Genomic DNA, 72,089 nt, shown 5'->3' with positions numbered 1-72,089 from the left:
AGCCTTCAATTTCAATAAATCAATTGTAAAACCTCATTTTTTAATAATTTTGGTCACAAAGTTGTTATCATGCGTCATCTAGCCAAGCATCCAAAATACTACAGTGCAAACTTAATGATCAGTAACAAGTTGGTACCACAGAGTCATCAGAAAGATCACTGAAATCAGCATTCATTGAACAAACTACAGATGTAATAGACTTGTGTGAAGCAATCCGGTCAAACAACCTGGTAAACCAAAGAAAACAAAGATATAAACTGCTCAGCTAGTATTTCACAAGAATAATTCTGCCTATTTGTGCACAAAATATATGGAAGGCTGGAGAAAATGAGGAAGAACGTTTAAGAAAATGAATCCCACTTCTGCAGTGGTGGCTGACCTAAGCCATTTGCTAAACCTGGGCATCCATTCTGATGAGCTCTGCATTTGGAAAGGTGATACATGGTAGCAGCTTTGGTCGTGTGTATTTCATCAAGTAAATACTGCAGGTATTATAATCAGCAGAATTAATTCATCTAGACTGCATAAGAGGCTGCCAAAAAACTGTACTTGATGGTTTACTTTTTTGTCAGTGTTTCCAGCAAGTATGTTGCTAGTGCTAAGTGGCTTGGGGGCTGCTGCTGCAGCATGAGAAGCCATAAAGATATGCTGAGCTTTGTAAATGTGTCCATTTTATACAGTCCATGAAATTCACACTAATTGATCTGCAAGGAAAAGCAGCTCCCCATTCCATTACTGTGTCTTCCAAGTGCCTTTTAGGAACCAGCAAAATCAATACAGCTCTGTAAATAACATGAACTATAAACTTGGTAAAAAGCTGGCAAAATTAAACTAATGACACTTCAATAAAATACAGTACCTGTATATCTGTATATCAGTAATTGTTTCCCCATGGCCACGTTTAACTTGAAAGAAAATAATATATTTATGAAAATACATACTTTATGATTTATTATTAAAAGAGAGTTTTGCTTGTACCTTTCACAGTTTTCTACATGCATTTCAGTGTTGTTACTTTAATTATACTCAACTTGAAAAAAAGGCCTATGAACATGCATGATTCAGGGTCTAAAGCTGAGAGCAAATGTGGCTGGGTTTATGCAATGCCAGGTTGTTCCGAGCTGCGACAACATGGATCTGTCTGAGTTTGGCTCTAGTCCCCAGGTCCAGTGCTCATAAAAAGAGCTGTAGCCTCACTCTCTGTGGCCCACATTCTCTGTAGGAGAAGTTTAGACCTTGTAAACTAGAGACTTACCCTGTTTTTCCAACCCCAAATTTAGTCACGCTTCAATGACACACCTTTCCACGTAGTACTGACTATTAGCAAGTTCCCCAGTGGTGTTCAGGCAGTGTCAGAGCTGTGTGTTGTTTGAACCTGCCAGTACCTGGAGCAGACCATTAGCTATGATGATCAGTTCATTGACTCTGGCTGTCCAAGCTCTTGTGGCCACACTGATTCAATGCTGCTCTTGAGTCTTCCTTCTTGACTTTGCAAGAGACTAATGTCTTGCAGTCATGAAGTCACCAATTAGAACACAAATATTCATTTTTAACCTTTGCTACCCAGCATGAAGTACTGTTGGCTCTCAGAAATGAAAAATCCTGTCAGGCACTTTTATTTTAGTTTCTCTTATCTATTTCTTTCACTTTGGAAGTGTACAGTCTGTCTTCCAGTTTAACATTCCATTTGCATCCATTTGTAGCTGCAGAAAAAATTATCTCTGTATTTTCAGTGTAAGTCTGCCAGATACCTTTTGACCATAGCACTATTCAGTTTATGAGAAGGTTCAGCTAAGAATGATCTTTTATAGATAAAGTCACACAGTTTTCATACAAATGGATGAGGGCTGAAACCACCTCCTTTCTTTGGGCAGATGGCATTTTGGTTTTGCTCACACTCATATACAAGCCAACAATCTGCAACCTTAACCCAATTTTGTTAAGAGATTGGCCCCAAACTGCCCCTTGAACTGTTTATAGTAAGTTTAATTCTGTGCTTTCTCTTACAGTACCTCAGCAGCACTAAAACCCTAAGCTCTCTGTTAAAATAGACTTCCAATCCATGAACACTGAACTGTTTAACACATTGATGCTTTAAGTTACTATGGTTAGCTACATCACAGACAAATTACTTGCTGGTTTCATTTGTCTCCTGAGGCATTTAATTTCAAACACACAGTATTTAAATGAGTGTATTCTGTTGTGGGTCTGACAGTTTTAGAACTGGCGTCTCAGTAGCTCTCCCCTTTTCAAAACTAGCAGTTTCTAAGTTTTCCCTATGTGTCCCAAAAGGAAAGGTAAGTTATTTTTGTATGGCTGTCACGATCCGCGACCTATTATATCTCCTTTTTGGAGTGTATTTAGCTTGTCAGGATCTGCTGAGAGGTCCACACGCGGCACTTGCCTCTCACAGAGGAGCAGTAACTTCGGCACTGACTTTTTGAGTGAGTAACTTGCTCAGTACTTACTAATATTTCCAATAACAGCAGCCAATCTCCAATTAGAATTTGTGAATACATGGTTTATTGAAGGGAAAAACAAAACTATTTGGGGCAGGAGGTTCAAAAAGGTTAATTAAAACACATACGAGCTGTGAAGTATCTTTTAAACACCAAATACCAAGAACTTATATATATCTTAATACTTATATATAGGTACACCTTATTTACACACCTTATTTACTTATTTATGAGGGAAGGAGGAGGAGGGATATGCCCGACGCTTGTCCCTTACAGGGTCGCGATTTGTGTGCAGGTAAGACAGAATTATACCTTCCCCTGCAACGCGGTTTTAGAACCAGGGGTGGCAGGAATTAGTCTCACCACACGTATTCAGCAGCAGACGGGTTCCTGAGGGTGGCAGCTGCAGGCAATGCAGGCAGCTGGCAGGAAGAGCTGCGGCGAGACGGGACGAGCTGGGGCAAGCCGGGTCTGGCTGGAGCGAAGCAGAACCAGGCGAGAGCCAGAACCAGGCGAGCCAGGGCTCGGGCTGCAGCTGGGACCTCAGGCCGGCGGGCACTCCAAGCGCAGGTCGCCCCCCCAAAGCAAGCAGCAAAAGCAGCGGCAGCCGCAGTGTCTCTGCAGAACCGCACCGAAAAGCAAGGAGCAAAAGCGTACCAAGAAGCAACGAGCAGCAGCCTCAGCGTCTCTGGAAAAGCGCGCCAAAAACAGCATACACGCTGTCTCTTTATAGGTCTCCTTTGCTCCTGATTGGCTGGTTTCGTATTTCCAGGCTTCTCAGCCAATCAGACGGGACCTTGTCCCGCCATTGCAGCCTTGAAGTTTGCAACATTGTTGCTGTTTTCCCTCCACTGCTCCTCTCCTGCAGCAGCTGCCCCCTCAGGGCCTCCAAGTTGTTGTTTTCTGGCAGGGAAGGCAGCCAGCAGAGCGTTTAGAGTGCCATGTGGAGCAGCCATCTTTAAGCCAGTTATGTCTACTGACCTAAAGGGCATTTCATGTTCGTGTGAGGAAATACCTGGTCCTTCACAATGACTCATGCTCAATTTATACTCTCAAGCTGCTGAGTTTTTCAGTCAAATAAGTGAACCCAAATGGTATTTCCTTGAAATGGTGCTTTCCAAAAAGGTGTAAAAAACATAACTCAATTTGTGCTCTGGTTTCGTAAAGTAACCAGAGCCCTGTCTATTATTTAGGTGGTGTAAATGTCATCAGCTAACTCCCCAGTAATTTTTCCTCAATGAGTAATGTAGAAGCATAGAATAAGTTCTAAGGTTATTTGGTTTTGTTCATTCTAAGGTTATTTGGTTTTGTTAGCTCTATGGCCTCATCCCAGTATTAGGAAGTGTTCTCTTTTTAGTGTTATCTTTCTTAGAAGAAAAGAAAAAGAAAAAAGGAGCAGGAAAAAAAACTTAAATTATTAATCTGTGGTAGCTCTATAGTTCCTCTGCTATTATCCCTTTGAAAATTCACCTATGTCCTGAAAAACATGAACTGCCATTCCTGAAATGCACCTTCTTTAACAGCATCTTCTTCACAGGAGCAATGGAAAGTGTGTCTGCAGGGCACGATAGGAATATTAAAATAAAAGCAAGTGAAACATTCACTAACTGATGCAGAGTTGTCCATGGTGCCAAAAATGGCATTGTAAGTAGAAGATATATATCCAGATACTTTATTGTTATTTCAGGGTGACAAGAAAAAAAAATATAAAAATTGCAATGTAGTTTCTCTGCAATGTAGACAATGAGGCAAAAGACCTGGAGAGGCATTACATTTTTAAAATTATCAGAGAAACTGAGTGTTACCAGGTTCAAGCATAACTGCTCCTGTGAAGAATCCCTCCATTATTGCCTGTACATCCAACACTGTGTTTGTAAACAGCTGCAAAGCAATGACTTACAGTTCTTGGTTTGGAATAATTTTTGTATGATATTTGGCATATGCTGTGAATATGGTGTTCTACAGTCCTCTGTGGGGGTTGTTTTCAGCCTTGCTGCCACATTTCCCACTTTATTGGTAGTGGTATCTTGTCCTGTTAATTGTGAACTTCCAAAGCTGCATGAGGCTGTGGGCAAGTCAGATATGCTCAGAATTTCCTCAAGGATGTGAGGTTGGAGTTCAGAAATCAGGGCCAGTGCCAGAGGGTGATGACCTGGTGATGGAGCTCTTTCTTGCAGGTAGATTTCACAGACATGATAAACCTGATGCCTGCTGAATTAAAGCAATAATGACTTCCATTAATAGCAATCTGACTTCATTTTCTTGCCAAATTCTAATGGTTTCCTAAGTTACTATTTCTGAATCTTTCAATAGTTTCTTTATGGGGGATTTATCTGGTCAAATGAGAACTCTGCAGTAAAGATATCCACAACCATGTTAGTCATTTAGACTGGGTAATCAATTACTGAAAATAGGTACTTCTAGGGAGTGCTTCAACTTACCCTAAAGTGGATTTTCTAAAATAGATTAATCATGTTCCAGAAGGTCATACTTCTCCCTGATAGCTATAGAGGAGTCTTTACAAATTGTCCAGGGAAACAGTGACACTCTGAGTGTTGTAAGGCAAATGAGGATTATTGCTGGCCTTTAAATCTCCCCAGTTTTCGGTGAAGGACTCAGAAAAATTTACTGTTTAGTCTCATATTGGTAATGAGTTCTTCCATGTTTTCACTTTTCTCAAATCAATGCATTTTGTGTTATAAATAGCTTCCCTATCTGCTTTAGCTGGAAACATTTGAACAAATCAGTGTCAGGAGCAGAGGGTGTGAGGATGGTGAGATGCTGGAACAGGCTGCCAGGGTAAGCTGGCCCTCCCTGCAAGTGTTCAAGACCAGGTTGGATGGGCCTTTGAGGCACGTGATGTAGTGGGAGGTGTCCCTGCCAATGGAAGGGGAGTTGGAACTAGATGATCTTTAAGGTGCCTTCCAACCCAAACCATCCTATGACTTTACAATTTGACACCAACAGAAATAAAACTTATTTTCTGCCCACCTTCAGTTTTGATGACACTTGTGGCTTGAAGGTACAGTATGAAGCAGTGTTTAAAGTCTCTCCAACTGTACATGAGACATCAGAGAGTCCTTCTTGTATCCCTACTATGCCTGGTGTTCAGTGATAAATTGGTGCCGAAGAGATCCACAGCAAAGATGTTTTTCTTAAAGTCATCCAACTAATTTGACATGACAACAGTAAGAGCTATACACTCTTAGGGAAGTCTCCAGCCTGTTTTGTCCACCTGCACTATCATATAATCATAGAGTGTTTTGGGTTGGAAGGGACTTTAAAGGTCATCTAGTTCTAATCCCTGTGCGTGGACAGGGACATCTCCCACTAGTCCAAGTTGCTCAAAGCCCCATCCAAGCTGGCCTTGAACACTTCCAGGGATGGAGCATCCACAGCTTCCCTGGAAGTTCCTTCTATGAGGCCAGGATTGCCAGTTTGGTCCGGGGACTTCAAAGAAAGAGTCACCCCTGGGGTTTTAATTACTTCAGTGCAAGTGAACATGTTGGGGGAGCTGTGAAGATGCCAAGACCCTATCCTGCTGAGTGGACTGAAGGAATTCCTGCCTAAAGAAGTGGAACATAAAAAGGGTTGCCCTTTCTTTTTTCTGCTAAACCAGCAGTAGAACATCAATATGCTAACTACCTAGAGCAAGAGCAGTCCAACTCAATCCTTAGTTTGCTGGAAACTTGACAAGAAAGGGGGGAGAATGCTCTAGAATACTAAATGAGACAAATGGTCTGTTAAAAAAAAAATAAAAAATAAAAAATAGCAGCAGCAAATCTCTCTAAAAGGAACTTGAGATCTGAAAAAAAAAAAACACAAAACAAAACAAACAAACAAACAAAAACCTAAAAGAACCAGAGGAAGCTAAATTACTCCTGCTGTTCCCATTTTATGCATGCACATTTGGGTGGGCCTTCAGAATACAGGGCCAGAGTTTTCCCAACATTTATGTAGGTAGAGAACCTAGTAGTGAATTCAGTAATTCAGTTAATGCAAGCCAGTCCAAACGTAATATTTATACTGAATTTTCTGTGGGAGGCAGATGCGGTAAGATGAGGTTGAGGGTTCTCACTCTCTCTCCTTTTTTCTTGTCTCTAAGTTAACAGTTGGAAGACTCTTAATCTGTGAATAAGGTAGATGTAATGCTTAGGAGCAGAAAGATATTAAAGGTATTGTATGAGCAATTGATTAAGTTTCCCATAGGAATACTGTTTTTCTCTTTGGCGTGTGTCTAAACATTGAGACAGGGAGCATTTCCCTGTTTCTGCAAAACTACAAAGGCCCAGTCTTGGCTCTTAGTGTTTTAATTCCAGTAGTTATAAGCATGTTAGCAGGAGCAGCAATCTCTCATAGAGAAAAAAATGTTGATTTCTGTGGCAATGGTATTTGTTTAATTATAATGAGGTAAATCGTGACAGTTGTAATGGGTATAAAGCATGACACAAATGGCAAGGCTCTCGTTAATGTTTACAAAGAGGCAAACTTCAAAATCAGCAGTGAATGTGGATCAGACCAGAAAAGGTCACATTGGCTGCTAGGAAGACATGGGCAGTATTGGAGGATGGGAGATGAATAGAAAACTTTGGGGAGTTTAGTTACTGGTAGATGGAGAAGAAACCTTCTGGAAGGTCACTGAGTGTGTTATGGGAGCTTTTATTGGACAGAATCAAGCTTTTTTTTTAAAGCTCAGGATACAACTGAGAAGTCAGAGTCTGTGCACAAACCATAGATGCCACAGTAACCCACTACAATAACTAGCAAGGCACTCAGCAGACATCAGCATCTCCAGGCATTTGATCTGCCTAGGCAAGCTGCAGAGGATTGCTTTCCTTTGATCTTAACAAGAGCTATCCATTTGGATCCAGTGGCATGTGCTACTACTTCTGTACGTATTGTAACTGAGGTTTGTTTTGTTGTGGGGTTTTTTTTCTCCATCAGGAATCTAACCAATCTCACAAAACAGCTTGTTTCTAGAGGAGTGCTATCAGGTGAGGGGTGCCTGCAATTCCTTTTGAACTTCACCAGTTTAAAATAAATTACTGTTTCAAATTACAATGCTTTGTCACACCAATCAGTCCTCAAAAATATAGCACCATGTGTGGAATAACTGCTTACCTCGACTGTGAAACCTGCAACTGGAGAGGAAGAATTGGGGATGCTATAGATAAATCTCATAGCAATAAGAGCCATGAGAGCAATGCACAGGAACCTCAAAAGATGGAAAGAAAAGAAACAGATTGTGGAGATTCACTGAAACTTGAGCTGCTCTTGTTACATTTACTGACTGACAACCATATAAATTCATAGTGAGTCTGTACTTCCAGCTAATTGATGAGGCAAAGCACCAGATTCTCACCACCTGAAAACTAATATGGAAAACTGCTCCTTAGAAAGTGCCTTGTCTGTCTGGGGACTCATATATATTCCTGGTATCAGCACGCTTGCCAAAGGGACTGCATTTTCTTGGGCAAGTGTTTCTTTATAGCCTTCAATACAAATGCTGGGGTCAGGTCATTATATGCCTGGTCTATATTCTTTACTCTGCTGTACCATGCACTGATGAAGCCGAAAACAATGACTGTTTGAAATTATTAAGCAGCATTTTCTCTAGAAATGCTGACTTAGTTCTATGTAGATAGGGCAGGGCACCAACAGAAGATGCCACAGTGTAAAGTGAGCAGAAGAGCTCTGTGAAACAGGAATGGATGAAGTCAGAAGACTGATACAAGACACTGCTTTTCACTTGTCCTGTCTTTTAAGAATGGCAGGGAAACAAAGCTGCACAAGGGGAAAAAGGAATAAAGTACTGTCTCATCCGTCAAGTGCTGGCCCTTGGAGACAGGGATGGAGCTTCTGCTCATTAACCATGTGTGATCAGCTCTGCCACTGTGCTGGATCTCTGACAGACTTTCCAGGTAAGTGAAAGTCAAATCAGAATTGGCTTGGTATGAGACAAGGTCCTGTATCAGACTATATCCTATCTATTCTATAATTGTCCATGTAAAAGACAAACCAAACTTGACCAGCACTATAGCAAGGACACATATGCATACATGGCTTCATTCTTTGCCTCCCCCTACAAAACTTGTCCCAGATGGTGTTTCATCTTGCCATGTAAACATTGCTGTCTTCAAAGGCCCTTAGATTAAATTTCAATTTAGAATAATTTTACTGGAATCAAGCTACGTAAAATTTTGACCTAGTTTCTCTTACAAGTTTTAATCTCCTCAGTTTCATTACAATAATATTAAAGTGTTTGTTTCTAAACATGAAGTTTCTAACGCACTACAACAGACTGCAACACCTGCTGTGACAGAAAGAAGCCATGTGAAAATGTTGATCCATGTTTCTGGCCAAGAAGGAACAGTAGTGTACCAGGACTGTGCTTTCTTAAGCTTTCAAGCTTCCCAGCATCAGTTCACTCCAGCACCAGTTCACAACACAGGGCTGATTTGATTTTCACTGATTGCCAGCAGCCTCAAGGGACCAGCTGCTCTAGCAGCTGGAGACCAGCCAGGAGTAAAGTGGCCCTGGCCACCATCCCCAGTGCTGATGGCAGAGAAAGGAGGCATACAAACTACTGCAGCATCTGATTAAAGATTCCTGAAATGAGGCAGAAGCCCAGCAGCTGCCAGCTAGTTTAGGGTTTAAAGTCAGCTTTACTTAGCAAACTGGTGCAAAACTGTCCCCCTGGTTTGGTGGATCTAGCTTCATGCCTGTATCCTTCCATACACTTTTCGATCTGATCTTGTTATACTGCTAGTAACAAGTGGTTGGCTCTGTGAAACAAATGGTATGTTTGCTTCTTGTCTAAAATCAAATGAGCTATGCTAGTCAATTCAATTTAAAATTTGAGTATTGAGGAATTGTAGATTGTCAACATATGCGGCAAGAATTCTTTTAAATCTTAATTTGAAGCAGGATTTACACAGATTTTAACACCTCGGGTAATTTGTAGAGAGCTTAGAGAAGGCAGGACCTTGTAAGCAGTGCATGTTCAGAGGTGATAACCTGTAAGTGTGCAGAGCACACAGAGCAGGGTGTGTGGCACTTTCAAAGCATAGTGGAGCCCGGTTACAGGAACCCCTACATCTTGCAGTTACCTAAGCAAGGAAATCAGACAGTACAGGATAGCACCACAGTGGCTTGATGGCTCACAGAGATGCAGCATGGTGTGTTTGAAAACATAGTACAAACTCAACTCAGAACAATGTTATACTAACCTAGAGATCTGTCTTAGGCCAGGGAATGAAGCCAGTTAGAAGGGTACTTGTGGTATTTTCTTAGCAATATATGAGTTTATATGAGCTCAGGTGTTTTTCCTTTTGAATGCTATGCTTTGGAGTAAAAATAAAAAGCCTTTTTTCTTGTACTATTGACACATGTACTCAATTATTTAAACTCTGAACTACCAGTTATCAGTAAAAGTGGCATTTAAAATTAAAAGATGTTGCAAAGTAGATATAAGTGAGTCCGACAATTAATAGTGGTCTTACACCAAAACAAAATTTAACCAGGCATTTCTATTTACTTAAGTAGATTTTTAATAAATTACCTGATAAAATATGCTATTTAACTAAAGGGGATGAAAACATTTCAAAACCCATTTGTCTGAATTTCACCTTTTTACAATAAACCTTACAGAGACCAGAATAAATGGAAAGATCACAGAGTATGCCACAGCCCAACTTCTAAGGCATTAATCTGACGTATGGGAGATTTAAGCAGTCTGCAAGGAGTACCTCTGAACTTCATTAATTACCCATTGCTTCCACAGCCAGGCAGTCCACCAGTGGTACCCCTAACAAAAGGAAGAGTGGAAATATATGTGGATAATTCATGGTTTACCATTATTGGGGTTTTTTCTTGTATTTCTTTGGGCATGTTGAGAGAATAGACTGTCACCCATCCTCAGGAAAAGAATCTGCTAGACTTCAGTCTGGAATTTTTTGTTTGTTTTCTTAAAAAAAAAATTGTATATTAAACATGCTGCTAGAGTTATGGAAGAAAAAAAAAGGCAAAAATGCAGATAAAGATGTAATTTAAAAAATGTTTATTTTGTAGTTCTAGCTATACTCTAGCTACACATTTTTTATATCAAACTCTCATTTTTAGTAGAAATACAATAGTGAACAGTAGAGAACTGTTATACAATCTCAGTAGTTCTCTACTGTATTCAGTTAGCTACCTTCTAACCATCCACACATCTCTACATAAAATCTCCTGGAATAAAATGTTATGTATAATGGTTATAGCCAAAGAAATTTGCTTGTACTTTGACTTATTTTTCTGGCAGTTATTTGTATTAACTGAAAAAGCACCTCTCTATAAATAATGAAAGTATTTTTCATCAAAGAATAGTTGGACTAAGGTATTTTTCTCCTTTTATGACAGATTATTTCACATAGATGTTTTCCCAAGTATTCACTGAAATTTTTAGGTACTATTTTGTTCAATATGCAGGCTTTAATAAATACTATTAACATCCTAAAAAGTTATTTAAAAGAAAGTAAAAGGATGCCAGATTTTACATGTTTCTTTAAATTTGAAAGTTAAAAGATGTGCTTGAGTAGCCACTAGTGATACTGATTCATGCTGATTCAGGAGTTGGCCCTTTACAGATATTTTTCCAACTATATTCCTGTATGTTCAAAGATATTGCTAACAAATTCTTAATTGGAAAAATATCATAAGAATAGGTGGCTTCTGTCCCTCACTTTGCACATACTGAAACAAGGCAGCTATAGAAAATGGGCTCTCTCGTTACATAAATGCATTTGTAAAATCTAAAGCTTTGTCCACCTACACAGATGAAATCCTGAACACCCTAGTATCCTGATGCTTCTGAATACCTTTGTTGTCAGAGGAAACCTATACTTTCAAATAACCTTCCACATCAGCCTATGTGCACTTCAAAGGTTTCTGTCTACCTTTTGAAGTACACTATCCATATCCAACGCTAAAGCTTTTCTAAGTGGAGACTGGCAGCTGCAAAAATAGACTGTAAATCTGGTTTCAGCCAGACTGTAAGTAGATTTAAAGGCATATTTTAAAAAAGTACTCAGAGCCTGTCTTGATTACTCTGCCAAGAATTTCTACCTTGACATTTTCAGTCAGTAACTCCTTTCCCCAGTGGCCCATCAGAAACCTCTCTGCCCCTCATCACCTTCCCCTTAATGATTCTTAAGAAAAAACAGTGCTGGATATGAAGTCCCTGATGTATACTGCCTCCAAAGAAAGGCTGGAACAAATGGTCAAGGCTTTATCTGTAGATAAAAATACAAGTATTCTTTCCACATGCTGCTGTATTGATAGTAATAGGAACAAGATAAACATGCTGTGCTTTAGTCTGTAATTCTGTTACAGAAAGCAGTTGCTGCAGATGGTGTTCTTCCATTCTTACCCAAAATGACCAGAAACTTCCTCTGTTATTCCCATGCTCCACACTTGGGTCTTCAAGTCCATAGCCTTTGACGGTACAAAACATTAAAAACTGGTGAACCTATGTAAATTACCTCTTTCTTTACCATTAGGTATCAAAATGCTTTACAAAGGCATCAGTCATAATTACCCTGTGACATTTAAAAAATAAAGGTACATCATAGAGACATGCAACCTCTTTAAGATTAAAATTATCTCATTAAGTTAAGGTGTGTGACTAGTGGAGTCCCTCAGGGGTCGGTCCTGGGACCGGTGTTGTTCAACATCTTCATCAACAACCTGGATGAGGGTATAGAATGTACCCTCAGCAAGTTTGCTGATGACACTAAGCTGGGAGGAGTGGCTGACACACCAGAAGGCTGTGCTGCCATTCAGTGAGACCTGCACAAGGCTGGAGAGTTGGGCAGGGAGAAATTTGATGAAATTCAGCAAGGGCAAGTATAGAGTCTTGCATCTGGGGAAGAACAACCCCATGTCCCAGTACAGGTTGGGGGCTGACCTGCTGAAGAGTAGTGTAGGTGAAAGAGACCTGGGGGTCCTGGTAGACAGGAGGATGACCATGAGCCAGCAATGTGCCCTTGAGCTCAAGAAGGCCAATGGCATCCTGGGGTGCATTAGAAAGGGTGTGGTTAGTAGGTCAAGAGAGGTTCTCCTCCCCCTCTATTCTGCATTGGTGAGGCCGCATCTGGAGTATTGTGTCCAGTTCTGGGGCCCTCAGTTCAAGAAGGACAGGGAACTGCTTGAAAGAGTCCAGTGCAGAGCTACAAAGATGATGAAGGGAGTGGAACATCTCCCTTATGAGGAACAACATCTTCATCAACGACCTGGATGAGGGTATAGAATGTACCCTCAGCAAGTTTGCTGATGACACTAAGCTGGGAGGAGTGGCTGACACACCAGAAGGCTGTGCTGCCATTCAGAGAGACTTAGATAGGTTGGAGAGTTGGGCGGGGAGAAACATGATGAAATTCAACAAGGGGAAGTGCAGAGTTTTACATTTGGGGAAGAACAACACCATGTCCCAGTACAGGTTGGGGGCTGAACTGCTGGAGAGTAGTGTAGGTGAAAGAGACCTGGGGGTCCTGGTAGACAGGAGGATGACCATGAGCCAGCAATGTGCCCTTGAGCTCAAGAAGGCCAATGGCATCCTGGGGTGCATTAGAAAGGGTGTGGTTAGTAGGTCAAGAGAGGTTCTCCTCCCCCTCTATTCTGCATTGGTGAGGCCGCATCTGGAGTATTGTGTCCAGTTCTGGGGCCCTCAGTTCAAGAAGGACAGGGAACTGCTTGAAAGAGTCCAGTGCAGAGCTACAAAGATGATGAAGGGAGTGGAACATCTCCCTTATGAGGAAAGGCTGGGGGAGCTGGGTCTCTTGAGCTTGGAGAAAAGGAGACTGAGGGGTGACCTCATCAATGTTTACAAATATGTAAGGGGTGAGTGTCAGGGGGACGGAGTTAGGCTTTTCTCAGTGGTGACCAGTGATAGGACAAGGGGTAATGGGTGCAAATTGGAGCATAGGAGGTTCAAGGTGAATGTCCGAAAAAAATTTTTTACTGTGAGAGTGACAGAGCACTGGAACAGGCTGCTCAGGCAGGTTGTGGAGTCTCCGTCACTGGAGACATTCAAAACCCACCTGGACAGGTCCCTGTGTGATGTGCTCTAGGTGACCCTGCTCTGGCAGGGGGGTTGGACTACATTATCTTTCGAGGTCCCTTCCAACCCCTAAGATTCTATGATTCTATGATTCATCAAGCACACCAGTGTCAGAGCAAGAAACAAGAGGTTGCTACTAAGGTATCAGTCATTACATCAACGAATCCACAGTAATTTTTGGTCCATTGCATCTGATATTCACAAAGAAGACAGTTATTTTTTACTGCTGGAGGTTTCTTATTTGAATGTTTCAATTAATGGTCTTCTGAACATGAATCTGGTACAGTGACCATCAGTCTTTTCTAGAACATGAGTGTCTATTATTAATAAAACCATTTTGAGAGACAGCTTTCCTGCATAGAAGATGATGGAACTTGTGCAAAGCACCTAATGATGACAACAGGAAAAATACACAATGACTTTTATCTTTTTTCTTAAGATTGAAAGAAGAAAATAACTTTTGGATCCTTCTTACTGGGAATTGGGTTTAACACCATATTTGAGTCTGCTATGGTTCTCTATTTGATTGTGATGCCTAGCAAAGTTAAAATTCAGCATATTCCTAAAATGTATAATTATTTTGAGCTAGATCACCTTAATAGGCCTTTGAAGGATTGTTGTCAGATAACTTTGTAATATATGGAGCCCACTTACCACGAGTTTGTCAAAATTTAAAATAGATAGGTGTCAATGCTGGCAGGAGACTTACCTTCTTCCTGGAAGAGTAATTAATTTTTTTTTTAATTTTTTTTTTTGTTATGCAGCAAGAGAGAAAAGAAAGTGAGCATGAGAAGAGCAGTTAAGAAACACAGACACTGACTAAACCTGGAGTACTTTGAAAATACCTTAGGTAATTGATGGAATGTTGAAATGTTGTTCCTTTTTCTAATATGACCAGAAGAATTTACTACTTTTGATACCATTGGCTTGACGCCCTTGATACTCATTCTTGCCTGGTCAGTGTTCCAGTTCCTTCCTTTGCCCCTGATTATTCTCTTTTCAGGAGCAAGGACTCAGAAGTGCTCTACAATTGTGCAGGATTTATCCCAGATCAAATAACTTGCAAAGTAGGTGTATTACATTCATGGGAGCTTTATTTTACTTTTTAAGATTTACTGTGAGGTATTAACATAAATTTGGAGAAAACAAAGTCTCTCTTCCTGTCTATCTTCATGTTTACCATAACAGCATTGATAAAGTGTTTAAAGCTGTAGTATTTGCACAGGAAAAAAAAATAAAATAAAAAAAATCTGTCTTAATGTTTAGACAGTACGGAATACCTTACCAGTATTAGTATTTGCAAATTGCTTTAATAGTAGTGTCATGATGCCAAAGAACTGTTACTAAAAATTAATTCTTGATCAAGAAATTTGTTACAGTAAGCATTCACTGGAGATACAGTAACATCTGGCTTCATTCTTTATGATTTCCACTCTGATAAGGCTGTAAAGTCTAATAAAATTAATCAGTAATAAAAAACCAAGTATCATAATGCATTCTGAGAGGTGGAACTGGTATACCGGAACTGCCATGTTTAGGGCTGCTTTCCAACGTAGTTATTCAATCAAAATTGGCAGTTGACAGGCATGGGGAGGTGTTGCTTTTTCCTTTAAAAAAGATTATGGGACACCCACTCACGCTGTGTGCCTGCTCCAAGAAAGGGATCAAACTATTTAAAAATCTCTTAGACCTTTTTCTCCTCTACTGCCACCCGGGGCTGGCTTCTCCTGGATGCACTGTCAGAGAAATGTCTCATCTCCATCCTGTTCTTGGTTGTGTCATTGTCCTTGTTTTTTCCATGTTTTCCCTTTACTCCCTTACCTGTTTATGGTGAGAAGCCTTGTCCCATAAAGCCCTCTTTTGGTTACATTCGGCACAGTGAGATTTTTAAGCTATTAGATGTGGAAACACAGCTGTTAGCCAGGCCCTTCCGGACTGGGGATTTTCAAGCCCATATCTGAGAAATGTGCACATATAGACACATATGTCTGTGTCGTTACCTGTATAATTCAGATGAGTTCCTCTCCCTCACCTTGCTGTTATCTCTGGAATGCTAATGCTTAGCTCTGAGGGCAGAGAGGGGAGATCAGGGAAAGTGGGAGAAGGAGGCTATGGAATACAACATTAAGCATACCTGAGGAATGATCAGTAATTAGGATTTTACCAAACTCAAGTGAGCTGTGTCTAGCACAGCTTCAGTGCCCTTGCCTTGTAGAATGGGTAAACATATGGTGAGTTGGGATGTGAGCCCATAAGCCCACACAGTTTTGCCATTGTGAATGACTAAGTCATCTTATATGACAGCAATGATGTGACACCGCAGCTCTACATCCACACTAACAAACCAGGGTATATCCTTTCTCTTTGACGAGCTCCAGTCAGGCCTGCAAACTTTAACAAACTTAAGTGCATTTTGAAGCCTAGCTCTCTTTTTTAGCATGCAATTTATATGCAGACTCTTATTGAAAATGATGCATTAAAGTTAAGGAAGCACTAAATTGTTTTGTAAAATAAGAAGCCTAAAATTATTTCCTCAGTTAAGGAAAGGAGGTTAAGAATTAAGTACACCCTTTGACAGAAGGTACATGCCTGCAACTTAAGCAGTGATTCACCATAGAGACAGGGAGCATAGTCTGATCATTTCCAGCATCTAAAATGTGTGTTACTGGTACAGCCTGTAATGAAAGAGAGTCTTTGGGGAGTAGATTCAAGATCCTTGATCTATATATTCTCAGAATAATGTCTCATAGAAATTTTGCAGATATTTTAGATATCCTTTTCCAGGATATCTGCTGCAGCGAGGTCTGCGGGCCTGCTAGAGAGATTTGCTTTTTCAGCATCTGGAGGTGTCAGCTTTAAAAATCATGTTTTAACCCACAGGCTTAGCAATTAGACCCTGATCCATTAAGATACTCTATTTAAAAGATCTCTGCACCCACTTCTTGTCCCCTCCTCAGTGCAGTCGCAAGGAAAGTAACAGAGCTTTCTGTAAGTAGTGTGCATTTCAACTTGGTAGTATATCAAATGAAATTAGTCCAGCCGCCAGCTCCATGGAGTTAACTGAATTTCATATTTTCAAGTTTCCTTTACATTGCAATGGATTTTGAGATTTCCCCTTCTTTCTTAAGGTCTTTAATTATTCCTGGCTTTCTTCTGCATTTTATATCTAAGGCTTTATTGTTATTGTTTTGACTGTTTGGAAATTTTCCAGTCCTTGCAGGGTTTTTTTTGCATTGCACAGAAAACTGTAACTCTGTACCATTTCTACAAGACAAGTTCTATCATAATTAATTAACTTTATCTGTTTCTGTAAATAATACGCATTTCATACCAAGGAAACACTGCACACAATCTGATGATCAGTTACAGATTTTTCTTGCAACAGGCACCACTATTGGATGAAAAGTCTGGAGGAATATTTCTGAATTGAAAAGACAAATCTGGTGATACTTTTTTTTTTTTTTCCCTGAAGTTTGGGTCCATTCATCAAACTGTTCATAAGAAAGGAAGGGGAACCTCTGAAAAATTATACATTTCATTGTTTTCTAAAGAAACAGTCAGGCTTATTATCGTCCAAATAATTTAATGTTGAAATTTGCTATCCTGTTTTTATTGTAAAAATAGAAAAAAAAATCAACAAAGCAAAATATTTTTTATTACAATTAAATCAGATTTTTTTAAAAAGATTTTTTGATTCATTGAACAACCAAAGATTTTTCATTTTTACCCAATTCCATCACACAGGAATGTTTTAAGGGAATATCATTTTAGATGCTTTTAACGTATCCAATAGTTAATATGTGCCAGAAGATTTTCATTTGAGTGGTTCTTAATCAAGCATAATTGACATGGCAAGTGGTACTTCTACCCTTCCAGAAGGAATATGGAGACATGGAGGCACTGAACAAGGGCTTAACAATCAACTACACAAGGTTTAGGGGTATGGTTTTATGAAGATACATTTTATAATTTATTTTACTTCAGTTCAGTACTTCAATTGTGACATCCAAAAAAAAAAAACCAACAAACCAAAACCAAACCAAAACAAAAGCAAACAAAACAGAAACCTGCCAAGCTGGTATAAATAGGAGAAATAAGAAGATGATGAGGTTGTACTGCTTATGAATAACACTGCCACTAATAGATGTAGTCCTGGACAGGCTGTATCTTGACAGGGTGCTGAGCCATCTCATATAAACTGTAGTAGTACCTAGAAAGGTTGGACCAGGTGATCCTTGAGGTCCTTTCTAACCTGGCATTCTAAAACATTCTGTGACACTCTATGACATTCTATGATTCTATGAAATCACCTGGCAGTCATATGCTTCAGAAAAGAAATACTGGCATTCCCCGCAAAGCTGTGATCTCTTGGTCCTATGCAATTCCTTCAGTGCAATTTTGCCTAACCTCTGTTGATATTGTGCTGATCAATGATAAGAGATGTGCACAGGACAGACAAAGAGCATTGCAATCTAGTAACCAAGTCATTTTTCTATTTTGGAAATAACTAATGAAGGCCAGAAAAACATATGGAAAACCTCTGGCTATGATATTTCTCCACATGCGAGATTTGTTACATTTTCACAGAGTGAGATCAGCTGTGATTTAGGAAAAAAAATAAATTAATTAAAAATCCTGGTCAGTTTTTGAATGATTTTTTACACTACCATGAAGTCTTCTGAATTAACCATGGTCTTGTTTAACCTATCACAGCTCATTGTCATAGCTTTCTTTAACAACAAAAACCCAAACTCTAAAAATCAAAACTAAAATTCTTAATTTAAAGATCTTCGTGTTGAGAGGTCAGGATGGCATTCCTAGGGCTTTACCACTTTCTTCACAGATTGAATACTGGTTGCTTCCTGTAATGAAATGTACAGAATATTTTTTTAATACATCTCCCTCAGATTAACTGAAGCCACAGAATCTGACAAATATGTAATAACAGCATGTCTTTGTAAGCTATTTACTTGCATCTAAAAATGATACCACTGCACTCCAATTAAAAATTAGGTTCCTTTTGGACAACTCACCAATGCTCAAGTTGGTTTTCAAGCCAAAGAACTTGATGTGTTATTACTATCTGCATCCAGCTAAATTTGTCTACAGATATTGCTTAATTCTCTTCTATATGAGATATCTGTGAAATGTCTTCTAGCTCTGCTGGACTTCTAGTATCTTTATCTTTCCTTCTACTATATTCTATTTATATTAACAAATGTATATCTCTTCATAACATGAAGTCTGAGGCTGAGATCTCTAGCAATTCTTTGTATGGGCCCTATTCAATTATTCTTCACAAAATCACAGTTCTATGTGTGTATCTTTTAGCAAGGTCCAGGTTTTGTTCTCACTATTTTCTTTTGAAGTTCCTTCTCAGTATGGTAGATACTCACATCTGTGAGATACTTGCAGCAAAAAGCTTCTCTCAACTATGAATTAGTTTGTACCTTACTCTATTTGAATGCTGGAGAAGCAATTTCACAAGAAAATCTTGTGCATCATAAAAGGCTACAGCTGTTTGCTGTCCTCAAAAGAGCAGGACTTCTAGTGTCATTAAATATTCTGCATGGGATGTAAACAAATTGAGCTCCTGGCACCACCACCATTTTCTCAATTAGTTGGCATGCAGAATGAACAGGTATTAAAAGGAGATAACAATGACTACTGTGACAGACTCATCCATGATCCAACACCTAGCAGAGACTGCATCGGCCAAACATTTCAGCAGTGTGACACTAAGAGGTAGGGGCATGATTAGAGGCAGCTTGTTGCTGATAGGTAAGCTTAGAGGAAGAGATGGTTGGGTGTCAGTGTTATCTGCCCTTGTTGAATATCGCAAGGATATGAGGGGTGAAGAGCTTGAATGAAGAAGAAAAAAGAAGGAAACAAGAAGGACCTCATAGCAGCAATCCAAAACCTGAAGGGAGCCTACAGGAAAGCTGGGGAGGGGTTTTTTACAAGGGCTTGTAGTGAGAGGACAAGAAGTAATGGATTAAATCTGTAAAAGGGGAGATTTAGGCTAGACATTAGGAGGAAATTCTTTACTGTGAGGGTGGTGAGAACTAGCACAGGTTTCCCAGGGAAGTTGTGAAAGCCATATCCCTGGAAGTGTTCAAGGCCAGGCTGGATGGGGCTCTGAGCAACCTGATCTAGTGGGAGGTGCCCCTTCCCATGGAAAAGTATGATACCACTGCACTCCAATTAAAAATTAGGTTCCTTTTGGACAACTCACCAATGCTCAAGTTGGTTTTCAAGCCAAAGAACTTGATGTGTTATTACTATCTGCATCCAGCTAAATTTGTCTACAGATATTGCTTAATTCTCTTCTATATGAGATATCTGTGAAATGTCTTCTAGCTCTGCTGGACTTCTAGTATCTTTATCTTTCCTTCTACTATATTCTATTTATATTAACAAATGTATATCTCTTCATAACATGAAGTCTGAGGCTGAGATCTCTAGCAATTCTTTGTATGGGCCCTATTCAATTATTCTTCACAAAATCACAGTTCTATGTGTGTATCTTTTAGCAAGGTCCAGGTTTTGTTCTCACTATTTTCTTTTGAAGTTCCTTCTCAGTATGGTAGATACTCACATCTGTGAGATACTTGCAGCAAAAAGCTTCTCTCAACTATGAATTAGTTTGTACCTTACTCTATTTGAATGCTGGAGAAGCAATTTCACAAGAAAATCTTGTGCATCATAAAAGGCTACAGCTGTTTGCTGTCCTCAAAAGAGCAGGACTTCTAGTGTCATTAAATATTCTGCATGGGATGTAAACAAATTGAGCTCCTGGCACCACCACCATTTTCTCAATTAGTTGGCATGCAGAATGAACAGGTATTAAAAGGAGATAACAATGACTACTGTGACAGACTCATCCATGATCCAACACCTAGCAGAGACTGCATCGGCCAAACATTTCAGCAGTGTGACACTAAGAGGTAGGGGCATGATTAGAGGCAGCTTGTTGCTGATAGGTAAGCTTAGAGGAAGAGATGGTTGGGTGTCAGTGTTATCTGCCCTTGTTGAATATCGCAAGGATATGAGGGGTGAAGAGCTTGAATGAAGAAGAAAAAAGAAGGAAACAAGAAGGACCTCATAGCAGCAATCCAAAACCTGAAGGGAGCCTACAGGAAAGCTGGGGAGGGGTTTTTTACAAGGGCTTGTAGTGAGAGGACAAGAAGTAATGGATTAAATCTGTAAAAGGGGAGATTTAGGCTAGACATTAGGAGGAAATTCTTTACTGTGAGGGTGGTGAGAACTAGCACAGGTTTCCCAGGGAAGTTGTGAAAGCCATATCCCTGGAAGTGTTCAAGGCCAGGCTGGATGGGGCTCTGAGCAACCTGATCTAGTGGGAGGTGCCCCTTCCCATGGAAAAGTTGGAACTAGGTGATCTTTAAAGTCCCTTCCAACCTTATCCATTCTATGATTCTATGATTTCCATGAAAATAAATAATCTCTGCCAAGGTTTGAAAACAGCTGGGGAATCAAGGATGCCAATGAGAGAATGCTAGAGTTAAGTTTGCTCATGCAGCCTTAATTCACTCACTGAACACGTTTTAATATATCCTTACATTGCTTGTTCAAAACCTTTTCCATAGGGATTTTTACTTTTTAACTGTGCAGGGTAAAGCAGTCCTCTGGGTAAAGAAGTGATAGGCACTCATGTCTTCGACATGCTGAACTTCCTTGCTGCACCTTTTGAAAGGTATATAACAAAAAGAGCAGACTTCAGAAAGGGAATGGTGATACCTGTCATAAGTGTTTCTGGATTATATCAGATGCAATACTCAAAGGAGCATTTTTACAAGCATTCACCAGTTGAGTCTTTCTCATTTTCTGGTTGGTTGGCTTGCAGTTTGGGTATTAGCCTTGCAGAATGCTGAGCACTCACTGTTGCAACTGGAGTTGGTGGGATACATACTTTAAATATTAATGTACATTGAAATCACTGGGATACATACCTTAAATATTAATGTTCAATGCCATGCTGACAGCAGTGTGTAGCTGCATTTCCAACCCTGAACCAATTACCTTCTAAGAGATCTGACCCATGATGCTGTATGGACATATACTCAAAGGGCTTAATAATGCTAAGTTCCTTGAAAAGTCAGGTTATATGTCTCATACTGTACACTAAAAGTAATAGATAATAAATTTCCTTCTCATTCTCAATTGTATTCTCTGAAAAAAATTAAAATAATAGCAACCTCTTATCTCACATGAGTAGAATTAATGTTTATTAATGGCAGAGAAACACTCTAATATTCACCAGATTAAAAATAAATTTAGAATTGCATTTAGTAGCGCACATTGACCAGAGAGGACTGATGTTGGGATCCTGTGGGAAACAAGATGTATAATAATTTAAATAAGACAATAGTTTTTGCAGGTAGGAAGCTTGGTGTTAAAATGTCTCTGTTAGCCTGTTTCTAACTTTTGAGGCTTTTTGTTCTTTAAAGGCTTTTTCAGGTGCAGATCCATTTCTGGAGAAGAGTGCCATGGAGCAGATTCTGGACATACACCACTGATACGTTGTGACTGCATCGTGCTTCTCCCACTTCTTTCTAAAGGTGCACCTCTCTGCTCTGCATATGCCATTATGAAAATTAAATGGTTTGTTTTTTTCATAGCAAAGGTGTAACAGAAGCACAAGTGGAAGCATTTCTTTCCTTATGAGCCCTTCTGCAATTTTTTCTGATCCTTTCTAAAAAAAGTATTCTTTTCCAGGGGTTGCTTTCCTGGTATGCTATTTCTGGCATAGGCAGTTCCAGACAGAAGGTTTTATAACTGGCAGCTTAAGTAATTTTTCCACCAATTTTACCATGCCTTCTGGTAGGTGTTTTTTCCACAAATTACTCTTCTCTCCTTATAGGAGACTTGGCACATCTTTAGAGTAGGGCTTGATTTGTTGTGATTTCTGCCAACCCAAATTTTACAGCATATAGGAGCAATAAATACTGCCTTGTAATAGCTGGAATTTGAAGAGATGTTTCGATTTTAACCTCTACCCTCATCAACATTAAGAAGTAACTGCTTGCCACTATAAACCACACAGTTGCCACAGCTGTTTTCCTACTCAGATGAGGACTAAAGATGAGTTTTTCCAGACAGAATTAAAAGGGCAAATTATAGGCTGTTGATGAAACTACTCCATTCTGCAGCAATAACGTTCCCTTTTGACTGGTCACTAAAATTGGAGCAAAAATTATTTCACTGTAAAATCCCAGAATCATAGAATAGTTTGGGTTGGGAGGGAATTTAAAGATCATCTAGTTCCAACCCCCCTGCATGGGCAGGGACACTTCCCACTAAATCAGGTTGCTAAGAGCCCCACCCAGCCTGGACTTGAACACTTCCAGGGATGGGGCATCCACAACTTCCCTGGGCAACCTGTGCCAGTGTCTCACCACCCTCACACTAAAGAATTTCTTCTTAATATCTAATCTAATTCTACCCTTTTTCAGTTTGAAACTGTTCCCCCTTGTCCTATCATTACATGCCCTTGTAAAAAGTCCATCTCCAACTACCTATGTGTAAGATAGTTCCCATAAGTGTACTGATACTTGCTAGTATGATCTACCCAGCCTTGCCGTAGTCAGCTTCATTATCTTACCTTCAGCCACTGTTGTATCCTTCTGATGTTTTGTTCAGCCTAACAGAGATGGAAGTTGAGGAGCATTAAGTGCACATGGAGTCTCCCTTGCCCTTTCACTCCAGTATATTTAGTTCTATCTTCTCTATCCCTCTCAGCATGTCTGCCTTGTATAGGGACAAGGAAACAACAAACAATTACAATCACTACACTTGGAAATATATGTTTTATTTACTCAGCATCTTTGAAATTTAATCCTTCATTTATTCATAGCCTGTATTGGCTTTTTTTCCTTCCTCTGTCCTAATGCACAGCCATGCACACACACGTGTGTGTGCACATTTCCTATCATCAGCTCCTCATTCTGCTCTGCAGAGTGAACTCCTCCAGTGTGTCCTTGCTGGATTTTGTCTAGACTGTAACTTTGCCACACATTCACACCCTCCTCTCCCTACAGTAACCTTTCAGCCCCTGGGCACTATATCCTGTACTGTTCTCAGTGCCAGCTTATGGGCATCTTGAGGTGGTATTTGGTGCACTTCTGACCTTTCCCAGGCAGCTTTGGCTGTTTCACTGCTGGGAGGTAACAACCGGGTTGCTACTCAGCTGTTTGCTGGCAGTGTTTGGCAGCAAGAGCTGATACTGTTACCAATTATCTCTGCTATAAAATCATTAAAAGATAGGGGTATTGATTAAGAGGCCAGGCAATGGAGACAGGATAGAGTATTTGTAGTATATACTAATACATTCCAGATTCTATTCTTATATGGCTCAGATATTATTCTTGAATGTGTATCTTCTTCTGAGTGGTATTTTCACTTTATCATAGTAGGTATTGACTCAGATTTTATCCATCCCCCAATAAAGTCGTTGCAAAACTGTAAAATAAGTAAAAAGTAACGCTAATGCAATTACACATTGATTTAATCCTGTTCCCAACATGGAAATGCTAATCTCTAAAAAGCATCTTTCAGTGCAATCTACGGGATTTATCTCCAAATGTGCAGGGGATACAATTAGGTGAGTACTGTTCATCCCATCCATCGTGTCATTTAACTCCCAGTGAATCCTTTTTTTTTCAAGCTCTCTGCATAGCTGTCACAGCACTATAGAACAGAGCTGTTCACTCTCTAGCTTACCTTATTTTATATGGGTTTTTTGGCAATCACACTTAGCTGTACATACATAAGTTCCAAATTACTTGGCATGGTCATCTTAACTATCATTGTTTTCTCACTTTTTCAGCCAGCAAGGTCTGGAAATGCTGGGAAGAAAAAAAAAACATTTCACGTGGTTCTGCAGCCATCTGTCTACCTGAACTAGCATTTATGGGCTCCTCAGAGAGTAAATCTCACCTGCCAGATGAGCAGAATGGAAAACAGAAAGAGAGGTACTTACTTCCTCTGCTTCACAAAGTAATTTTTCCAGAAATACCTCAGTTTCATTTACTGAAATAGAATGAGAAAAGATTTTGCAAGTTGTGAGCCCTGCAATAGTAAAATATCAATAACAAAACCCATTTGTACATAGACTTTATGTTTGGATAATGTGCCACTTTAAAGAAGGAAAAAAAATAAAATTTGAAAAGGTAAAGAGAAAAAAAAAATCACAAGCAAAATAAAAATTAAATTGCATAGGCTACTTTAGCCTGCATCACAAAAGATTAGCTATCTATTACTCCTGTTTCCCACTTCTCTGAGAACTATGGCAATAGACAATTGACCACATCTTTATATTTTGCTCAATAAATGGAATTGCTGCCACTACTTTAGATTTTTTTATGCCCATAAAATTTCCAGTCTATTGCACCAACTGTGAATTTTCCAGAAAGAAAGTATCTAAAACTCAGAAGCCAAGCAAAAAAATTCACCCTTCAGGCATTCATACATCTAAACATAGTTATTTCCTGCATTTTAAAAAAATAACTTCTCATCATAATTCATGACCACTCCAAGACTTTAGACAGTTTTCAAAAACTTAAATCAAGTAGCTGCATCTGTAACAAAGACATCAAAAACTTGTTACAAATCTTGTCAAATTTACACATGCATAATCAGATCATAAGCATTTTGCTGAGAGTTCAAAGCAAAACATTTGGAGACTAAAAGAGGTTTTGGCTCATTAATTATTGCTGTGTTATCTGAGATTATATTGAACAGTTGTCTGGGGGTCCAAGTTCCTGTATGCAGAGAGGTCTGGCATTTAATATACAATGATTCACATTCACATCAGTGGTAGGCATTCACTGTAGGTAGGGATGGACTTTCAACAGTACACTTAAGGTAAACAGTTCATAAATTTTTTCTTTACCTTGTTTACATATTCATCCTTTTAAATATGTGACCTTAGAGCTGTTGCATACAAGCAGTCTTCCATTTTAAGTGAAGGAGGATATGCTAGAAAAATTGCTAGTTTAGAGATGCCACAAGGCACTTCATTTTACTGCTGAAGGACTTTGTTAAGAGAAGCTTATGATACAGGTGGAAGAGGCCCGGTATGCATCTGATCAATTACAAGGTTTTGGACTAGAACTTTGCATAACAGTATGTTTGTACTAAGGAAGATAGATTACTTTAAATACTTCCAGATTCCTTAAGAAACTATAGACAAATAACATAGGTTTTATTTATTAATCAGTTAATTTAGATTAGAGGTTAATTAAGCTGAGTACTCTGTGACATTTCCATAGTGCACAGGTAGATGAATTTACTGGGAGAAAGAAAATATCACTAGTAAACACTGGAGTAGGGACTCTCCTTTGTGTTTGTGAAGTCTCCTGTCCAGATGTATTAAGCTAGACCCTTTAAGTGCTAGCATAATAAAGATGTGAAGTAAAATAATCTCTGGGACAGTATGTGAAGGTATAGAGTCACCTATTCAAAACACACACGTGGGCAGCCATCTACTGTGAGATCGGTTTGGCTGCCACGTGTCCATTCAAAGAAACTACTGGCCTGCAAGTAGTGAGGAGAACATGGAATATTCCCTCAGTTTATCAGCTACTGTGACTGTCACCTACTGTGTCCAAGGAAAGATAAAGGACACAGCATGTATTTTTTCCTTCACACTCAGAATACACAAAATCTAGCTCAGTTAGTTATATTCTTACCAGTCTCCCTTTCACTGAGCTGACCTTTCAAACTCCTGTGTGCATGGGATCAATCACTTTGATTTTGAAACACACTTCTTCACCCATCCAACCTCCCTGTAGAGATAGCACAGAATAATTGGAAAGGATTAATCCAGACAAGCCAAACAGATGTTGGAGAAAGATTTCCTCCCACTCAGTCATCTTCTCACTGAAACTTATCTTGCCCTTATCACAGATGGCCTTTTCCGTTTGTCAAGCATGTTAATTTACTATTTAACTTTGTACCATTTTGCTAGTATTGGAGGCTTTCCCACAACATTTTAGTGGGAGGCTTAGAAAAAGTCTCCATCTTGGTACATGCAGAAGAAATTAGAAATCATTACAAATAAAGGACAACTAAAATTTAGATTTATCAATACACTGCATTTAAGTTGCAGGCTCTAATGATGCTGTTGGTATGATAGTCCTGGTATCCTTGAAGGTAAACTTGCATTTTACATTTTTCCAGTTTTATGTAGATGATGTTCTACTGTGTAGGTATTTTGTAATAGTAATTAAATGGCATTTTTATCAAAAATAGCTAGTAATAGTAGGTGCATCATTAACAGCTTGCCCCTGTAAGACACCTTGTCTATGTGAATTTCCATGAGTTATAAACTTCAATGAACTTCAAGATAAAATGAACTTCAGCAGATCCAGTCACTTGCCTTTTACATGGAAAGCAGGTGAGGCAAGGGGAAGGGAGGGAAGTAAGAAAAGCTCTAAGGAATTATCTGTCATATCCTTTAGCTCCAGATTGTCAGTAAATGATAAAGCAGGAGTACAGACCACATGGGACCAACAGACACAGAGAAGCCTGAAAGATTATCTTGGGACAGGCCAGAAAAATGCCTGGAAGGTAAGCTACAGATCTCCAGGTTTAAATTGTGTGTATAAATCAGCATTTATACAGGGAAAATGCTTAGCTTGGTGGACCTGCTTGGGAAAAGCAGCGGGAATGAAGCGGCGCAGCGGCAGTGTCAGTCCACACGCATCCAGAGGGGGTGGGTAGGACCATTAGATTTTAGCTTTGTTGTAGAGAATTCAAAAGTGCTGTGCTGTGTTGCAGTGTGACACTGGTCCACTGGGATCTGTGCTGTGTCAGTGAGCTAATTTGATAGTCACTGTCTAACATTTGCCTGGTATTGCTTAACAGTCAGTGCTTTCTGGTATCAAACACTCTCTATCAGTTTAAAATATTGGCCTTGAGATTAAAATCATAAATTGCCTTCAGTCTCATGTCCAGAAAATTTTCTGCTGCCAAAAACCTGTGAATAATTGTATTTAGGCAGTTTCATAGCACTGTTGTGAGCAGAAAAGGTCATTTGCAGTGAAAAACCTCATTTCCTCTATAAAACTAGTTTTACTACCAAAAATGGAACAGTGGCCATCTAGTCTTTGCTGAGGGTAGAAATGCATTTTTTAAAATGACATTAATTTTAAATAACTTACTTTCATATGTCACTGAAATATAAAGGATTCTGCCATCTTAACCACTGTTAAAATATATATCTAAACTAATTAAACTTTCTTTCTGAGGTAGCTAAAAATTAAATAGATTAAACAGAGCAGGTCACTAGCTGATCACTTTCTTGTTTAATTTGGTATCTTGCTGCAGGAGTTTTAAAGCTAAGAAAATTTTTTTCACCCCTTTTAAGTCTATAAATAGAAGTTTAAGGGATCTCTTACTAGGTTTTTTGCGATGATCAAATCTGAGTCAAATTTGTGACAATATTAAAATGCAAATGCAAAATTTGGAAGCATTATAAACAACTGTTTCATTTTGGATGATTCAGAAACATATTCCCCAAAATTACCTTCCCAGCCGAAAGGATCATGAGCAGTTTCAGACCAAAGGTAAGCATATGGGACCTATGCAGCCCACTCTTATTTCATATTTCAACACACAAAACCACTGTGTTACAGTAATACTAAAAATCTGGCCAAACATGAAAATATTTCTCATGGCTTTCAATGAATAAATAGTAATTAAAAAATCACTTCATAGAAATGTCTTAGTTTCCTCTCTTTTTTTTCCTTTCCATGTTATTTGACACAATCGTGATCTACTGTTCTTTTACTATAAATTAGTGATATATTTAAAGCTAGGTTAAGTCATTAATGTAAATAACCTTTGCTTTCAGATGCTACAGCATCAGATAAAGACCTGGAGACCAATAAATGTACAAACTTAGAAGGTATCTACACTATTATATACACATTATTTATAAATCACGTCTGTGACCTGATGTGCTTAATAGATAAAATAATCAATCAAACTGGTACAACCAGAAGTCAGTGAATTGGAATCTGGGGGACAGAACTGAGGTATATGGGGAGGGATTGTAAGAAACACATAAAACTTTTGCATAAATTTAGCCTCTGAAATGGATAGTGGTGTAGCTTCCTAAGCAGTATGTAGATTGAGCAGCAGTAGATTCAGCAGCAGCAGCATGGAGCTCAATGCATGTTGCAGAAGTCCAGCATGGGGGCCAAGTATATTTATGGTTTAGACAGCACCAAACTCTGTGTTTCTACATGCTCCTGTCACCCAAAATCAATGTTTCATGATGCCAGCCTGGGGAGGAAGAAACTATCCAAGTTTGGGACCAGAACCAGATGAGCCACTGCTTCAAGCATGCAGTTCCTTGGACAATAGCTGGCCATCTGCTGTGGGCCAGGGAAAGGTGCAAAAGAGATTTCTGGAGTGTGGTGATATTTTTATGTATGTCATTAACAATGTTTGATTCCTGTCTGGTTCCTCAAGAATGGGTACATTTACTTTTCCCCTTTGCCTTGTAAACTGGCTGTGGCTGTTGCCCTTTGCCAACAGTAATGTTGCCACTCTCTTTGAACGGCAGTTTTTGACACCTGCAAGAGTCACAGATACTTCTAATCCTCTCTCTGAGGCAGGTGAGCAAGGAAGAAAGTACAGATAGGGAATTAGTTTCAATGTCTCTGTTCTCCAGTGTGCTCATCAAAATAGTGCAGATGGCACATAGTGAAAACAACCATCTGTTATGAGTAAAAGTGAACATATCTACCCTAGCAGTAGGACACTAGGCCAGTAAACTCTAGCTATATCTTTCTAAGGATTGGTTCCTCTCCTGATACACTCCAAAGTGTTTTGCATGGCTATGTGCTATCCATGCAAAACGTTTATATTGCTTCAGATCAGCCCTATATGTTAGGGTAACAGGATCGCTGGAAACATTCATGCCCATCTGTAAAGGATTAACCTTGCCAGGAAATCATGATTGCTTTCTTCACCACAGTTATGAAATCAGTAGGGAAGACAAAGACTGTGGCTTTTTAGGCTGAAGAGAATAATTTAATCCATGTGTCACAAAATGCTATTCTCAAAATTGTTTTAATTGGTTTAGATATGAATAGAATCATATAGGTCAAGAATTAGCTGAAGGGCTAATAAACAAAGGCGTGCATATGAGAAGTTATTGTGCTAAATGCAAAGGAGAGAGAGAAGGGTTTTCCTCCTTGTACAATTCCAAGGTTCAACTACAGAACTGTTACTTCTTTTCTAGAAAAAAGCTGCTCATTAATGGGCTTCAGAAAGGGTACTAAATCAAGGGCTATGGCACCATAAAGAAGCAAGAAGGAACTCACCAGGCTGAGGCTCTAACTTACAAAAGTCAGTTAGGTACCTAAATCCTCCATCTCTCAACAGCTTCAGTTTAAGCACATGCCTAATGAAATCCCATTGCTAAGGCTCTTTTCCATCTCTCAGTCTTCTGAGTCTCATGGTCCTTTACATGCTATGCTACACATTAGATGGAAGCAGAAGACTACCTCATCAGGAAATAGGGGAGATGAAGAAGGACCTAATGCCAAATGATTTTCCCTCCTCTTCAAATCCAGCAGTTCATGTACAACAGTAGATTGTGACAGGTGTGGAGAAATGCAGCCAGCTGGAGGGGAGCAAAACTGGCAAATGGGGTGGCATTTTCTCATGCAGAAAATATATTGGAACTTAATGTTGTTTTCCAGAGCCAGGAAAATGCCACCACAAGAGGAGGATGGCTAAAGAACAACAGAAAAAATGCCATGAGGCACGGGTGCACAGAGTTGCCTTTTTAAAATTGTGGGAACAAACTCGTCCACAGAGCCAAACACAAAGCCACGCTTAAAGCCAACATCTATTGTGATTCAGAGTTAAAATCCCTTCAGGTGAGGTCTGCTGTAAAACAGTTGGCAACCTCAACAGCTTTGCTCAAATGAGCAACCAGCATTCATTTCCTCCTCCAGCCTGTTTCACAGGAGTGTGGAGGGGATGGTTTTAAGCCTGTTGTGAATCGTGATTCAGCTACATAGAGTTGGATGGAGAGCTGCTTCATGGAGTCTTGAGTCTTTTGGGATAAGGTAGGCAAGCTACATTGTTTGCTGGCAAAGTGGGGAAGCTGCCCAAAAGAAGTCAAACATTTGTCCTCTTTTGGCTAACATGCTTGTACTAAGCCTGATAATCATGATACATCCTGAAAATTTCTGTGCATTTGCTAAAGGACAAATATTCACCAGAGACTAAAAGCATTCTGAGGTAAAGTAGTTTCCTGGGTGCTGCATGTCTGGAACTCTAGATGAGATAATGATGTCAGTATAAATCATTAAGCACAGCAGCTTTGTATTACCTCCTAGCATCCTAATGTAGCTTAAGTATTTAGGAAGCTTGTTAGTGAAGTAGTGGATATTAGTATAATCAAATTTAGCATTCGGCTTTAGGTGACAATGTTACTGTGGGCTTAGTCTTTTTCATTTACAGGTTTCTGTGACAATTTTAATACTTTTGCTTTCTTATTACTCAGTCTGTTAAGAAGACTTTAGTTATTTATACCCTTCCTAAAGTTTCCATCTCTTATTAAAACCCCCTAATATGATAACAAATGCATATGTTTCCTGCAAAATAAATAAATAAATACATGCTGAGCATACCTGTATCACGTGTACCATCACAACCTTTAGATGGTTTGCATTTTATGCTACTGCAGGATTCTCTATTACTAAGCACAAATGCCTTGATTTTATTGTTTAGATAAAATATAAAACTATTTATATTCAGTCCAGCTCAATAAAATGTAGTCCTAAATGCAAGCCAGTATGGCTGAGAAGCTGAGACTCAGCCTCCTCACCATTTTGTTTGTTTGCCATGAGTATGCAAGCAGTGAGCAGCTTTGGAGTACAAGAGCTGGTTTGCTACCTCTCTGTTGCGAGGGAAAAATGGCACAGGCAACTTTTCTCCATTTGTGCGTCCATTCAGAGCTAGCAACAATCTGGCCCTCAAGATTACAGTAGCAGTCATGGAGACTAATGTAGCGCCTAATGTGTCGTCTGTCTTGCAGATGGGTATTATTGTATTATTTAAACAAAGCAGAAAACAGCCTACAGTCAATTTTCATAGATTTGGGAGAGGGGAGGGGAGAACCAAGTCAGTCTGTGAGCATTAAAACTAATGATGCCTGATGGGTTTTTATCTCCAAGTCTCTCTGCTGTGATTCTCTGATGCCTGTTGAAGGGTGAGCTCATGCTTGTGCCTTCTCCTTGGTAGAGTCACTGATTGTAGACAACTAGCATCTCTTGCCTCTATTCAGCCAGTTGTAGGAACTTAATAACTTAACATCTTCTCCTCTATCAAATTTGATAAAAAATGGACAGAAAGTTCCAAAGATAGTTAAAATGAGAGTAGCAATAGACACACGTAGTCTGTATACATAGATTATTCACCAAAATGTAATTTCCTTATTAAACCAGAATAAAACCAGCCATCACTGTAAAAGACTGTGTGTGTCTCATATGCTTCTGCTTCAAATCTAGGACTTACAGAAAGATTTTCCAATGTTTTAGGTACCTTTCTAACTCTACTTGATTTCAGTATGTAGGGTCCTAAGCTCTGCAACAATTGACCACTACACATATTGTAATACTTAAAGCACTCAACAGCTTTAGCATAAATTTTTGCTTGTATTGTTGCATGTTTTCTGAAACTTAAAGCGTGGCAAAATGTGTTTAAGATGATCTTATAGTTACATCCAAACTAACATAGTCACATCACATATTATTTTAATTGCTTTAACTGAAACTTCAGCTACCACTACCAAATAGCTGCCTAACTTGGACAAGGTGCAACCATTTTTGCTAGTTATATCAAACAAGAAATGTCTGGTATTCCTGTATGAAACAGTTTGTGGTAGGCAGTATATGATGCAGTTTCATGATAATCTTTAATGTGTGTTAGAAGGGTTAAATGATGGCAGTGATAGGCATCTATAGAGGGACCTACCTTAGGAAGTGGGAGGTTAATTCTTCCTAAGTGGTGGCAGTGATCATGATTTCCCTCTGAAACTTTTCTTTTTCAGTGTATTTTTTTCAGGTCTGAGATACTGGAGCCAAAAAGCTCAAAGCAGAATATTATTCTTCATTTAAGGCTATACAGGTTTCCATTCATCATAACTACCAAAAAAATGTAGAGCTATTAAAAACCTAAAAGAGGAATTTACCTTTGCTTTTGACCACTTACTTATAAACAAACAAGCAAACAAACAAACAAAACCACAAAAAAGCAAAAAAATCCACAATAAACAAACAAACAAAAACAACCAAACAAAAAAAATCAAACCAATAAACAAAAAACATATCCTTTGATTTTTGTGTCTGCTTTCATTATTTGAGGAATCTTTACTTAGCACTTCCTTAATTTTTGAACTGCATTCACCAGAAACAGGTGCTGGTGTCATAGTATCTCCATAAAGTAGATGTCATTTCTTGTGAACAAATGTGTTGTCCTGTACTTAAGAGATGGATCCTCCATGTTCACAATGTCAACCCACCTGTGGTAGGTCAGTCAACCTCTTCTGGAGGTCAGTAACACAAATGCCCAGTAAATGTTGGCTAGTTCTATGTTATTGCCTCCCACACTGTAGCTCTAATGAAAAAAACAGGATTTTCATGTTTTCATATGAGCTCCACAAACTACAGCACTGGGCAGGTGTAATTTGATGCAGGGCTCATGATGTGCATCTAACTCAAGTGGTGTTTGTATATTATTCATAAATAATGACTGCTCTGAAGCCAGTGAGTCTGTACCAATTCTATAGTGGTTTAAAAAAAACCTAGATTAAGCCAAACACTCCCAAAGCCAGTAGGCTCTAGGATAACACCTGGAGGCTTGAAATGGAATCAGATCCCTGTAGCACTAGACACTGTTCAAACGCTCAATAAAATACAGTCCTTTTGACACACAGTGCTTGAAATGTAAATGCAAGTGCCTGATTCAGCTGTATCATTGTACTAAGAAAAAATAGTAAAATTAATGATGGAATAGCAACAATATACACAGAAACAGATTTAAGTGAAGATTAATTTTCCAACCCAATAAAACTTTCCTGCCTAGAAGTTCCTAAAATATTATCACATTCTACAGAAGGCTTGCATATGCTGACACCAAATTGTGGGAAAAGACATTGCTGTCATTATAAAATACAAAAATTTGGCTCTTCATAACACTTCTATAAAGAAGTAATAATGTGCAGTTTATGAGAAGTAATGCAAATTATACCTGCAACCCATTAAGCTCCCTTTTGTTAAGAAAATCTGAAGTGCTGATATAGTCCTGGTATCAGCAAATCTTCCATTTTATTGCAGTTATTCATTGCCCATAGCAATTCAACAGAAAATTAATTAGCATCACCCCACCATAAATCTCAACAGTATTAACTAAAATGCCAGTTCTGTAATCACTTTTCATTAGAGCCAAAAATACTAATTAAAATTGATTTTTGCCTGTGCTCTGGTAAACTGCTGCCAGTGTAAGGATCTCAGCAGTAATGCTGGATGAAGGGAGACCTTTACTTAAGTGGATTTTAGATATTGTCTTATCCTGTTTATAAAGATAACAATGTGTGAAAGGATAAGAGCTTTGAGAGCAGAAGCTGACAGGTTCCATGAAGAAGGGAAAAATGTGAAATCACTGTGGAATGTAACCTTATTAAAACTGTAATATCCTGTCTTTTCAATCTGAACTATGTCTACCCTTCAGGCAAGTGCCTATTAATACACTTCAATCAATAAGCTACGGAGGATTCCTTTGATGAATGGTTCTAGCCATTTTTGTGATCCTGAGTAGAGACGCGCCTAATACTTTTGCCTCAGTATAGTCATCTTCTAGGGGCTTTTCTGTATACCTGAAAAGTAACATTCTTGATCTGATTCCATTTAACTGCTTATCATTTGTCCCTGCATACTTCAGGAGGTGTCTAAAAACAGTATGTTTTAGTGATTTTTTTCATTGTTCAACACTGTTCTCAGTGAGGGAACTCCCTGGTATCAGAAAGTTGCTGAGATACGGGAATTACGTATTTTTGCCCATTGTTAGTTGAGGAATGTGCTAAAATGCAGTTGAGCTACAAGAAGTAGAAGTTGAAGGATGTATGCATACCCACATTTTTGTCATTTGAAAGAGGAACACATATTTAATTTCCTGGTAAACTTGTTTCTGCAGTGAACAGATCTGCTTTTCCATGCTCCTGCCTCCCTGGACTTGATTACTTTATTTCTCCTTCCAGTTCAAGTTGTCCTAATTCTGTCCCTCACCAAACTGTGTTTCAAAGCTATTTGGCTTCCTTTTCAGTCCCTAATAATAATTTTACTCACTGTAGCCTCAGTCTCCTTGCCCAGCTTGTGGTCTAAACTTTAATCTCAGGCTGCCTCAACTCACTCAGTTCAGCCTACACTCTTTTCCCGACTATGTCTCAGCACATTCTTGCTTATCTCACTAGGGTTTTTTTAGCTCGTCATGGAGCATCCTTATGGATCCTTCTCCTATACCCAAGCTACCAGCAGAGCTGGTCCTATTGCCCTTTCTCCCTCATCCCTACTCAAAACCTCACACTCTGGCCACACACTCATTTTCTTACCCTTGATCGTATCTCCTTCTCTAGGCTAAATCAGTCTTAATGGGAGCTTCTTCTGCTGGAATTCTTTTGTCTGTTCCCACTCAGGTACTTCTTGCTGCAGGAAGCAGTCCTGATCCTTCAAAAGTTTTCATCTCAGGCACTCCTGTTGTAACATTCACTACTGACCCTGGGATGCCGGGCAGAAGAAACTGTACTTTGAGGATATGGTTTTTCACCAATCCATCCCCTACTGTTTCAGAAGTAAAATTTTGCTCTCTTTAAGTGTTTTGTTTGGAGCTGGTTACCATGGACACCATACAAACACTTCTGTTTTCTTTGGCTCAAAAGAGCTGAGGGGATGTTGCCCGGAAAAAAAGAAAAAAAAAAAAAATTTCATGAGAAATACAAAAATATAAAAGGTATTTTCACTATTTCAGCTGTCAAAACAAGGGTATGTAAAAATTGGTATTATAATGCAAGATTAAATGTAGTGGATAACAACTCTATACAGCTTTTCTTCGCATAACTTTCTTTTAGCATTATATATAATATTCTGGGTCTGTTGTTTCTGTTGTAGTATTAGTAACTCAGATATAAGAAATGTATATGCATAGCCTAGAATCAAACATAAAAAGTGTCAATCTCAAGGATTTCATTATATATCAAATGAAACTATTATTTTTTTTCTGAAATAGATTATGATAAATTAAATGCTTAGAGTTATAATAAGAAAAACCTGCAGTGCATTAGACAAGCAGGAGAGATTGCTTCAATTCCAATCAAGTGCATTTTCTAAATTTCCAATACTTGTAATGGAAAAAAAAAAAACCACATATTTTCTTATAACTGTGCCATAAATTGGCGACATAATTTCATCATGCATCTGCTCCACTTGCCATCAATTAGTTTGATGAAAACAGGCTAAAGCTGTGCAGTGATCAGCAAGAGATTAAATACACTTCAGCCTTGATTACTCATCTTGCCTTGTCTGTCCTACTGGCTATGGAGAACCCCTACCTTTTATTATAGCTCTAATCAAATTTTAATGCTTTTCATTTCAATTTTCAAAAATTTGTTATATTGTATTTTTCCATGAAGTATTTTTTTGCAATACACGTATAGAGAACTAGAAAAAATATACTAGGGATTATGAAGAATCCTTTTGAATGGGCAATCCTTTCTTAAGTGCTTTATGTAAAACTATGAATAGCAAATGAATTGTTCTATTACTTCAGTTCAGTTCCTGATGTGGAGTTACAAAGCTAGGCAGCAAAGTCAGTCATTCTTTATAAATGTTTCTGGAACTTGAAACTTCTAAATACTTTTGTATGTTATAAGGAATGACAATAAACAAAGCATACTTAAGACTATGGTGATTATATCAAAGTATAGTTTTCCATATATGTTATTCTTCTTATGTTAAGAATAATTTACTGAAATAGCCAACATTTTTTTCCCACCACTCTAAAACTCAACTGTTCACTGTCATTAAAACTTCTGCAGACAATTAATATGGCAATTTCTCAGACTGCATTGATGCAGTACAGCTAATAAAAAATAAAAGGAAAATAAATAAAGTAAAATATTGTAAGAAACATTAGTTCCTGTTTTCAGCCAAATGGACATTTTTTCTGAATTGAAATTTTTTTATGCTTTTAAGGCTTCTTTGAAGATTATTTCCTATAGTTTCCATTGTCAATCAGCAGGGTGTAGTAAGGAGCTCATACTAAACTGGACTTTACCAAAAGTGAAGGCATATCCAAGTCAAATATCCTTGGACAGGAAACCTTAGCAATGAGGTCTAATGAAGAAATGTATATGTGTAACCAATGTCAGGCTCTTTTCCTTTTATTATAGGAGGCTCCAACTATGATTCAGCAGTTATCAAATATGATATTTTGTCTTCATGAATCATGTGCCTCTTCTAAATGAGATCTATTTAAATAGACCACACACACAAAAAAATCTTTTCTTTGCATTTTTTAATCTAAAAGGCAAAGTTTTGAGGCTACAGTTATGCAATTAAATATTAAACCCACTCCAATTCCTCACCTTTTAAATTCCAAAAAACTACACTGCTGTTTCAAGCTGTAGTTACCCTTAGCAAAGCATTTTTAATTGGCCCTGCACTTAAACACATCCTTAATACAATAATTATCATATTTATTCTATATCAATTCATGGATTGCAGCTATCACTCAGAGCTGGAAAATGCCCTCTTGAATGAGTTCAGCCATTTCACAAAACCTGTTAGTATGAAAACAATACTAATCCACTGCCAAGACCTTAAGTATCTGCTATTAACTCCTGGTCAGATTTGAAGACATCCATTATTTTGGAAAAGAAGAAAAAAAGAAAAAAAAGAAAAAAAAAAAAAAAAAAAGCTTTCCTAAAAAGAAATGGGCCAAATTTACCTCAGATGTCAGTTCATAGGCTTCATCAAGAGTTCATTTAGTCAGTGTGCCAAATAAATTAATACCTTTTCTAGTTCAGCCAACATTTTGTACTTCATTTCAAATACTCTGCAGTTATTTCAACTCTTGGTTGAAAAAAAAAATAAATTAAAATCTCACATCTTGCCAGCACTTATTTTAAAAGGAAGGAATGAGATACTGTGATGAAAATTAATATCTATCTAGAAGCTTCAAACCACAATATTTTTCTTTATGATTGTATGCATTTTCAGTAGCTCATTCAATTCTGGACTTTTTTCTTGTCACTTCTTTGTCAGTCTCTCTTATTCTTCAAAGGAAGAAAGCTGCATAAAGCAGAAGTCAAGGAATTGTTCATTGCTGAAAATGATGAGGGTGCTTATGGTCCTGAAGAAGTTCAGTCCACAGGCCTGTGCTGGACCTTAAAAAAACTTTTGCACCCAGGAAAGGTGCAAGACATGGTCTTGTGACAGGAACTCGTCAAGTCACTAATTGATCCTTGAATTCTGGTGGTATCTGCACATTGTAGTTCAGAGAAGCAACACAAGGTGTGGAAAGGAAACACTAAGATATTCCAAAGTGGTCCCACTTCCATGCAGCTTTGAAGAATTCTTTTGTATATGTCTTTCATTGCTCTAGAACACACACACACACAAAAGTTTACATATACTCTTTCAGAATGAAATTCTAAAACTATTAAAGTCTAGAGAAAGTGTGGCTCATAGTGCTATGGAGACTGTAGTACCAACAGTGAAAATAGAGTGTCATACATCAAAAGGATATTTCAACATTTTTTAAACCCCTTCTCTTGATTCCACCAGCATCACCTTAATCATGCATGGGCTTCGGGTCATCCATGGACAGCTCTTAGCCAAACACTGAAAAAAAATCTCTTTCTGAGACTCAGCTTATAAAAGGTCAGAAGTGTGGACTTAGTTTCCCTTACCTACTAAAATTTTACATTCTCAATAGGTTTTCATCCATTTTCTGCTGTAGTCAGAGGCCCTGCCACTCCTCTCAGGTGAAATGGCATTATCTAATAGCCATCAGAAATAAATGTTTTAAGAAATCAAGAATGAGGAGAGGAAATGTCTGCCCTCCATCCACTAACAGCTGAGATAATCTATCACTACCAGGAAAACATTTTTCTTTTTGTGTTCTGGCACAAATCCAGACTGATACAGGTCTAGGAGATTAGTTTTGATTAGATGATATTATAGCTGGCCTTTGCTTAGCTTCCCTTCTTGCTCATCCTTAACAATTAAAATTCAGAAATCAGGTCAGAAAAATATGAGATTGGCTTTTAAAATAACCTTGATTTTTAAAAAAAGTTCATTGTGGAATGTCTTTGTTTACTGGAACTTGCATTTTTGATGTTCACTTCAGTCAAGTTGTTTTTGATAATCATAAAGGTTAGAAGCTTACATGAAAAAGAAAAAAAAAACACAAACAAAAATAAAAACTCACCTAGACATCAGAAACTCTTCTGTAAGAAGGAAATTAACTGTAATTAGACTCAGGAAAAATAGGAAAAATCTTTCAGAACTGGTCTTGTGGTATGTGTTTTATATTGCATTAGCCTCTGAAATCCTCTGAAAACATTCAGACTTGCTTGCAAACAAAAGCTTTGATATACTTGAGGAAAGGCTACTGTAGCATTTCTGGTTTTCTTGTAAGGAAAAAAAAAGAAAAAAACAACAGAAATCAATTTATTGCTATCAGATATCCAAATCAAATACGCTGAAGAAACCCACAAAATAATTTGAGTCTTGCTGCTGTCATGGAAGTACAACCTTTTATAAATGCACTTTGACATTAATCAATTCTGTCATTTCTACCTTGCATATAGTTTTTATTACTCAAATCTGAAGATTAGAGTGGAAATAAAATACAAAAACTTTAAACGTTACCCGTAGATGGTGAATGTTTGAATAAACAAGTAAGTCTTCTGTAACTAAAGCTCTTCTGTGAAATGCAAGCATGTTTCGTTTAGCTGCGGAAGCAGGAGACATTACTTCTTTATTCACATAAAAAGTGGCAATCTGGATGCATTTTTTCGCAACTGTTCCCTCTGTCTGAAAAGACTACTGGGTAGGTCAACAAAGATGAGAAAATTAATATACGTCAAGCGCCTGTGATGAATAATATACATCAGTAGGCACCATTTCACATCCTTTAGTACACAATTAGACAAACAACAGCTAAAATAGTAATGATTTTAAGGGATGGCCAACATTAGCATTTGTGTCATTTTTAGAAAAATTGAGATGTTTAAGAGAAAATCCACTATAGACAGAAATACAGTGTGCAGTTGTAGTGTCTTCATACCTGGCCAAGGCCATGTGTGCATCCAGGGAGTGAAGGAGGATGGGATGCCATAGGCTGCAGTTCTCCCACAGCACTTAGGTAACAGGATATTCTGCCCCCTCCTACTGTGGTTAGTAGAAAACATCTCAGTGTTGTGGCAAGGTGAAATGGAAACTGCTAGGGCTGTGAACCTGCATCCTGTGGCAATCAGCTGGTCAGAAGATGGATGTTCACACAGTCACTTTTATTTATTTCAAGTAAGAGCAAAGAAAACCTTTACAAGCAACAGTCAATTGACAAGAACCAGTACGAAGACATTGTAAATAGATCATAATGGTAAGAAACCTCTACAGGGAAATGCAAGGTGAGAAAATGTTGTTGTTTCTTCTCATAATATTTGGTTTCAAATATGCATAAGAATGAGAGGATTTTATGCTTAAAAAGCAAGCATTCAGACAGCATATTTTCATGCTTTGAACTACTGTATGTTTTAAATTGCAAGTAGTTGTGTTAGCAAGGTACCCAGGGATGCAGCAAACTGATGTAGAAGGGGATGAAGCTGAAGTACCACTCAGCAGGGAACTGGCTGGGTGATTCTTCTATAATCCAGCTGTAGCAGTCAGGGATGCAATGCAGTCAGATCACAGAAGACCACATGGAGGACGAGTCTGGAGGAGTAGAGTGCAAAGGGCACTCAATCCTCTTCTCCAGGTGTTACCAAATGATCTGACTGTGACTTGGTCTGTCAACATGCAGATGAAACTACAATCTGATTTGCTTGCCTTGTTGTCCTTCCAGAAACACTGAAGTGATTTTTTTTCTTTCCAATTAAGCAACTCCAGACACACTTTAGCTTCAAGTGTATGATTAAATTATTAAGATTATAAAATACTACAGTTTCAAAGAGGCTTGCTCTAATACGGACTACAGGATGATGCAGCTCAGACAACATTTGCTGGCAACACAAGGGAGGCTTTAAACTGGTGTCACCTGCTCAGGAGAAGATTCATTCAGCAAAAGAATAGGTCCCTTTGTCACAACCAGCATGACATGAACCTGTCCATGTAAGAATTGACACCATGAAATTCAGACACTGAAGTGAAAAGAATGGCTGCACCACACAGTGAAGGATAAGATGTGTGTCAGCATTCATTCAAGCTGGCACAATAACACTATTATAGGTACTAATAACAAACCAATGTTTAAGTTTTGTAAAAAATAAAATAAAAATCAAAACTAAATTAAAATAGACTGAGTCAAACAGCTGAGTCAAAAGATACATTTTCCAAAGGATGATTAACTAATTTTGATAAAACACTATTTTTCCAAAATGAAATTATTATTTAAAAACATATGAAGTGGCTCTTTCACACAAATATCACAAGTCAGCAACTGATGTTTTGATTGTGTTCCAGTGACAAAACCATTACTTTCTGTATTGTGCTGCTGGACATCATGCTGTACAAGTCTAACTTCCCCCAAATTATGCCTGACACCACAGACCACAGGAGAATGTAGCAGGTCTTTCCAGCTTCACAGGTATAGTAAATCTTGATTTGTTGCCTAAATAATATTTGTTCAAAATTACCCAAGCTCCCATGTAGTCTGGACTCAGAAATTCTCTGGAAAGGAAGAGGGATTCTTTTTTTTATTATTATTTAAAAGAAATGTACTAAAATTTACAGCATGCTAAAATAATTGTAAACATTTGGGACAGAAAACAAGTATCTGAAAGTCAATGAAATCTGGTTGTTCATTTTCACTATTGCTCTCTCTTACCTTGTTTCTGTCATGCCTCTTTACAGTCATTATGGTCAGTCAGCAAATGATCCTCAAGAGAGTCTGGGTACCTGAGCAGAAAACAGTGGGTCAGGTATGGTGTTTCAGCTTTCATTCCACATTTCCTTACTGGTGAACTGTAGCCAATCATAGCCTTAACCTAATTTCAGCATATTTTGTGAACAGGAATATACCCTTATATTCTACTTGGGTGGAAATTGAGCATGGAATAGAAGAATAGAAGTGCTCTAAAGGACTGTGAATGGTGAATAAATGGGACTGGAATATACAAACAGAGAATTTTCTTCTCATTCCCATGATCAGAAAGACCTCATAACATTAACTTCACTGCGCCTTATGAACACTGCACAGAGGAATCATTTTGATTCTGAGTCTCTGCTTATTTCTGGCTTATTAGGGTTTGATTCTTGAAACCCTGAGACTGGAGTTGCTTAACAGCTTCCTGCAGACCCCAGTGTCCTTGCAAAAGACAAATCTTGGTGAACTTCACATTTTCTTATTACTTCTGGGTTTCATAAGCAAAGAGGCAGTCTGTGTAATTTAATATCATTACTGTGCTTTTCTTAAGTCAATTTGGCAGAGTTTCATCTCTCTAACATTAGACATCTAAAGGTGCACTGAAAACAGGAAAACACTTAGTTGTTTAGGTTCCCTGGAGAGCCTGTGGAAAGGCAGGAACCTCTCAGCAGCACTTCATCACATCTGTATCACATACTTACCTTGGCAAGGGATGAATCACCTGCTGGAGGTGCATGTACCTCTTGACAATGATTCATCTTATCCCTGAATAGTCTGAAAAACTATTCAACCAGATGTTTAACTTTCGGACAAATTAGAGTAAGATTGATGAATCCCATCTGAAAGCCCTGAGTAGTCTTTGCTGTTTATTTTGTTGTATTTCATGTCAGAGGAGAAAGAGAGTTCATTTAGGAAGACCTAGTTTGGCCATTGTCCCTGGTGACTTAATTTGATGTGCATGTTATGTATTTACCCACTTAGATGAATGATACCGGTACAGGGAAGATGATTCAGTGGCCCAGAGGCCATATCATACCTTTATACTGAAAGTGATCTGAGACAAGGTCTCTTAGCTGCCTCTGATGGTAGTCCCATTCAGCTAGATGTTGGGTGCCATATAATCCTATAAATGTAGCTGAAATATATGATGGTCAAATTAGCTGAGAGCTGGCTTGTTTCCTTTTGACACATTTCATAGCTTTGATGTCAGTTCCACTGCCTTATAATGTGAGACCAAAGAATTTTCGTATACATAAATGGAGCATTTTGGTAGATATATTAGATGTGTGTAGTAATAGCAGGCATCAGCAAAAAGGAAGGTATCATTCCAGTATACTATACCCAAAAGACAAGCAACAAAATTCACAGGCACTAAAACCTTAAATAAGCTGCATAGCGTTAGTGCCCTTTCTAGTTGGTCTTAAATTGGTAAGAATAGAGGTAAAGTAAGACACAGAGCAAATGTACACCTGAGGGATATACAAAAACAAGGGCCACTTATTGAAAGGATCTGTTGATAAAATAATCTGAGAATTGAACATGAGGCTCAAGACCTCACATTTAATTTATAAAACATGCGAACACAAATACAGACATTTTTTCACTTACATATACGTGCAGGTTTGGGCTGGAATAGAACTAATTTTCTTCATAATAGCTGGCATGGAGCTATGTTTTGGGTTTGTGCTGAAAACAGTGTTGATGATACAGAGATGTTTTCATTATTGCTGAGTAGTGCTTACATAGTCAAGGCCTTTACTGCTTCCCTCCCCACCCCACCAGTGAGCAGGCTGGGGGTGCACAGGGAGGGAGGCACATTCAGAGCTATGGCGTTTGTCTTCCCAAGTCACCACATAATACAGCCCTGCTGTCCTGAGGATGGCTGAACACCTGCCTGCACATGGGAAGTAGTGAATTAATTCTTTGTCTTGCTTTGCTTGGGCTCTCGGCTTTTTGCTTTACCTACTAAACTGTCTTGATCTCAGCCCAGTGAGTTTTCTCACTTTTACTCTTCTGATACTTCCCTATCCTCCTGGGGAGGGTGAGCAAGTGGCTGTGTGAGGCTTAGCTGCTAGCATCCTCTTCACCCAGGGTAAAGCTAAGAAGTGGTTGAGTGCTCAGCCTGTAACAGCCTTCAGTGCCTTCTCAGACAAGCAGCCTCGCACACCTCCCCAGGTCACAGGTCTCTGTCAGTGATAGGTTTGTCTCACTGGTGACTGGTTCTTTTCCAGATCAGCTGTCTTACTGTTTAGGATGCTGGCATCTGAATTACTAATTTTCTCTGTTTAATGCCCCTTTATCATTTCAGTTCATGTGAGATAACAAGACAACAGAGAAAGTAAAATGCTGCATGTCCAAAATGCATTTCACAGTTTGGTCATGTTCTGTACAGAGCTCACACTTTCACATGGAGTTCATAAGCTCTGTAGGCAGATATTGCCTCAAATCATCACATAGGCAGACTTGTTGACAGTAATAAATGGTGCTTAGACAGCGAGATATTATGTTTTCTTATAGGTAAGAGCCCCTTTTACTATGAATCCTGGAAGACAAAGTGTTATAATTTTTTTTTTTTTTTTTTTTTTCTTGCAGGCAGTAACTTCCACACCATCAAGAAATTCTACCCGTACCTGGACCTGTAACAGCAAATTAACTCATTCTCAGTGCAGAGCTAATGAAAGGCTACTTAGGCCTTCAGAAGTTCTTAAATGCTTTGCAGGTAAGCTTTTAAGTGCATATAAAATCAAAGGGTAGGGACAAAAATAAAATAAAAGGAATTAAGAATGACATGTATTTTAAAATATCAGCTCCTCTTGTGTCTGTAAGCACAACAAATTAACAGGTTAATTACTTTCAGGGGAGTCAAAATTAGATTTGGATGGCAGTTTGATACTTTCACCACTGATGTGGACCATTTCTTCCACATTGTACTAACAAACTTTTCTAGGCTCCTTTTCACTTCTTGCAATAAGAATTACTGCAGACATCTCTGTTCACTCTTAAGTTTTCAGAAAAATATGTTCTTGCAATTTCCACACTTTTCATTGTCACTTCTATTCCCATAAAATTGAAGCAAGATGGCTGAGAAAGAGCAGGGCATTTTCACGTGATGATCAACCTGATAATCATTTGGATCTTTCCCTCCAATCTTTTTTCACCCAGAATTATTTTGTTTCAAACATATCGTTTTCATATTGCTTTCTCAAATTGCTCCCTCACCCCATCTCCCAAGAAAAGAAGCAGCAGCAGAGTTGTCAGTTTTCCAATAAATTGTCACAGATCACACTGAATATAAAAGTGACAGTTCCTGTCATGCACATATACGTGTGCCCACTAGCCAAACAGCAGGATTTAGAGAATCAAAACTGGGAGAAACATTTGCATTATTAAATCCCCCTCAATCACAATATCACAGATATTCAGGCCACAAGCATGCCTACTGCATGCATACCTCAAATCATATTTTGCAGCACCCTTGAGGATGTAAACAAAACATAATAGAACAAAACAGTAAAATTTATGAACTATTAAATATACAGGAGATACTAAGACACCTGATATATCACTTACATTTCTGCAGTAGCACAGCATTTCTCAAAGTCATCTGGTCTCCTTCATCTAGCAAATTTGACACACCAGAGAGACTTATTTTGAGATAATCAGGCCCTCAGGCTATGTCTGTGCTAGTAAATAAAGGCACAAACTCAAGTTGAAGCACTGGTCTGTGATTATCCAGACTGCCTACTGTTTTTGTGCTCCCCAACACAGCTTTTGCCTGCATCAGCTAACATGCTCCCATACAGAGGGGAGTACGTTTGAGGAAATATGCATGTCCTGGGCTATTTCCAAGCATAGAATCATAGAATCATTGAATGGTATAATTTGGAAATTACCTTAAAGATCATCTAGTATTTCCAACCCCCCTGCATGGGGTGGGACACTTCCCACTAGATCAGGTTGCTCAAAGCCCCATCCAACCTGGCCTTGAGCACTTCTAGGGATAAAGTATAGGAACAATCTACCTGATTTGGGTCCCTCCAACCACTACAATCCTTCAATATTCTCCCATTAGGCTTTTATTTTTTTACTTGATGTTTTATCCCAGAACAGACAATAAATTTTATTAGCATCAGCTAATTAGCACAGCCCTCACATTATTCTGCATAATTCAGACTGAAAAACAGTATTGTTGCTTTGTCTTAGGACCACAGAGCACCATGTGGAGCTAAAGCGTGAATGCAACCATGCCATGTCACTGTCCCAAGAGCCAGATAACAGTTTCTGGCCCATCTTATTTAGGGATATGTACAGGTTAAGGCAATTTATTGTTCATTTTAGTCAATGCTGGCTTCTGGCTCCACGGCTTTGTGAGCAGACTTTGAGAACTAAGATTTTTCCTTGTTGTTTGAGAGTTCCAGGCCCTGACCCTATAGCTTAGAAAAGTTGGCAGTGGCTACATAGCAAAAACCCAGTTGTTAAAAACCATATTGCTACAACACTTACCCTTGATCATCTTTTTGTCAAGTTCCCCGCACATTCCTGTGAGGAAGTCTTAAATATTAGGGATGCATGTTAAGCATATTCCATATTAACATCAGTGGTTACTAGGCTAGTATTTGGATGAAGTTGAGGAGTCTGCTTTAGCATAACTCTTGCATTCTCCCGTCCATTCATTAAGAAGTTATACAGTAACTTCAACTTAACACCTCTGAGTTTAATCCCCTTAGTTTTATCTTAAATTTGTGTAAATACCAAGCTGACATACATTTATAATATTTATTTTCTCACTGTTAACTTAACTGAAGAGTGTGAGATCCAAAAAAAAAGACTGTAGTACTCACTTCAATATTTACACTAGCAGTGTAAGAGTCTTCTTACAGAGAATGATCTAGCAGCCACTGACATATTTAAGTGATTATTACGGCTCTCTGCCACCTTTGAAATAGTCATAGTGAGGTTCTCCCTTCAGCTTAGCAGTGACCAGCATACCAGCCCATGTCACCATTTGTATTACATGGAAATGTCTTTAAGAGACCACTTTTCTTTTTAGAGACCCATTCTTTCACTGGTCAGAAAAAGCTAAAAAGGCAACTAAATAGCCTTATTCAGCACACACGTCAGCTGAAAACAAGAAGACATTGCATTACCTGTGACTGTGCTTACATGAAACTATAAATGGAAAAGCTGAAAACCAAGAACAATGCTGCTCATTTTGTGCCATATAAATGGTACACTTTTAATAGGTTCCTAAGCATTACCTCAGCTCTTACTTTTTATAGTGGGGAATTGGTAAATTATTACTATAATTTTAAATCCAGGCCCAATGTTGTAATAATCAGCATATAGAGTGGCAGGAAGGAAATAAAGAATAGAACTCTTATCAGTACGTTTCCTAAATAAAATAATGTATTATGCTTTCCATATGGGAACAGGACAGTAGTTCCCACCTGGTTGTAATTTTTACCTATTCAATATAATTGAAAAGAGCATGAAATAATGTGTATCTCTCCAGGTGTATGTGCTGAAATGAAACTGTTAGATAATTCTTCTCAGAAAGGAAACATCTCCTTTTCTGGAAGCCACTCCAACTGAAATCTGTTCAGGTTAAAGTATATCTCAATGCTGAACTAAGAATTAAAGTGGGCTGAAAAAAAGCCTTTTATGTTATAATAATAAATAAAAGATCAGTGTTGTTCTTGAAGAATATTTGGAGCATTGTGGACTGTACTTCTCAGTATTCAAGTAGTTTATAACTTGAAAACCTCTCTCGTGGAAACCTGCTGCAGTCAATTTGCTTGCAATTTAAAATTAATTGTATCTAGAGTAAGTAAAGATTGACAAAAGTTTTGATTAATCACCTTATTTCTGCCTTTCCTACTCTTCATTAAAAAAAAAAAAAAATGTATGATATGTTTTCAAATTTCTGATCTTCCCAAAGGAAAGCTGACATTGAAAAATTAAAAATTTGGGAGTACCTTCAAAAGGAAGAAAATGAGCAACAGCAGTGCAGGAAGGCCAGTTCTGTGCGGAAGAGATTTGTAGTCTTTGTGGAAGTTCAGAGACCCTTGTCTTCTAAGCAGGCATCAAGCCAAATGCCAAATTTATAGTTCTATTTTTAGTGTGTCATGCTGGTGATAAACAGTAGTTTTCAGCTTTCCTAACTGATCAGCTGAGATTTTCCATGGGGAAAATTTCGGTCACGATCCACACTTGAATCAAGTTTTCAGTGAGCCCTTTGGAAGTAATGAGACTATCAAAACCTCTGACATTCATGTGATCTCCAAGGCAGACTAGAGCCTGAGCCAGGCCACTAGAGATCAGGTGGATGGGGGCTTAGGGAAGTGGAATAATGCTGAAAATTGAATCAAGCGTGTTACAGTGTGGTACACCAGAGGAAACTGTATAAAAGATGACACCAACTAAACTGTAATTTTAAAAGAAAGGACCTCTTTGCTGTATTTTGAGGGGACTAAAAAGGACATGGCTGTGCCATGGATTCAGGACTGTGAATTGCAACTGGAGGTATGCCTGCCTGTTCATCCTGAGTTGGATGGCTAGGTTAAGGAGAAGAGAAAGGTTCACTTCTTTGGACATCCTCATCTAGGACAGGTTACTCTTCACAGGCCTTTTGAAGATCAGTCAAATATTGCCTCATAGTCATGGATTTTTTTGAGGACACCAGAACAGGTTAGCTGTCATAACAGCAAGTATCACAACCCTCAAGTCTTTTTGTGGTACTTATTCTTTTTTATTATATTAACAGTGAGTGAGTAAAATCGATAACCAAATACTGTTTAAAAAAAAAAGCATAATAGACTAGAGTGTTGGGAAATTAATTAATTAATTAAAAAGACAATTGTAATGTATATCGATGTGAGTGACTTAAAGTAAATAATAAAGGCAATAAAATCACCAGTGCAGTTTTTCCATTAAAGTTATAATTAAAATTAAGGAATTGTTCATGATACTTGATCTTAAATGTAATTAACATTAGTTGGCAAGAATTGGCTGAATGACTACTATTTATCAATGTGCCTCTACTATAAAAATGGAAATGACAGAAAAATTAATCTTTGTCAGCCTGGTAGTATGTCTTTGAGAATTAGCATAGCTCCACTGGTGTGAGTGGACTCCCATTATCATAGAATCATAGAAACATTTTGTTTGGAAAAGACCTTTAAGATCATCAAATCCAACCATTATCCTAGCAAATTGCTAAGTCCACTACTAAACCATGTCCCTAAATACCACATCTACACATCTTTTAAATAAATACCTCCTGGGAGAGTGATCCCACCCCTTCCCTGGTCAGTCTGTTCCAGTGTCTGACAACCTATTCAGTGAATAAAGTTTTCCTAATACACAATCTAAACCTCCCCTGGCACAACTTGAGGCCATGTTAGGATCTGTTTGGCTGGGGAGTAGATTTGCCAAAATGAACCTGGGGGTCCTGGTGCACAACAAGCTGAAGATGAGTCAGCCAGGTGCCATTGCAACAACAAAGGCAAAACAGATCCTGGGCTGCATCCTCAGAGGCTTTACTAGCAGAGGCAGAGATGTGATCTTGCCCCTCTACTCAGCATGCATCATGCCATGGCTGGAGCACAGTGTCCTGTTCTGGCACCTACAATTCCCAAAAGACAAGGACAGGCTGGAGAGGGTCTGCAGAAGGTCAACGAAGATGATGAAAGGGCTGCACCATGTGGAAAGACTGAAGGCATTAGGTCTTTCCTCCCTGGAGGAGAGAAGGCTATGGGGGACCTCATCACAGTATTCCAGTATTTAAAAGGTGGCTACAAAGAGGATGGAGGCTCACTCATCACAAGGAGCCCCATGGAAAGGACAAGGGGCAACCAGTACAAATCACATCAGGAGAGGTTTCATCTCAATATAAGAAAGGAATTTTTTTACAATGAGGACAGTCAGCCACTGGAACAACCTTCCCAAGGATGTGGTAATGTCTCCATTGCTGGAGGTTTTCAAGATAGAATTGAACTGGGTGCTAGATAATCTCATTTAGGCTCCCTTTCCCATGAAATGTTGGACCGGAGGAACTTAAGAGATCCCTTCCCACCTGAACTGTTTTATAATTCTATTATTCTGTTATTTGAAGGTCTAACCCAAAATCTCATAGTGTTTTCTGATAAGTCATATGACTGAATTACACTGACAATCATGCTGCAAACCAATGATAAGAAAAAATCTTGTTGCAATAAAAGTGTAGTACACAAAAATGCCTTTTAAAAAAAAGAAAAGTAAATTTGTGGTGAAAATGTGAATTGCATAAAGGTACACTGGTCCCAAACAAAACATGTAGCAGATTACTCATCATCTCTCACAGTGGAAATATTTTTCTGTTATGTATGTTTTTGGGGAATCATTTAAATAGCTGACAACTGAATCTTTTGAACACTTGTGCACAAGTGTTTTCTAAAAGTTGTCATGAGCAATATGTAGACATTTATCACATAGTGTTCACTTGATAAATATTGAATATTAAAACGATTTTCTTTTTTTTTTTTTTTAAATCCTACTGTTCTTTTAAGGATTCTGAGTAGGCTGAAATCTCTTTATTTATCTTCATCTCACAGGAAAAGATTATCCTTTTGCTATTTTCTGCTAAAAGCGGAAATACTAAAAAAATTGTGCTTTGGGGTAAAAATGACCTTTTTTGACCAAATCTTCCTTCCTTTCTTAAAGAATTTTGCTGATGCCAAGTCTGATGTGATGGTGTTTGTAGCACAAAGATATTTTTAAAGCTAGAGGGAATCTGAAGAAACAATTTCATGCTATTGCTAAGAAAAGATTTGTCTTTTCTCATACATATAGCAAATGCCTAGCAGATGTGAGAGGATTTTCCCCTCAGATTATAAATTATTATTCTCTCTCATAACCCACACAATAATAAGATAGCTGAATGAAACCCAAAATATACATGTCTAGAGAATTCCATGTGTATAGCTGTCACAGTTTGACTCAGGATCGACAACAATGCTCTCAATCCCCTCCCCCTCCCCACCCAGGTAGAGAAGGAGAGAGAATAAGAAAGAGACTAAGAGAGAGACTAACGATAAAAGAAAATATATACAATTATATACAAATGTGTTCAGGTAATGTGCAAACCCCTCTTGCCTCTCTTCACCCCCGCACCTCCCACAGCACTCTCCTGAGCTGCGAACAGTCCTGAAAAGTCCTGGAGCTTCAGGAGGGAGAGCAGAGTGATGAGGATCAGGAGAGCTCGAGCCTAAGGATCGACGGTGATGGATGGATGGATGGGGTCACCCCTGGTTGCAAACCATGGACAAAAGAGGAGAAGAAGCAGGAAGGAAGGTGTCCTCTGTGGTCACTGACCTTCCTTTGAGCTTATGTAGATACATGGAAATGAATATCTCTGGCCAATTTTGCTGTCTGTCTAATTCAGCCTCCTACGGGCGGTCATAGATCTCCCGGTAGTGTCTGAGCCGGCAGAGTAAAGATATGACCTTGAAGACCCAGCAGTAACGTAAACATTCCAGTGCTTGTTCTCAGTCTTAGCTGGAACACTGCTACTAGTTAAAAGTAAGCTTACTGAGGGAAAAAAAAGAAACCAACAAAAACAAAACAGTAAAAGGAAAAGTGGCTTCATCCTGGCTCAAACCACGACATTAGCACATCTCCCCCTGTCTAGTGCCCACAGGTTAAGCTCACAGTCAATCAGCACCTCAACATAGCACCCATCCCCTAGCAGATGGGTCGGTAGGGAGGTGCTTCATGCTCCATTTGCAGTTCTTTTTGCCTGAATTACACCTCAGAAATTTACAAGCACAGGTGTAACAGAACATTTTTTTGGCCTTTTCTTCCCCTGAATCCCTTACACTCTTAAGTGACAGTGATTTTCAAGGGCCCACCCACTATTTATTTTAAGAGTGCTATCCATTTGTATAAAACACTAACAGGCTTATAAAGCTCTATATGCATTTTCTTGAACTTGCATTGAGTCAGAAATGAATTGTCTTTTAAAGTACTATTTCTCTGATCATAAGAGAGTAAGAATTTGGCAACAAGTATAGAAAATTAGGCTTTGGTTTTAAAAAAACAAAACAAAACAGACCAAGGGTGAAATATCTGAAGTGTAGAGCAGGTTGATAACATTTATTTTTCTTGATGTTCTCTCAAATCTTATTTCACTTAACAAGACTCCTAATCACAGTTCATTGTAATGTTAGCTTTGCCCCAGCATCATCTATGAGATGTTTCTTCCTTAAGTGTTTTCTCCCATTTTCTTTCTTGTTCATGTTGTCTACTCAACAAAGTGATGTCAGTAGGCAGAGTTAAAGATATATAAACTGAGTGGCCATGACAATCTCTATTTTGAAGCCATAGCAACGAGAACAGAGGGTCTCCATGGTTAGAAGCCAAAGATCATATTTTGTGGGTAACTGTTGTTAAGCAGATTCTGTAACACAATGAAAAATTGACCAAGTAAGAATTTGATGGTAGTTGATAGGATGAAGATATAACCTCTAGTTACCTTAGCTAATTTTAATGCTAAAAATTCCACCTGTTTGTGAATAACAAGCATGCTAATGAAGTCACTTCCCTAAATGTTTGAAACATGAGCTTAGATGCCTGTGTATAGTTAGGAGTGGTGAATGAATTGTTATTGATCAATCATGTATTTGTTGTAGTTTTTCCTTTTATGCTATTTTGTATATAAGACTCTATTATTCTCCCTAGAGGTAGGCTGGCTGGTGTTAAATGTTCAGCACTCTACTCTGCAGACTAAAAGTAAATAATTATTTTTACTCCATATGTTGATCAGCTTTTTGCACACCAGGTGAAGAACCCAGATTTGGGACAGCAAAATACAAAAGACACTAACTTATAAAAATCAGTTTTAAGTATGAAGTATTACTATAGCAGAAGTATAAATAAATCTGGTTTGGAGAGCTAAGAATCAGACATACAATGTCTATGTAAAAACATAGTAAAATACAAGTTCTGAGTACAAGAACAAAATTCTAGCCATTCCTACTTTAATTAGAAACGTAGATCTCAAAGTTGTCTGTTACAACATTCTATCAGTTTTCTAACCAAGGCTTTTGTAGATTCTTTAGTTGCGATAAGCTGCCTTACATGGGTGTGCAGTCAATAAAACAGCAGCCGAAAGAAAGGCTATGTACAAACTGTAGCTCAACAATAAAATATGCTCCACTTAAAAATGCTTTATTCTGGATTAGAAACCATTTGATAATATGATAGGAGACACTGATCTATTAGAAAATCACACTCATTATTCAAGTTTCCTCAAAATATTTGTATCAGTTTAATATGACATGAGACTTCATGTGAGGTCAGGTATTGCCTGCCTGTTTACACCAGAAATTCAGATAGAACCAGATATAATTTGTCCTCCCACATCTGTTGTAGGCAACCTGATACCTCTTCCTACCTTGCATGCCTTGTGTCTTTTAGAATTCCTCCTGTTGCAGCTTGTGATCACCACCTTTTCTTCCACTGGGTACTTCAAAGATGACACTGGCACTATAAGCCATCTTCTACACAATGAAGGAAGATGTCTGACAAAAGTAAGGAGCACAAAGCCTGGAGGAGGGCATGGGGTTCTTCTTCACCAGGTGCAGGACCCTACACTTGCCTTTGTTGAACTTTATTAGGTTCTCTCTGCCCAACTCTCCAGTCTGTCCAGTTCTCGCTGAATGGCAGCACAGCCTTCTGGTGTGTCAGCCACCTCTCCCAGTTTTGTACCATCAACAAACTTGCTGAGAATATGCTCTTTCCTTTCATTCAGGTAATTCATTCATATGTTGAACAAGACTGGCCCAGCACTACACTCCAACTAGACTCTGTGCAGCTGATCACAACCTCTGAGCTCTGACATTCAGCCAGTTCTCAACCCACCTCACTGTCCACTCAGATAATCTACACTTCTTAAGCTTATCTATGAGTGCATTATGGGAGACAACATTAAAAGCTTTGCTGAAGCCAAGGTAGACAACATACACCACACTCTCTTCATCTACCCAGCGAGTTATGCCATCATTGCTGTTATCAGATTGGTAAGCATGACTTCACCTTGGTGAATCTATGTTGGCTAGTCCTGATAACCTTATTTTCCTCAACATACTTACAGATGACATTCAGAATGAGCTGTTGCATCATCTTTCCAGAGATTGAGGTGAGACTGATGGGTCTGTACCATTAAATTGCTTCCAATTATCTACCTAAAAGGTTCTTTTACAATGAAAGAAAGAGAACAACACTATAATGACTGAAGTCTTTATCATAACTGGGAGTTGAAGTCTAAATCAAAATGGTTAAAATCAGCTTTCTAAAACTTGGAGTCAAGGGTGTATATATATATAATGCAACGGAGGCAAGGTCTCTGCAGTAGCATCTATGAACAATGGGTACTTCCACAGAGTGTACCGCACACAAAGCCAGCCAGACTGATCATGCTAGCTTGCAAGCTATTTAATTGCATCCCTTAGGGTAAGTAATAAGTCTAATTAACTCAGCTAGATTGTTTCCTGTTTCAAGATTAGCTTGATAATGAGTAGTTTGATGATCTGTGCAGGTTCTTAAATTCTGTGCAGATACACCTCAGAAGACAGATCCTCAAAGGTATTTAATTCTTATTTGGGAAAGTTGTGCAAGTTAACCATCAAAATTTGTTTGTTAGATACATTAATGCTACTGAGAAGTTCACCTGAAGGGCTACAGTCAGGGTCTGTAGTTTATTTTCAGCATTAGAGACTGAGGGAGGGACCAGCTGGGAGCACTCTTTGATAAGTAAAAGCTTGTGAAATGTACTTGCTGGGAAAGCTCAGGATTTTTTTCCTGATAAACATATCAAATGTGTCAATAACATGAAATACTGTCCAGTATATGTGTACTTAAAAAAAAAAAAAAAAAAGGAACTGTGGGTCATTTTTTAAATAGTATTTTTGTCCCAAAGCTCAGCATTTTATAGCTGGAAATGACCAACACTGTAGCAAGGATGACCTGGTAGTTCAAAAGATATAAACTGAATGCCAACAGAGGGGAAATAAGGCCTCACAGCCATCCTCTGTTTGATCATTCCTGTCCAGGCAGAAACTATTTCAGCATCCTGGAGTATGACCCACACTCTAGCAAAGTCCCTCCTTTAACTGGCACAGGCATAACACTCTCTAGAAACTCCAAGCTGTCTCAGCCTGATTCCTATGGACAGTTTCACTTCTTCTGTAGCTACAGCAACACTGTAAATCAGTTTATAAAATGGACCTGAGACCACGTGTGCTGGATTTGCCCCTGAATTTGTCTGACCAAGAATCTGATTCCTGGCAGTCATCAGTATCAGGCATTTTGGAGGAAAGCAAGATTGACAAAGTGGGTCAGTACTTGTGACCTTATATACCTATCATCACCTTATACGTATATAATCATGGTTTCTGCTGATTTAATATTAGTTTAGTGGCTGAAGCAGGAGGTTTAGCATGTTCTCAGATTTGTTGCTCTTTTTAATTGTAGCAATATTAGAGACAGATGGAAAGAGTTTCCTCCAAAGGTGTCCTTTTAAAACCACCTAGACAGCAGACTTTGCAGAAATGAATCAGCTTTACGCATGAGAAACCCCATATCCAAGCATACACTATTTATGAATGTAAATAAACTTAAATTTACCAGATCCTTTGAGTCCATCACTAGCCAGGGCTGTAATACCCACTATAATATCGGCTGTACAAGTTAAATGTACCCAGCAGAATTCCAAAAAAAGGCCCTGGCTCGGATTTCCCAAGCACTGGGAAGGGGAGAGGAGCCTTTTTCCCCCCCGAGCAGCCGGTGCCGCAGCGAACCGTGAGCTCCTGCTGCCCTCCCGCGGCACAGCCCGCCCCGCCGCTGCCCCCCCCGCTGCCGGCCGGGGGGCAGCCCCTCCCGAGGGAAAAGACACGGGAAGGCAGATTTTCATACAGAAGTTTTCCATGCAGAACAAATACTATCTTTGGAAGTGTTCTCTCCTCTGCCTTGGCTGTCCTATACTTAACAATAATGTCTTTATACAGCAGATGCGTTCCATATCAAAAGAATAATAATAAAAATAAAATTTTAAAAAACAAAACCACAAAAATCCCCAATCCCAAAACTGTTTTAACAGTGTTCCTATCTCAGAAAAATTCAAGATCCCTTAATGTCATTGATAACAGAAAAACAAAACTACGCATTTTCCTTTCACACCTCTGATGCACTGAACAGCATCCTTTCAATGAATCACAGAATCATAGAATCATTTAGGTTGGAAAAGGCCCTTAAGTTCACTGAGTCCAACCATAAAGCTAGCACTGCCCAATCCACCATGAAACCCTGTCATGTCTCTTACACACATCCAGGGATAGTGACTCCACCACTTCCCTGAGCATCCTGTTCCAGTGCCTGAAAATCCTTTGGTGCAGAAACTGGCTCATATTCAGCCAGCTGTCAACCAAAACCTCCAGGTCCCTTTCTGATGGGCAGCTTTCCAGTCTGTAGCATTGTGTGGGATTGTTTTGCGCCAAGTATGAGACTCAGGATTTAGCCTTCTTGAATCTCACATAGGTGACCTTGGCCCATTGATCCAGCCTGATGTTACCTCTTTCTGTAAATTTTGTTCAAAGGGAAAAAAAATGTCCAGGTTTTCTACAGGTACCTGACCTATAAAGATGCCAGAAACTGATCAAAGTCCAGACATCTAAGCCCCAAACACTTAATCTTTTTAACTCTGGGAACCTCTTCACCTTTATACCTCTAACATTTGAACTACTTCAGCTAAGGTAAGAATCATATCACAAAATTTGTGGAAACACACACACACACAAAAAAAAAAAAGGTTTCCTTTTGTTTTCTTCAAGTCTTTTTTTTCTGGAGAAATATCAGATCCGAAATAACATGGAAAGCTTTTTTCTGGCCTGACTGACAAACAGTTTCACTGGAAACACAGCAAGAAAATCTTGTTCTTGAGGTGTTTCTAGCACAAAGTTCTCCAAATAAGCAGTTTGTTCCAAACTTACCTTCATTTTAATGTTCATGCAAATAAACTACTGTAGTACTATTGATAAACTAGATATAGGAGCTCCATGTCTTTTTAGGAAATACACCAACACCACCACCACCCCTCCCAGCATTTTCCATCTGGGATGCCTTGAGGAACATCGATAAAACATTGATAAGGCCTGAAGGACTAGAGCTACTCAGTGCTTTCTTTACTGTAGCTTTAAAACAAAATAGAAGTGCATACGTAATTTTCTTTCTCTTCTCCACCTGTAAAGGAGCCAGTATTGGTTTAAGATCCCTATGCTGCAGAGTGACTTAAATGGTCCATACTGGACTAAAAGTAAAGCTGTGCAGTTGTTAATGGGTTAGCCCACAGCCTTGCTCTTAGTAGGTGCACGTCTGACAAAACTGATCCATTCTACATCTCTATTTCTACGTGTGGAGCAGCAGGATTTCCTTAGCTCACAAGGATGTTGCAATATAAAGGATATTAAAGACTGTGACATTGTCCACTTAATTAAGGTCACTTACACAAAAACTGATAGTGTGAATTTGCAAGAAACACATTCCTTCTGTGTAAATTGTTAAAGCTGGGAATATGTGCTGCTTAGCACACAGTATTAGTAAGTACTACTGAGGAAGGAATAATAAGTAGTATTAATTTTCATTGGTCATTACTATATAATATTATTTCTCAAATTATTCTGTTGACTAAGTAAATTGAATCCTTTTACATTAACTTAAATTAGCAGAAGTGAGTTGCTATAGTGCCAAAAAACTACTTAAATAAAATCTGTTCTCTTAATGGAGTGAAACAAGTAACTTATAATCAGCAGAGGGCAGAGCATGTCCTGCAAAACAAAGAAGAGGACTAATAGAGTCAACAAAATTGCTTGAAATTTGCAGGATTCTTGAGTCATTACTGTGTATTTAAGTTTTGGGGTTTTTCCTTTGCCTTTAAACATTTTTTTTTTCATTAAAAAGCCAAGATCTTATTATGATCCAATGCAGAATGAACACACCTTTTGTGTGCTTAAAAGGATCAACATTCATTAAATGAAGTATGAAGCTTTTGTTATTGATAGCACCAATTATTTGGTTGAAGACGTATTGATCAGATTAGGTGCTAAACAATGAATGAATTATGCTCAAGTGACTACATTTAATTACTGAGTTAATTTTGATTGAGCTTTTTGCTGGTCAACTAGAACTAATTTATGGTTGCATTGAATTATAGTGTCCAGAAAATATCTAAACAGCTAAATACGAACAAAATCTTTTTTAAACAAAAATTAATATATAACTGAAAAGAAAGAATCTTCCTAAAAGGTATAGGAAGACTACAAGAATTATTTCAGCCTAACAGACTACCTGTGTCAGATTTGCATGACAAGGTTTTGTTAGCAAGTGGGTGCTGGTGGAAACAGGCCCTGTGGCCCTGGCAGTGGCCAGCTGCCAGATCGAGCCTTGGTCTTTCTGGCTGGCACTGCAGGAGAGAGCACACAGCGCTGGGCAGCAGACAGGGGTTCAGGCTGTGGCTGATGCTCTGCTCCAGGCCCCAGAGCCCATGGGGAAGGCTTGGCTGTGCTGGCAGCGCACACAGCTGGCTGCTGGAGCAGGCCTGCCTGCAGTGTGCCCTGGGACACCTGGAGAGGGAATGCAATGGCCTGGAGATGAAGAGCCACCTCTTGAGAGAAGGAAGCTCTCCAGAAGCTTGAAAGGAGGCAGAGCGGCTACAGCAGCAAAATGCTAAGGTGGTGTCCCTCACCAACCAGCTGAGAGAAAGATGCGGGTATCTGCAGGAGTCCATCGAGAGTCTGACAAATCCTCCAGTGCCACTGCCCATCCAAAACACTGCTGCGGAACTGGGTATGAAACCCTTGCCTCAACAGAGGGCTGGAGAAAGGATAGACCCTGCTGGGGCTTTGCTGGTATAGAACAAGCAGAAGGAAGTCCCGAGGAAAGCAGCTGAAGACCTTCAGGCCTTATTGGCTGCAGACAAAGCAGACTCTATTACATGAGCACATTATGTGAGCATGAGGAGTTAGAGCTGCAGCTTAAGGAGGGTGGCAGACAAAAACACCAGACAGGCAGAAGAAAATCCTCATCTCCAGGGGCAGATGTGATAGGCAGAAAAAGGTTCAAGCTGAAAATGCTGACCTGAAGGCACAACTAAGCCAAGTGGCAGAAAAACAAAATTCTGGCCCACAAGCTACCAGCTGTCTTCAAACCCAAATGGAAGATGTCAAGTGCAAACTGAAAGCCATGAGATACATGACAGAAAGAAGGCAAGGTAATGAAACTAAGTCAGCACTGCAGAGGAAAGAAAAGGGAGATGAGTTTTTTGCAGAGTGCATAGGAAGATGGAAAAAAAAGGAACACCAGGAAGCCATGTACTGTTTCGAGCCCAGGCAAGTGAGCTGGAGAACTGGTTTCAGAGCCCTCCAGAGTCAGTCTTGAGTCCTGCCATCTTTCAGAGGAGGACCCTGCAAGTTAGACAGGGGAGCTGGTAGCAGACAAATTTTTAGTCATTCTGCAAGCACTGGGACCACAACCAGAAAAACTTAGAACATTCATAGCTCAATACAGCTACAATGTTTTTGATGGTCCTAGTCAGAAGCTTGAACTAGAGTTTCTTCTAACTGCTGGACAATATGTTTATGTCTTTGGACAGGTGGTTGAAAATCTTTGATACATGGGAGAGCTGACAGAGAGCAGAAGAGGCACCAGCTGCTCCGATTCTGTCAGAGAAGTTCCCCATGACAACATGAGATACAAGAGCTGGAATGATCCTCCTTATCATCTTTTCAGTCTCTTGCATATTTTGTATGTAAGATGAAGAGGATCAAGATGCGGGTGTTGGGGGCTAAAAAGCACGGAAACAATGGATTATAATAAACACAGCCTATGTTTACTTAATTTCCAGAATATCTGCAGAAATTAATATGTACTTAAAAGGGACTTGGTTTAGACTTCTAGATTTGTTAGAATGGGGGGACCTCTGTAGGGCAGCAGGGGCCTCCAACAGGCCCCAGCAAAGCTTGGCTACAGTTCCAGGGCACTCTAGAGAGTAATTAGGGCCCTGCAAAGGCCCCTGGTGAACAGAGCAAGGCCCCTGGGGCTTTCCAAAGGGAAGCTCTAACATATCAGATCACCGCTGCTGTTGGCAGCAATGGGGCCCCTCTTGTCAGGGCCAGTTGTGGTGCACGTCCTCGCTGTGGGGAGCAGAGAGAAGTGAAACAGCAAGTGGCACTGCCCCAGAGACTGTCAGCACTTGCATCAGCCACACACCAGGTAAGGATGTTTATGGGGCACCTCAAACCCACTGCTGCCCTGTATTTGCAGCCTGGAGGTAAGCTGATGTAATGTGCTTGGCCAGGGCTTTCTGGAGTGGCCCCATGACTCTTCCCCAGCCTGAACCGGCCCTGCAGGTCTTTTGGCTTAGAGATGTTTCTGCTGGTTTCCTGAAAGCATTTCTGAGTATGAAAGCTGTTTCCTGGCTGTGTGACTGCTAATGGAGCACAAATCACATGCACATCTGTGAGTGTGCAATTATTACTCACACACAAAGCACCCGGAGAAGCATGTGCCCAAGAAGATACACAGGGCTTGTTGCTTGTGTTCCTTGGGAGAATTTCACTGACTGTGTCTTCCACAGGCTGATTTTGTTTGCTTGTTTTTCTGAAAAAGAGCAGACACTGGTCTGCCTGCCCTTGTTGCTCTCCTGAGAAAATAAAAACCACGTAGACTTTCTTCCTTCCTTGAGCATTGCATACCGTACTCCTGTGTGGTTGCCTTCCACAACATTCTTTTTCATCTTATTTTCTTAACCCCTGTCCTGCTGAGGAGGGGAGTGACAGAGTGGCTTGATGAGCAACTGTCATCCAGCTACTGTCATGCCACCACTCTACATAACCTACATGCAGGTTATCCTGTGCTTTAATTATTTTATTTTTTCTTTCCTACGTTTCTGTTGCATTGAAAAAAAAACGTAAAGACTGTCAGAACGGTCTTAGTTTTTGTATTTCTATCAAATGAACTTCCAGTTAATAAAAGTATCTATTCTAAAAATATTTATATAGCTATGCAGAAAAGATTGAGTACAGTAAATACTTCAACAAAAGATAAATAATACACTCTTAACAGATCAGTTTTGTCTTTCTTTTATATTGTCTATGAGCATGCGAAGTTCTCAAATGCTTTTTAAGATTGCAAAATACTAATAATCCTAAGCCATCAGAATTCTCAAGTGTTCTTTTTGGTCTTTGAGTTTCTTGGTTTTCTTTTTCCTTTTATTTAAAATACCTTTATATTAACATTTACTTCGACATTGCTGTTCTCTTGGACAAAAGGCATCATTGATCAGGGCAAAAATAATAACTTTGTTTTGAGGGACTTGAATTAAAAAATAATAATAATGCACTGCACCTCAGCTCTAAATCTTCCATACAAAATACTAGTTTTGTTTTGTAGTGCTCTGAATGTGTCTGTAATGTATGTATGGGATGAGAGCTTCTACTTAGCAAAAAACCTCTGCATCTTACAGAACCAGCAATGTTTTATAATAGCATGGAAACATGCACACATTTATGAATCTATTCTGCTATAACACATGAGGTTTTTTGTTTGAAACCTGAACATACTACTTTGCTTATGCACAGGCACAATCCACAAAAATATGTAATAAAGTTGTAGATCCAAGCAACAAACTTCAGTCCTGGTTCTCCAAAGCTGGAGCTCAAATTTTTATAAACACAGTACAAAATCAGTAACCCACACAACTGAGCATCAGGTAAGATCTTCCCTGAAAACGGCAAAATCCCAGCCCCAAAGAATGAGTCTGGGGCTTTGGATACAACCAGATAGATATCAGTTGCAAGGCAAGTATTTGATGTACTTGAGCATAATTCCTAATAGCAGAACTCTTATTTTCTTGAGCCTTGTCTTCAGTCTCAGAAAACTGATGTAGCTTCATCTCTTTTTTAGCACAATTCAACCAAATGGTGAGAGGTCTACATGAGATTCTGAGCAGTGTCAAAGAGGTTGGGAACACAAGACCTATGGGCTTGCACTCGGAATTTGAGTTCTAAACGCCACAGTCTACTTTTAAAAATGTTGTTAAATTTTGCACAAAAGTTACATGAAGAACTTAGTGTGTTTCACAGGTGCTGTTTTGAATTATGACGTGATAATCTGGCAGATTGTGCCACAGTGTGAAAGTCCTGTCCTTTTGCATAACACCAATTACGCTGCACGTGGTGTGATTTCAAGATTTTTTGGACTGGAAATAACAAATGCATGACTGAAGTTATCTTAGGAAAGGAGGTTTGAGTGGCTAGCAGATAAAAAGAGAAAGCAGATGTTGTTTTTCACAAGACAGGTCAATTGCCCATTGTAAAGATCATCTGGTTTGGTTTTGCTTCTCTCTTTTCTTCTTGGTTGCTAATTTTGGGTGTAACTTCTTAAGTAATTTCTCTCTTAATCTTCTTGTGATGAAGAAATTTCTCAGCATCTCCAGGAAACCCCTGGACTTAAGGTTCAAGATGGCTTTTTAATCAACCCATTCATCCTTCACTATGGTGGCAGAAAAGGAGAACTGAAAATCATTCAACATCCTGTATGGGGGCTCTACCCTGTATGACAGCAGGCTTAGGGTCTGTTTGGATCAAGTCCCATGTTTTCTGTCATGCTGGAACTTGTTGGTTGAGTGCACATTGGTCTAGTGTCAATGTACTACATTAGAATATTCTGCACTTCTGTCTGGCTTTCTTCTAAGGATTTTAATACACTTGATTAATTTTATATTCACAGACAACCATTCTGTTCCTAAACTGTTGTCTGCATTATACAGAAAAGCATGACAGAGATTAAATCTGATTTGTCTGATTTCAATAGCTTTCTTGAGGAGTGGAATCAGTATTCATATCCCAAGGCAATAGATCCTATTATTTTATTTGGAATTTACCTTCTACTAAGGCAGTTATTTCCCTGTTTTGGTTCCCCCCCACACACACGTTGTTACTGAAGTAATTATTAATTTAATCCACAGGAGGGCAGCAAGAAGTTTAAAATCCCACATGGTACATATTTGGGATATAGCAGGAAGCTATTCAAACTTCTACTTTATATTGTAATGAAAATTACATTTTAAATCTTCTCTTCATCCCAGAAAAGCATGAGGAATTAAAACATCATTCTCTTTTCCTGAAATCAACATTTCTAAGAAAACTGATTTTTTAAAAGTTGAAATGTTTCATTCCATTTTGGTCTGACAGTGTCTCCTCTTGGGCACATCACAGTTTGAGTGCTTGGAGTCATAACCTGAAGGGGGTCTACAGGAAAGCTGGGGAGGGACTTTTTATAAGGGCATGTAATGATAGGACAAGGGGTAATGGCTTTAAACTGGAAGAGGGGAGATTTAGGTTAGATATTAAGAAGAAATTCTTCACTGTGAAGGTGGTGAGACACTGGCACAGGTCGCTCAGAGAAGCTGTGGATGCCCCCTTCATGGAAGTGTTCAGGGCTGGATGGGGCTTTAAGCAACCTGGTCTAGTGGGAGATATTTCTAGTGGGAGAACCTGAATTACTTCAGGTTTATGTGGTATTTTTAATGAAAGAATATTTGCTTTACTTATTCTGGTGAATCAGAAATTATACACCTTTCTATAGGTCAGTTAAGCCATAGCTCAGTCCAGCTCAGTGTCTTACTATTGAAGCCTCTAATTTTTTTCAGTAAGTTGAGGCAAAGTAATTTATGGTATACTTAAAGGCACACTGATGGCTTTTCAGAACCAAAATCCACTTTATAAATATATTGGAGTGCTATCGAATCACTTATTCAATCAGTAAGCACACAAGTTAGAACAGGCTATGGCTTATATATTTTGCTGTATTATCCAAACAAATATTACATGAATCACAATAGAAGTAAGACCACTCCACAAAGAAGAGCTGTGGAAAGTAAGCTGCATTTGTTATAGCTCTGTAAAAATCTGAGCTCCTGTTTGGTTGCTGAGCCAAATAAAAGTCACAAGCTGTATTGATTCATGTGCCTAGACAAGAGGGACTTTTTTTTTTCTTACAGGTCTTTCTTTCATATACCATGTTTATAGAACCCTTGCTAGCTCTATTCTAAAGTGTGGTCAGCACAGCAGAGACCACAGCATGTGTTCCAAAATATTCTAAGTCCAAGGGTGCTCGTAGAAGTCTAGCCCCTTCATATTTCAGCTAGACTTTGAACCACCTCCTCACCAGCTGCAGTCTGACATATTCAAAACATTTCCATCTATTCATGAGCTTCTGAGTTTCACAGCAGAAAATGGTGGTTTGGTCATCAGATTGGGCTGACAGTGCAGGCTTGGTAGAAGAGTTCTGAAAAAAAAATTACATTTTTCAGTGGTTGTTTTCTCACTATGAATTGCTTAACATGTGGTGCCTGGAGCCATCCCTATAGGACAATAGAGTGGCTGTGTGCTTTGTTTTCATTTAAGTAATACGGCAGTCCTTCACTTTGCCTCATTTCACATCTCTCTTTGATGGAAAAATATTTTCTTGCCCTTCTAGTATTTGGGATCAATTCTGTTAAATAACCCAATGGTAGAATTTAGCTTTGAGAACCTGTCAGAAAAAAAAAAAGAAAAAAAAATGCTGTGGTGTTCAATGTCATAATCTCCGTTTCCCTTACAGTTTATACTAAATTGACACAGAGGCACCAAAGTGACACAACTTGTTTCTAAGGAATGTTAACATTTTTCATAATTAATTTTGTAGGTGTCAACACAGAAATTTCACTCTGGCAATCATAATTGGACATTTTACATCCAAACATCTATCTTATTCAACTGTGGATTTAGTTACCTTGTAGCAATAGATTTATTTTTTTTTCCAGCATCCTACGCCCAAGAAAATATGTAACTGGATCTTTAAGAAATTTTCCTGTGTCCTGGAAGAAAAGCAGCAATAGACATGTTAATCTGTTTGGGTTTTTTTCTTACTGGTAATGATTGAGCGTGGATCCCCAAATCACAGCCAAGCAATGAGAGAGCACACATTTGCTATGCTTGGATTGATATTTCTCAGTTTAGACAGCAGCATTTGAAGCTTCATTGTCAGTGGAAAATACAAAAAGCTTAACTCAAATAGTATTGAGCCCATTTAATGAGTCCTCAAGGATGTCAAGCACTGTTTGTTCAGTTCTCAAGTGCGTGCTCTGACATATCTAAGAGCTGGGACTTTTTTCAAAACAGCCAACTAAATTCCCCATGGGCCTTTCATATCATAGTGTCAGTGTTCAGCTCCAGATATGTAGGAGCTGCCCTAACACATCAAACACAGGGTCCATCTGGTCCAACAGCCTGTCCCTCGCACTACTTGGCACTTGAGGCCTCAGAAGAGTCTATGTTTTGAACAGTTACCAGTAACCCCTCCAGTAAGGAGAAGGGCTTCTTCTAATCTTCAGGCATTTAGTGACTACTTGAGCATGACTGATTATTTGTGTATGACTCCATATGTCACACACACAGAAAGAGTTTGAGGTTTGCTTGTTCTTTTAATCCTCTTCAATGCAAATTGTGGATCTCTTCATTGCTGTTATAATATAAATCTTTGCTTTGTTCTCTTGATTTTAAATAAGTTGTGTAAATGCCTAAACATTACTGTATCTTCTGGTGAAGAGTTCCGCATCACATCTGTGTGTGCGTCATCAACTCGCTAATTTTAAGCTACCATGTTTTATTTTAGGGGAGGGAAAACATCTGTATCCTGTGTATATCCTATATGCCATACTTATATATACAGTAGGCCTTTATTCAGCCTTGTCATGTTTCCATACAGTGTAAAGTATTTTGACCTACCCATTCTCTTCCTGTAAAAATTAAATCATTAAGTAATTATCTTGATCATGTTTGCTGCATTTGTAATATTGCTTTATTTTGAACATTTTATTTGCCATTTCTGATTGGATTTTGACAATGTGACTAGAAGTCAGCAGAATACTTGGGATCGCTTAAGCAGAAATTATGAAGCCCAGGGATCTATGCTTAGAGTTAACTACAGAGACAGATAAATTTTGTTATTTAGCTGATCTGAAAGAAGAAAAGGAACGGTATAGTCTGTCTTATCTGATGCTTTTATTCTAGTTCCTCATATTGATGGTAATTTCTTCTTACTCTCTTGTCCTTATTCTTTCTGCATCAGAGTTAAATTCTCAGGAATTTCACACTTCAGGTGAACATGCTGAAGAAACTGCAACATCAACAACAGTTCAAGAAATGATGCAAGTAGGTATGTTGGCACCTAAGTGAAATACAACATATAAAGCCATCTGAAGCACCAGGATACCTAGTTTCAAAGGCACCTAACCCATACCTGTGCCTGCAGTTGCCAAAGGTGTAACAATACTGTGCCAATAAGCATCCCAGACTAAATGTGAGCCAGTGACCTGGCTTTTCTCTCTGTCCTCAGCTGTAAAGCCAAATGTAAAGTTATGACTTCACATCAGTTTCAGCCACAGTTTCAATTACTATTTATATAGTTTATGTTAAACAGGTATCACATAGAAATGCAGATCTTTTTTTCCATGTGGGGAAATGTTCTCACACAAAATCCTACTGGCAAAAGTACATGTGTTATAATTTCCTGCAAATTGAAGCATTTTCAAGAAGAGGTGGTAAGGGTCCTCCCTTCAGAATTGGTCTGTTTGTTAGGCTGTTTGCAGGAGGTGAGAGGTAGATTTACAGCCTCTAAGGCAGAATAAAATTATTCTGTTTTTTTTTTGTTATCTTGGTGAGAATCTTAAATATTAATCATAGAATAATTAAGGTTGGAAGGGACCTTAAAGATCATCAAGTTCCAACCCCCCTGCCATGAGCAGGGAACCCTACCACTAGACCACGTTGCACAAAACCTCATCCAACCTGGTCTTAAAAACCTCCAGGGACAGGGCATCAACAGCCTCCTTGGGCAACCCATTCCAGTTCCTCACCACCCTTATAGTGAAGAATTTCTTTCTAATATCTAACCTAAATATTCCCACTCTCAGTTTAAAACCATTACCCCTTGTCCTATCACTATCTTCTCTGATGAAAAACCCCTCTCCAGCTTTCCTGTAGACCCCTTTCAAATACTGGAAAACCACTCTAAGGTCTCCTAGGAGCCTTCTCTTCTCTAGGCTGAACAACCCCAACTCTCTCAGCAGAGGTGCTCCAGGCCTTTCATCATCTCGGTGGCCTTTCTCTGGACCCTCTCCAACAGGTCTATATCTTTCTTGTGCTGAGGGCACCAGAACTGTACACAGTATTCCAGGTGGGGTCTCACCAGCGCAGAGTAGAGGAGCAGAATCACCTCCCTGGCCACACTTCTTTTGATGCAGCCCAGGCTGCCGTTGCTCTCTGGGCTCCAGCACACACTGGTGGCTCATGTCGAGCTTCTCATCAACTCCTATTCTCAAGTCCTTCTCCTCAGGACTGCTCTCCAGCCATTTTCCCCCCAGCCTGTGTTTGTGTCTGGAGTTGTGTCAACCCAGGTGCAGGACCTTGCACTTGGCCTTGTTGAACTTCATGAGGTTGGCACTGGCCCACCTCTCCCGATCTTCAAGGTCCCTCTGGATGGCATCCCTTCCCTCTAGGGTGTCAACCACACCACACAGCTTGGTACCATCAGGAAATTTGCTGAGGATATACTCAATCCCATTGTCCATGTCTCCAGAAAGAAGGTGAACAGCACCGGTCCTAATACTGACCCCTGAGGGACACCACTCGTCACCTGCCTCCATTTAGACACTGAACCATTGACCACAACTGTCTGGGTGTGGCCGTTCAGCCAATTGCTTATCCACTGAGTGGTCCATCTGTCAAATCCATGCCTTGCCAGTTTGGAGACCAAACCATCTAGCTACTAGTGATAGAACCTGTCTACTTACACGCACTTTATATAATAGTCTCTTCTTCATAAAATAAAGACTTACAGAGAGCTTGAGGAGGTAGAATCAGACTTGTGAGACACAGAATAAATTGTTTAAGGCCAAAACAAGAGCAGGCCCACTTGTTTTTCAGTGTTTGCTGTGGCTGTTTCCTGCTCTGCATGCACCTTGGATATCTAATTCTTATGCTTTACAGAGGTAAGCATAGACTGCCAGGTCAGACTGCTGTGATTTTTCTGGGAGAGACCACGTGCTCTCAAGATTACATATTGTACCATTACGTGTTGTACAGTCAGACACACTTTCATGAACTTTCTTGAAGAAGAAGTAGTAGTAGGACTAATAACCATCATCATCATAGTAAGAATAGAGCTGTAGTAATAATAATAGCAAATAATAGTAGTAATAATAATACAAATAAGAACCCAGGTTTTATTAGGCAAATTGATATGGCTGGGGGGAAAAAGGCCAAAATGCCGGATCCATAGCTCTCCCAGTCTAATGTATTAATTCTTACAAACCTTGCCAACTATTTTCTTGGCAACAGTCCAGTCTCACCAGATTTGGAATATATGCTAAAAAAAAAAAAAAAAGTGAGAGAGATTTGTCACTCTCTTTTAAGTAAATCAGGCACAGACAGGTTCTCCATTCGCACCTAGGTTTGTTGCAGCTCTTGGCCATTCCTGGATGTTGTATGATATTCCTTCTTATGAGATCTGTTATTGGAGAAAAAATACTTTACTTTTGCTGCTAGGTATGAAATAGTTAACACTTTTTACAGAGGTCTTGCATTGATCTCCAGACTAATTACCATTAGCTGCAATGTATATAACTCACAGTGCAGAAATAATGTACCTGGATGGCTGAAATGCAATTTAGGTTTGTCAATTGCAAGTGAGCAATGTCCACCCCCAAGAGCAGTGATGCTACGAGAGTACTACACAGTACAAAATAATTCTATGGATAGCTTGGATCAAGCTCTGCTTGCATTGCATCATTTTTTGTGATGGCAACATCCTTGCATCAGAACAAGTGTTCTGCTAGATGATTATTAATAAACAAACTAATGAAGTCTGTGTATGCACCACTGTGCTTTCATTCATTTCATGTCTAGGAAGGAAAATTTGCATTCAAGCCAAGATCTTAGCCTGAATGAAAAATTATCCCCACTGGAATCAAATGAGGCTATTTGATATAAGTATAGAAATCAATTTAATATCTCTCTCTGCTGAGGGACTCTGGGCCTAGACCTGCTGCTGTTGAACTCATTGGATAGATATGGCTCATTATCCTGCCCTTGTAGGAGATTAAGGACTACTTCTATGGTCCTGCAGAAGGCTTCTCATCAGCAGAAAGACCTAAATGCTCTGATAAGTGACTTTCATTTCTACACAGGCATGCTATCACGAACACCTCTAAAACTCTTTCCAATGCCAGAGCAAAATCCTGTTCTCAGACTTTTGGGCTATGGGATCATGCTGCAGCTGTGTGAAGAAAGTTCATCCTCTATATGGTTTTTTTCTTTTCCCACTGTTTCAGTAAGAGGAAATTGCTTTAATTTCAAAAGAGAAAAAGTAATTACAAAAGTTATAGTAATTGGGGCATTCAGCTGCACTTCAAAGGATGTTCTTTTCTTTAGCATCCTTGCTGAAATGTAGTTTCAGATTTCCTAATGAAACATCTCCCCTCACCCATCATTAGTGTTCTTAAAACATGAACCTTAAAAAGCAAGGTTTGAAAGTGTTAGCGAACATATAAAAATGTCCCTAAGCAGTTCTTAAGGGAAGGAAGAAGACACCATCAATATCAAACTCCTCCTGGTTAAGGAGTCAGAATGCTCATGGCTCGCTATACCCCTCCACCCAGACTGAAGCCACTGACCTTGGGAATCAGAAGGGCAATGACAGGGCAGGATAAAAAGAAGAGAAAAAAAGAAAGGAAAAAAAAAAGAAGAAAGAAAGGAAAAAAAAAGAAGAAAAAGAAAGAAAGAAAGAAAGAAAGAAAGAAAGAAAGAAAGAAAGAAAGAAAGAAAGAAAGAAAGAAAGAAAGAAAGAAAGAAAGAAAGAAAGAAGAAGGAAGGAGGGAAGGAAGGAGGGAAGGAAGGAGGGAAGGAAGGAGGGAAGGAAGGAGGGAAGGAAGGAGGGAAGGAAGGAGGGAAGGAAGGAGGGAAGGAAGGAGGGAAGGAAGGAGGGAAGGAAGGAAGGAAGGAAGGAAGGAAGGAAGGAAGGAAGGAAGGAAGGAAGGAAGGAAGGAAGGAAGGAAGGAAGGAAGGAAGGAAGGAAGGAAGGAAGGAAGGAAGGAAGGAAGGAAGGAAGGAAGGAAGGAAGGAAGGAAGGAAGGAAGGAAGGAAGGAAGGAAGGAAGGAAGGAAGGAAGGAAGGAAGGAAGGAAGGAAGGAAGGAAGGAAGGAAGGAAGGAAGGAAGGAAGGAAGGAAGGAAGGAAGGAAGGAAGGAAGGAAGGAAGGAAGGAAGGAAGGAAGGAAGGAAGGAAGGAAGGAAGGAAGGAAGGAAGGAAGGAAGGAAGGAAGGAAGGAAGGAAGGAAGGAAGGAAGGAAGGAAGGAAGGAAGGAAGGAAGGAAGGAAGGAAGGAAGGAAGGAAGGAAGGAAGGAAGGAAGGAAGGAAGGAAGGAAGGAAGGAAGGAAGGAAGGAAGGAAGGAAGGAAGGAAGGAAGAAAGAAAGAAAGAAAGAAAGAAAGGAAGAAAGGAAGAAAGGAAGAAAGAAAGAAAGAAAGAAAGAAAGGAAGAAAGGAAGAAAGGAAGAAAGAAAGAAAGAAAGAAAGAAAGAAAGAAAGAAAGAAAGAAAGAAAGAAAGAAAGAAAGAAAGAAAGAAAGAAAGAAAGAAAGAAAGAAAGAAAGAAAGAAAGAAAGAAAGAAAGAAAGAAAGAAAGAAAGAAAGAAAGAAAGAAAGAAAGAGAAAGAAAGAAAGAAAGAAGCTATGAGGGCATGAATATGAAGTCACTGAAATCAAAGGATACACTGTTTTATATACAGAAGCAAAGAAAGCCAACAGGATTCTGGGCTGCATCAACAAGGGCATCACCAGCAGAGATAAAGAAGTCATCAACTTGCTCTACTTGGCACTTGTCAGACCACACCTGGAGTATTGCATTCAGTTTTGGTCCCCACTCTACAAAAAGGATGCAGACAGGCTGGAGAGGGGCCAGAGAAGGGCCACAAGGATGATCAGAGAACTGGAGGACCTGCCATATGAGGAGAGGCTGAGAAAAATGGGTTTGTTCAGCCTTGAGAAGAGAAGGCTTAGGGAAGACCTGATTATAATGTTCCAGAACTTAAAGGGTGGCTACAAAGAAGATAGAGACTCCCTATTTGCAATGAGTGACATGGAAAAGACAAGGGGTAATGGGCACAAGTTACTCCTGGGGAAATTCCAATTGGACACAAGAGGTAAATTTTTCACCATGAGGACAGTCCAACATTGAAATAGTCTCCCAAGGCAAGTGGTAGATTCCCTCACATTGGACAGTTTTAAGTCTCAGCTTGACAGGGTGCTGACCCATCTCATGTAAACTATAGTGGTATCTAGAAAGGTTGGACCAGATGATCACTGAGATCCCTTCCAATCTGGCATTCTATGATCCTGTGATATTCGGTAGTTCTTGATCTTAAGAAAAAAAAAAAAGCAGAAGGTTAGATATAAAAAAATAAATCCATATAATCAATGTGGTAAATGAAAACATCTCTGAGCTTTCTGCAAACCCAGGGCCTGAACTGAAATTTTATTCAGATTACAGGATTTTTTTTCCTGAAATTAAACTACTTAATGTCAAGTCATGTAATGTCCAAAAGGGTCATGCAAGTAGTGCTTCCATAAGGAATAGAAATATTAAGCCATATTTCCTACAGAAATATGTCCTTTTCCTTTAAGTAATCTCTTCTCACTATTACAACCACAGTGCCTGCCCCATTCCTTTCCAGTTCCCCATGCCAGTCTACTGGGCAGGGGATAACATACAGCAGTGCAAAGATTGCTGCCAAAGAAAAGATAGCAATTCTGTTCTCTTGCATTTTCCTTGGTGGAAGAATTAAGGTCTCTCTCCTGTTTGAGCATTGTTTTTCACCAAACTAGTAGGGGCATGAGATATTTGAGACTTAGAGACTTAGTTCATGTTATATTTCAATGTACATATGGTGTGTTTTACATTGTTTAGAAATTTTTTCTTTGTTTTTCATTACCCTAAAAGCAGTTCTGTTTAGCTCCAGGTCTGCATTTCTGTAAGGGACAGTGAGTGACCTGTGTATAGCCTTGGGATCTCTAGAGCCACCCTGCATCCCATCTCTCACCATCCCATGCCTGTGTACCGCTGGGCAGTCTTCTATGCTCCACTTCTCAAGGTCTTTGCTGTGTTTCCCTATACTGTGTCTTTGTGTTAGTCATACATATCTTGTTCTGTGCAGAATAA

This window comes from Chaetura pelagica, unplaced genomic scaffold, assembly GCF_000747805.2.
Source record: "Chaetura pelagica isolate M959 unplaced genomic scaffold, ChaPel_1.0 scaffold82, whole genome shotgun sequence".
NCBI lineage: Eukaryota > Metazoa > Chordata > Aves > Apodiformes > Apodidae > Chaetura > Chaetura pelagica.
The sequence above is the reverse complement of the archived record's forward strand: the minus strand, read 5'-3'. Positions refer to the sequence as shown.